Below are 72,089 nucleotides of genomic sequence, written 5' to 3'. Positions count from 1 at the left end.
TATACCTGGAAGCTGCTTTTGCGAGGATCGAAGCGTAAAATCATGTTCCTTAAAATCTGTCGTTCATCTTATGGGTCAAATGGACGCTGTCGCATGGTAACCCCATCTTGGCATGGCCTATCTCGAAACATCCCATCATTATCCGAATGCATGTTAATCAAGTATGACAGTGTGGACCTAGTCAGTCAAGATCTCAAAATGCTCCCTGGATGCCACTCGTCCCTCAATGACAGATTGCAAATAAGAAAGAGGTCATATCCATTTCCAGTTGATCAACATTCCTTAGACCATTCGGTCTTCTCCGGCCTGACCTGCTTCCATGAGGCATTTGTTGTTGGATGATTTTTGAGGACTCCTTCTACGATGATGTGAAATAGGATTCATAATGATCCCAGAGACACTTCCATTTGTCCAGAGTCCAATGTTGTTGTTCACAAGACCACTAGAAGTCTTTCAAAGGGTATTCAACTACCAAATCCAATCGTATACGATCATGGTGCAGAGGTAGCCCACTCGTCTTTAAGCTGTGTCATCTCAGTCTGATTCTCGAGCTGACTATATAATGCAGGGTCTTGGCATCCCAGGTGCGGATTCCCGCTTTAACCTGCGAGGGGCAGCACTGCATCAGCCATGCTCTCAGCAATGATTCAACCAGCAGCCAGATGATGCACAGGAATGGAATGATGGATGGGTTTAATACTATTTTGTGTGGACATGATTGAATTATATTCACAGTTAAACAATCTTGACACCAGTACGTGTGTGTATGCAATGCAACGGAAATCCAGGTCAGTGGTGCTCGGGTTTGCGCCCAAGCGTTGTTCTTGTGTATGATTATTTTTTTATTTTGTCCATTGCAGGTATATCTACAAAACTATACTGATAGACACCCTCGTCGACTTGGCCTTCTCCCTAAGGAATATCAGAGCTGTGTGGGATCCCAACTGCCTCACATACCCCTTTGTGTTTCGAAGTGAGTGACAATGACACCACTGCAGTTTCTCTAGATGTACGCCTAATTATTTACATGGAGAACCACGTGATACATCAACCTTCACAACCATCTTAATAGAAGGACTAGCATGCAGCAAGGGAACAGATTTACAATTGCTTTATTTAATCGGCAACACTTCTCATCCCTCCATCAGGCCCAACCCACCCCAGTCGTGCATGTTATTCCTGAATCCCATACCTGGATACCTTTCCCAATTTTAAGCCGAACACTCCCTTACATTCCGCCATTGCACTATTCTCATGTATGGGGGAACCGACTCCTCATCTGTTGTCTGCAAGCCCACTCCCTCCAGTCTTTCAAGAGTGCTGCCCATTGTCACCTCATGCTCTCTCCCTTTACCACCCCTGCTCTCTTCTTCTCTCATCTCTATGATCATCCATCCCCTCCCCAACCCCAAGTCTCTTCCCTTTCTACTTCTCAACGAATCTCGTGTGATGTCTTTCTCTCACTGAGTCTTTAATCCTCTGACACATTATGAACCTGTCATTCACTTGCCATTTACCTCCTCCCCGAACCTACATTTTCCGCTTCCAAAATAATTAATAAACAAAATTTTTCTTAATTCCAAATCCAAAATCAAGACTCTCTGCTCACCTTCACTCCTTCATTCCTCTTTTCTCCCACCTCTGGAACAAACTCCCTCACTCTCTTCAATCCCACTCCTCCCTCCCTCCAGGTCTTTAAAACGGCTGTTCACCACCATCTCTTATCTTCCCCAATCCAAAACCTTGATCTTTTCTACCCCCGCTAATTTCACCCCAAATCCACTTTTATGAGGTGACTTTTGACTTCTTTCCTGGAAGTCCTTGGTGTCCTTGCGTTTTATACCTATCCTGCCTCCCCCCAGGCCCTCTGCCTCCCACACATCTTCCGATGTCCCTGCTCTCAAATGTTGTGTTTGTGTGCTTCCTCCCCTTCTCTCCCCATCTTGTCGACCGCTCCCCTTTTTATATACTTTGTTTGCTTGTTTGTTTGATTTGTTTGTTTGATAAATGTTAGCTCTTTCACGAGCCTCGACTCTGTATACAAAACAAACAAAAAAAATTATCCTCACTATTATGTGTAAACTTAATAAGAATATTGAGTTACTAGTGGAGATCGGCTCGCTACGCTCACCTCACCACGCGTCGCTACAGAGGAACAGGCTTGTTTTAACTGAGGATAATGACTGTACGTGAGCTGCTGTATTTTTCTTATTCATTTATTTATTTTTTGTATACAAGATCGAGGCTCGTGTAAGAGCTAACATTAATCACAAAAAGACAAACTGACACATAAAACATAAGATAAAGGGAGCGGGAGACAAGATGGGGAGAGAGAGGGAAGCACACAAGTACAACATTTGAGAGCAGGGACATCAGGAGATCTGTGGGAGGGAGAGGGCTTGGGAGGGGGAGTCGTGGGAGGGGGGGGGGGGGGGAGGGAGAGGTATAAAACACATGGACATTGCTAGGACTTCCAGGAAAGAAGTCCGAATTTGAAGTTTTAGAATTGTAAATTGATTAGAATTAGGAGTGTTGTCATGAAATTAGGAGTGTTGTCATGAAATTAGGAGTGTTGTCATGAAATTAGGGGTGTTGTCATGAAATTAGGAGTTTTGTCATGAAATTAGGGGTGTTGTCATGAAATTAGGAGTTTTGTCATGAAATTAGGAGTTTTGTCATGAAATTAGGAGTGTTGTCATGAAATTAGGAGTGTTGTCATGAAATTAGGAGTGTTGTCATGAAATTAGGAGTGTTGTCATGAAATTAGGGGTGTTGTCATGAAATTAGGAGTGTTGTCATGAAATTAGGAGTGTTGTCATGAAATTAGGGGTGTTGTCATGAAATTAGGGGTGTTGTCATGAAATTAGGGGTGTTGTCATGAAATTAGGAGTTTTGTCATGAAATTAGGGGTGTTGTCATGAAATTAGGAGTGTTGTCATGAAATTAGGGGTGTTGTCATGAAATTAGGAGTTTTGTCATGAAATTAGGAGTTTTGTCATGAAATTAGGAGTGTTGTCATGAAATTAGGAGTGTTGTCATGAAATTAGGAGTGTTGTCATGAAATTAGGAGTGTTGTCATGAAATTAGGAGTTTTGTCATGAAATTAGGAGTTTTGTCATGAAATTAGGAGTGTTGTCATGAAATTAGGAGTGTTGTCATGAAATTAGGAGTGTTGTCATGAAATTAGGAGTGTTGTCATGAAATTAGGAGTGTTGTCATGAAATTAGGAGTGTTGTCATGAAATTAGGAGTGTTGTCATGAAATTAGGAGTGTTGTCATGAAATTAGGAGTGTTGTCATGAAATTAGGAGTGTTGTCATGAAATTAGGAGTGTTGTCATGAAATTAGGAGTGTTGTCATGAAATTAGGAGTGTTGTCATGAAATTAGGAGTTTTGTCATGAAATTAGGAGTTTTGTCATGAAATTAGGAGTGTTGTCATGAAATTAGGAGTGTTGTCATGAAATTAGGAGTGTTGTCATGAAATTAGGAGTTTTGTCATGAAATTAGGAGTGTTGTCATGAAATTAGGAGTGTTGTCATGAAATTAGGAGTTTTGTCATGAAATTAGGAGTGTTGTCATGAAATTAGGAGTGTTGTCATGAAATTAGGAGTGTTGTCATGAAATTAGGAGTGTTGTCATGAAATTAGGAGTTTTGTCATGAAATTAGGAGTTTTGTCATGAAATTAGTTTTGTCATGAAATTAGGAGTGTTGTCATGAAATTAGGAGTGTTGTCATGAAATTAGGAGTTTTGTCATGAAATTAGGAGTTTTGTCATGAAATTAGGAGTGTTGTCATGAAATTAGGAGTGTTGTCATGAAATTAGGAGTGTTGTCATGAAATTAGGAGTTTTGTCATGAAATTAGGAGTGTTGTCATGAAATTAGGAGTGTTGTCATGAAATTAGGAGTTTTGTCATGAAATTAGGAGTGTTGTCATGAAATTAGGAGTGTTGTCATGAAATTAGGAGTGTTGTCATGAAATTAGGAGTGTTGTCATGAAATTAGGAGTGTTGTCATGAAATTAGGAGTTTTGTCATGAAATTAGGAGTTTTGTCATGAAATTAGGAGTGTTGTCATGAAATTAGGAGAGTTGTCATGAAATTAGGAGTGTTGTCATGAAATTAGGAGTGTTGTCATGAAATTAGGAGTGTTGTCATGAAATTAGGAGTGTTGTCATGAAATTAGGAGTGTTGTCATGAAATTAGGAGTTTTGTCATGAAATTAGGAGTTTTGTCATGAAATTAGGAGTGTTGTCATGAAATTAGGAGTGTTGTCATGAAATTAGGAGTGTTGTCATGAAATTAGGAGTTTTGTCATGAAATTAGGAGTGTTGTCATGAAATTAGGAGTGTTGTCATGAAATTAGGAGTGTTGTCATGAAATTAGGAGTGTTGTCATGAAATTAGGAGTTTTGTCATGAAATTAGGAGTTTTGTCATGAAATTAGGAGTGTTGTCATGAAATTAGGAGTGTTGTCATGAAATTAGGAGTGTTGTCATGAAATTAGGAGTTTTGTCATGAAATTAGGAGTGTTGTCATGAAATTAGGAGTGTTGTCATGAAATTAGGAGTTTTGTCATGAAATTAGGAGTTTTGTCATGAAATTAGGAGTTTTGTCATGAAATTAGGAGTGTTGTCATGAAATTAGGAGTGTTGTCATGAAATTAGGAGTGTTGTCATGAAATTAGGAGTTTTGTCATGAAATTAGGAGTTTTGTCATGAAATTAGGAGTGTTGTCATGAAATTAGGAGTGTTGTCATGAAATTAGGAGTGTTGTCATGAAATTAGGAGTGTTGTCATGAAATTAGGAGTGTTGTCATGAAATTAGGAGTTTTGTCATGAAATTAGGAGTTTTGTCATGAAATTAGGAGTGTTGTCATGAAATTAGGAGTGTTGTCATGAAATTAGGAGTGTTGTCATGAAATTAGGAGTGTTGTCATGAAATTAGGAGTGTTGTCATGAAATTAGGAGTGTTGTCATGAAATTAGGAGTGTTGTCATGAAATTAGGAGTGTTGTCATGAAATTAGGAGTGTTGTCATGAAATTAGGAGTGTTGTCATGAAATTAGGAGTTTTGTCATGAAATTAGGAGTTTTTTCATGAAATTAGGAGTGTTGTCATGAAATTAGGAGTTTTGTCATGAAATTAGGAGTTTTGTCATGAAATTAGGAGTTTTGTCATGAAATTAGGAGTTTTGTCATGAAATTAGGAGTGTTGTCATGAAATTAGGAGTTTTGTCATGAAATTAGGAGTGTTGTCATGAAATTAGGAGTGTTGTCATGAAATTAGGAGTGTTGTCATGAAATTAGGAGTTTTGTCATGAAATTAGGAGTGTTGTCATGAAATTAGGAGTGTTGTCATGAAATTAGGAGTGTTGTCATGAAATTAGGAGTTTTGTCATGAAATTAGGAGTGTTGTCATGAAATTAGGAGTGTTGTCATGAAATTAGGAGTGTTGTCATGAAATTAGGAGTTTTGTCATGAAATTAGGAGTGTTGTCATGAAATTAGGAGTGTTGTCATGAAATTAGGAGTGTTGTCATGAAATTAGGAGTGTTGTCATGAAATTAGGAGTGTTGTCATGAAATTAGGAGTGTTGTCATGAAATTAGGAGTGTTGTCATGAAATTTTGGAGTTTTGTCATGAAATTAGGAGTTTTGTCATGAAATTAGGAGTTTTGTCATGAAATTAGGAGTGTTGTCATGAAATTAGGAGTGTTGTCATGAAATTAGGAGTGTTGTCATGAAATTAGGAGTTTTGTCATGAAATTAGGAGTTTTGTCATGAAATTAGGAGTGTTGTCATGAAATTAGGAGTGTTGTCATGAAATTAGGAGTGTTGTCATGAAATTAGGAGTGTTGTCATGAAATTAGGAGTTTTGTCATGAAATTAGGAGTGTTGTCATGAAATTAGGAGTGTTTACATGAAATTAGGAGTTTTGTCATGAAATTAGGAGTGTTGTCATGAAATTAGGAGTGTTGTCATGAAATTAGGAGTGTTGTCATGAAATTAGGAGTGTTGTCATGAAATTAGGAGTTTTGTCATGAAATTAGGAGTTTTGTCATGAAATTAGGAGTTTTGTCATGAAATTAGGAGCGTTGTCATGAAATTAGGAGTGTTGTCATGAAATTAGGAGTGTTGTCATGAAATTAGGAGTTTTGTCATGAAATTAGGAGTGTTGTCATGAAATTAGGAGTGTTGTCATGAAATTAGGAGTGTTGTCATGAAATTAGGAGTTTTGTCATGAAATTAGGAGTGTTGTCATGAAATTAGGAGTGTTGTCATGAAATTAGGAGTGTTGTCATGAAATTAGGAGTGTTGTCATGAAATTAGGAGTGTTGTCATGAAATTAGGAGTGTTGTCATGAAATTAGGAGTTTTGTCATGAAATTAGGAGTGTTGTCATGAAATTAGGAGTGTTGTCATGAAATTAGGAGTGTTGTCATGAAATTAGGAGTTTTGTCATGAAATTAGGAGTGTTGTCATGAAATTAGGAGTGTTGTCATGAAATTAGGAGTGTTGTCATGAAATTAGGAGTGTTGTCATGAAATTAGGAGTTTTGTCATGAAATTAGGAGTGTTGTCATGAAATTAGGAGTGTTGTCATGAAATTAGGAGTGTTGTCATGAAATTAGGAGTGTTGTCATGAAATTAGGAGTGTTGTCATGAAATTAGGAGTGTTGTCATGAAATTAGGAGTGTTGTCATGAAATTAGGAGTGTTGTCATGAAATTAGGAGTGTTGTCATGAAATTAGGAGTTTTGTCATGAAATTAGGAGTTTTGTCATGAAATTAGGAGTGTTGTCATGAAATTAGGAGTGTTGTCATGAAATTAGGAGTGTTGTCATGAAATTAGGAGTGTTGTCATGAAATTAGGAGTGTTGTCATGAAATTAGGAGTGTTGTCATGAAATTAGGAGTGTTGTCATGAAATTAGGAGTGTTGTCATGAAATTAGGAGTGTTGTCATGAAATTAGGAGTGTTGTCATGAAATTAGGAGTGTTGTCATGAAATTAGGAGTGTTGTCATGAAATTAGGAGTGTTGTCATGAAATTAGGAGTTTTGTCATGAAATTAGGAGTTTTGTCATGAAATTAGGGGTGTTGTCATGAAATTAGGAGTGTTGTCATGAAATTAGGAGTTTTGTCATGAAATTAGGAGTGTTGTCATGAAATTAGGAGTGTTGTCATGAAATTAGGAGTGTTGTCATGAAATTAGTTTTGTGATGAAATTAGGAGTGTTGTCATGAAATTAGGAGTGTTGTCATGAAATTAGGAGTTTTGTCATGAAATTAGGAGTGTTGTCATGAAATTAGGAGTGTTGTCATGAAATTAGGAGTGTTGTCATGAAATTAGGAGTTTTGTCATGAAATTAGGAGTGTTGTCATGAAATTAGGAGTGTTGTCATGAAATTAGGAGTGTTGTCATGAAATTAGTTTTGTGATGAAATTAGGAGTGTTGTCATGAAATTAGGAGTGTTGTCATGAAATTAGGAGTTTTGTCATGAAATTAGGAGTGTTGTCATGAAATTAGGAGTGTTGTCATGAAATTAGGAGTGTTGTCATGAAATTAGGAGTGTTGTCATGAAATTAGGAGTTTTGTCATGAAATTAGGAGTTTTGTCATGAAATTAGGAGTGTTGTCATGAAATTAGGAGTGTTGTCATGAAATTAGGAGTGTTGTCATGAAATTAGGAGTGTTGTCATGAAATTAGGAGTTTTGTCATGAAATTAGGAGTGTTGTCATGATTTACACCAATCATAACACAAACATTCATTTTGCACCAATGTATTTAGAATATATACGTGATATTACTTTTTTTTTTATAAACAATTGAAGTTGAAGATCTAAGTTGAAATAAAAAAATTAAAATGTTAAACAAAAAAAAAACTTTTCTAATAATTTTTAAAAACCCTTAGGACATACACCCAGGTACATACCATAAGTTTGTTACGATTTCACAAAAGTTTGAGGGAGTAGTTCAGTTACAAGACAACACAGACACTGCACAGATATATAGATATTTCATTAGCCACAGATAAGCAATTAAAAATAGCGAACTGGAGTCGCAAAAGTGATTCCGTTTTTGCCCCTGGATGAAAGGCAATTGAGCGAAAGCGCTGCACCGTCTGCACCGGGCGGCAAAGCGGGTACGTGCAGTGGGAAGAATTTCCCTCCGTGATACTTGAATGAAGAGTCATTTCATCGTGTGCTTTGTTAAGGCTAATGGCATGTGGCCCTCGAGACCAACGATGCCCGAAACACGTATAACACAAAACGCTCTGGGTAAACGGTTCAAGCCCAAACCCTTTTGCATGACAAGTCCCTGAGAGGCGTTTTACAGGTTTCAAACCGCAGGTTCAATCACGGTGCACGCCGATCATTTTGAGCCTGACATGCTGACGGAGTGAGGGCAGAACATCTCCGCAACAGAATCTCTTAAAGCACAGCGGCCGATTTGAGTCAAATGCTCTCTCTCACTGAGCGTGTTCATGAAGCTTGCACTGGTTATGAATAAGGGACTAGTATTACCGCATATAGTGATATACCTACAATATATATATATATATATATACATATATATATATATATATATATATATATATATATATATATATATATATATATATATATATATATATATATATATATATATATATATATATATATATATATATATATACAGTATATACCTGGATATATATATATATATATATATATATATATATATATATATATATATACAGTATATACCTGGATACACTTTAAAACATCAACACTGTATGTGCAGATGTACATAAATACTTACAAACACACACTCAATTCAAAATGTGGTGTGAATATAAATAAAAAATACATTTATGCATTTTCTTACAAATCACACAAAACTAGATCGGCAATCAGTAGAGAGCATACCTCCGCCTGGTTGGCCATTTCACTCAATGGTGAAGAATCACTTAAAAAATTATACAAGCTGGATCCGGATCTTCACCAAAATTGAATCGATTGTTCATTGTCACACACACAACCTGTCCAACCAGTTTCGTCCAAATCCATCCATAACTTTTTGAGATATCCTGCTATGTATCGTTTTTGGCCCTATCTCCCAATGGTGAAGAAACACTTGAAAAATAAATAATTCTCATATCCGAATCCATACTCAGATCTTCACCAAAATCGAATCGAATAGTCCTTGTCAGACACCCAACCGGTCCACCAAGTTTTGTTCAAATCCGTCTACGACGTTTTGAGATATCCTGCTATGTATCGTGTTTGGCCGAATCTCCCAATGGTGAAGAATCACGTTTAAAAATTCTAGTAGCCGGATCCGAATCCGGATCTTCACCAAAATCAAATCATTTCGCCCTTGTCACATATGCTTCTTCTCTGCTAAATTTCGTCAGAATCCGTCCACAACGTTTTGAGATGTTTTGTTCACAAACAGACAGACAGACGGGGGTGAAAACATAACCTCCATCCACCTTTGGTGGCAGAGATCATGATTGAAAAATAACTCGACAGCATGATGCAGAGATTGCACAATTTCCATTCAGCTCTCTCATCTGGGTTTGATTATACGAATATATACTGTCGAGTTGGCCCTTTGCAGACAGAGCGTTGCATCACAAACTGTGCTGTCCATCGGATGGCCGTTAAGCCAGGTGTCCCATATGCCAGCATTAGTTGATGGATTTTCAAGAAACAATGGTGTCTCCTGAAAAGTACAAATCCTTGAGAAAATCAGCTCCAGGTATACGTCATGACTGATCGGCTGCTTTGTGAAAGACTTAGACCAGAAACTTGCCCCTCGACCAACTCCATAAGAGGGTGGGAATAATTTGGGCCTGGAAGTATCTCGTGCTAGTACAGTGCTAGATATATAAAATTAAAATAAAATAAAAAGTACAGATACATTCAAAGTACACAGCCCCCATGCCAAATAATTAAATATCCTACAGCGCGGTATAGCCGGGGCGCCTCCGGCGCCTGGCAATACCGCAGTGCAGCTCATAGTGATTGCATTGGGAGGGAGAGGTGCGCAATAATTGATCGATTAATTGCATAATTAAAATCAATAAAAGGTTATCATAAAATATTTTCTTAATCAATTGGCTAATAGCATAACTAAACCACTAGTGCTTCATCCGAAGATATATCTTTTAGAAATTTAATTAAATAAGTCATTAATAAAAAAATTAAATAATTAATTGATTAATCAATAAATAATTAATCGATTAAATGATTAATCAATAAATCAAAAATATCCTTTATAGTCACATTACTTGCTCACTGTCATGTCCAAATATTAGCTTCCCAGCTCAAAAGGTGCCTGATATATTGCCCAGATGAGAAAGAAAATAAATAAATGATTAATAATGAAAATAAATAAATAATAATCATAAAAAAATTAAATAGTTAATCAATTTGCTAATAGAATACATAAACCACCACCATTTCATCCAAATCTGTAACTTAAAAAAAAAATTAATTAAGTCATTCATCGAATAATTAAATAATTAATCGATTAATTAATTAATCAAAAATACCCTTTACAGCCAAATCACTTGGTCATTGTCATGTCCAAATATCAGCTCCCTAGCTCAAAAGGTGCCTGAGATATTGCCCAGATGAGAAATAAAATAAAGAATAATTAATAATGAAAATAAATAAATAATAATCATAAAAAATGAAATAATTAATCAATTCGCTTATAGAACACGTAAACCACCACCATTTTATCAGAATCTGTAACTTAAAAAAAAAAATTTTTCGTCATTAATCGAATAATTAAATAATTAATCAATTTATCAAAAATATCTTTTACAGCCAAATCACCTTGTCATTGTCATGTCCAAATATCATCTTCTTAACTCAAAAGGTGCCTGAGATCATGGCCAGAAGAGAAAGGAAATAAATAAGTACTTAATTAATCGCTAATAATTAAATAACTCATCAATTAATTGATTAATCAAAAAACAAAAAGTACAGTTTTTGACAAACTACTTGCTCACTATTGTGCCGAAATTTCAGCTTCCTAGCTCAAAGGATGGCTGAGATATTGCCCGGACAACCAAGAAAACAGGAAAGCAAGAAAGAAAACAACCAGAGTGAAAACTGAGTACTCACTTTCAGCGTGCGTCATTGCCGAGCCCCCTTCGGTGCCCGGCAATAACGTTATGCAGCGCCTGGAGATGGCATAGGAAAGGAGCGGTGTACAAAAACTTGGTGTCTTGGACTATTGTATTGTTATGAATTTTGGGGTAGGGAAATATCTAGATTTAGGTAGATCTGCATAGGTAGGTGTCCGGCTGTCGTGATCAGGAACCTCACCTGTAATTTCTGTGTAATAAGCTATTTCTTCAAAGTCGTTGGGGTGTTTTGGGTCTTCTGGGTCTTTTGGGTCTTCAATGTCTTTTGGGTATTCAGGGTTTTTGGGGTCTTTGGGGTATTTTGGGTGTTCGGTGTCTTCAGGGGCTATTGGGTCTTAAGGGTCTTTTGGTTCCTCTGGGTCTTTAAGGGTCTTTGGGGGTCTTCAGGGTGTTTTGGGTCTTCTGGGTCTTTTGGATCCTCTGCACCTTCAAGCGTAATTTGGGTCTTTGGGGTATTGTGGGTCTTCAGTGTCTTCAGTGGCTTTTGGGTCTTTTGGTTCCTCTGGGTCTTTTGGGTCATCGGGGTGTTTTGGGTCTTTAGGGTTTTCGATGTCTTTTGGATATTCAGGGTCTTTGGGGTATTTTGTGTCTTCAGGGGCTTTTGGGTCTTAAGGGTCTTTTGGTTCCTCTGGGTATTTAAGGGTCTTTGTGGTCTTCAGGTTGTTTTTGGGTTTTTGGGGTATTTTGAGTCTTTTGGATTCTCCGTGCCTTTAAGGGTTTTTTTTTTTGGTTTTTTTATTTTTTTTTGTATACAAGATCGAGGCTCGTGAAAGAGCAAACATTAATCACACAAAAAGACAAACCGACACACAAAACACAAAAAACAAGGGGAGCGGCAGACAAGATGGGGAGAGAGGGGGGAGGACACAAAAGAGAGGGGGAAGAAGGGGAAGGACACAAACACAACATTTGAGAGCAGGGACATCGGGAGGACTTGGGGGGAGGTGGGAGAGGATTAAAACATATGAACACTGCAAGGACTCTGGGGTGAATTACCGGGGGTAGAAAAGATCAAGGTTTTCGATGGGGGAAGATAAGAGATGGTGGTGAACAGCTGTTTTAAAGACCTGGAGGGAGGAGTGGGATTGAAGGGAGTGGGGGAGTTTGTTCCAGAGGCGGGAGAAAAGGGGAATGAAAGAGTGAAGGTGAGCAGAGAGCCTAGACTTTGGCAGTTTAACCATAAGAGGGTTGCAGGCAGATCTTGTGCGACCTGAAGGAATATTGGGGGGACAGAGCACAGAGAGAGCTGGGGGAGCAAGGCCGGAGAGGAGTCGGTAGAAGACAGAAAGACCACCAACCTGCCTGCGGTGAGTGAGTGAAAGGCCCTCGGCGTTGACTACATCGCAGGAGATTCCAATGATTCTGAAAGCTTTGGCCTCAACAGCGTGAAGCCGAGCAAGGTGTGAGGCAGGAGCACCAGCCCAGAGGGGGGAACAGTATTCCATTGAGCTGCGGATGAAAGCCTTGTATGTGGTGAGGAGCTCAGGTGTGCCAAGGAAGGACTTCGCACGACGGAGGATGCCCAGTCGGCGACTGGCTTTGGAGGCCAGCTTGGAAATGTGGTTTTCCCAAGAAAGATCATGGCAGATAGTGAGACCCAAAAGCTTGAGCGACAGAACTTCTTGGAGAGGATTGTTGAGAAAGTAGATGGGAGGGTTGTCCAGTCGGTCCTTTCGGAGAGACATTGTAAGAGTGTGAGATTTGTCAGGATTGAAAGACATGTTCCACTTGTTTGACCAGTCTGTGATTTTGTCCAGGTCTGCAGAGAGTGAGGAGGCTGCAGACTGCCGATCTGAGGGATGAGGAATGGAGCGACAGAGAGTAGAGTCGTCAGCAAAGAGATAGAGAGGATTTTCAAGAGAGTCAGAGAGATCATTGATGAAGACCAGAAAAAGCACAAGGCCCAGACAGAACACTACCTTGGGGAACTCCAGCCTGAACAGGAAGAGGAGATGAGAGAAACCCATTCAGGGCCACACGTTGACTACGACCAGAGAGGAAGTCCGCCAGCCATGCGTGGAGATTTCCATGGATACCAAAGGAGGAGAGTTTGGAGAGCAGAGCAGGGTGCCAGACCGTATCGAAGGCACGTGAAATGTCAAGGGAGACAGCTCTAATTTCCTGTTTGGCATTGAGGACCTCCATCCATTGTTGAGAAAGCAGAAGCAGCATGTCCAGAGTAGAGTGACCAGGTCTGAAACCAAATTGATGATCAGAGATCAAGCCATTGGAGAAGAGGAAAGATTTAATATCTGAAGCAATGATGGATTCCATGACTTTGCTGATAATTGGGAGAAGGCTGATTGGTCTGTAGTTGCTGGGATCTGTTTTTGCACCTTTTTTGTGCAAAGCGGTGATGTTGGCTGATTTCCAAGCAGATGGCAGATGACCTTGAGCAAAAGAGAGGGTGAAGAGAACAGAAAGAGGGAGTGAAAGAGCAGAAGAACATGATTTTAGGACCCGTGGGCTGATGCCGTCAGGACCAATTGCAGAATCAGAGTCGAGGGTTGACAGAAACTTTTCCACCTTGTCAGGAGGAAAGGACACAGAGTCCAGGAGCAGCTGGGTACGACTGGGTACGGTGGGTACAGAGAGGGATGGGTTTGGGACACAAGATTTAGAGGCAAACACAGAGTTGAGGCATTCAGCTTTTTCACGTGCGGAGTCAGCCGTTAAGCCGTTTGAGGTGAGGGAGGGGATGGAGGGGGAACAAACACCAGAAACAGATTTGACCAGACGCCACCAGGATTTGGAAGAGGGAGACAGATAAGAGAGTTCGGTCTTGAGAATGGTGAGATATTGTTTCCTGGCTCTCCTGAGGGTGGACACACACTTGTTTCGGGCTTTGTGAAAGGAAATGAGATTTCCTTCCGTTGGATTTGCTTTCCAGGAGACGAAAGCAAGTTGTTTCAGGGCAACAGCCTCACCACAAGATTCCGTGTACCATGGACGGGAGGAAGGGTATGACAACTGAAGACGAGATGGTATAAATCTGTGCATGAGAGAGAGCAATTTACTTTGAAAGAATTCCCAGGATGAGTTGATGTCAGAGGCGGTAGAGATGGGAGACCAGTCCAGATGATTGATGGCTGCTTGAAGACCGTGCCAGTTGGCCTGAGTGAAATGCCAGACTCGTCGATGCTGAGGAGGCTCTCTGAGAATGGTCAGAGAGATGTCCACTTTGACAAGCACATGATCAGATGAGCCGATTGGAGCAGAAGAAGAGCAGCAGACATTTTCAAGGAAGTTTGTCATAACCAAATCCAGAAGAGAAGATGCTCCGTTGACTGAGATCCGGGTCGGGAAATTGACAGATTGTGTCAGTCCCAGTGAGTCGCAGAAGTCCTTTGCTGAAGAGCCATGGCTGGTGAGAGAGGTACCCACACCCAGCCAACTGGCATGGTGACAATTGAAATCACCACATATGAGGAAGAGAGAGTTGGGATGGGTAGATAGAAGTTGGTCCATATTATCAGACAGTGAGATGTAGATGGAGTCATCGCTGATTGGTGGACGGTACAACACACATATGAACAAAAGGTGGGAGCGAAGGGGAAGCCGTAGCCAAAGGTATTCCTGGGGGTGAGGTGGAGAGAGGGCAGTGGAGGGCGAGTGAGACAGAGAGTTTTTTATAAAGATAGCAACCCCACCTCCAGGACGAGGCTCAGGTCTATCATACCGGAGGAGGGAGTAACCTGGGAGAGATACCAAGGCATCAGAGACATCATGAAGGAGGAAAGTTTCTGTTAAGCAGATCACATCTGGTTTGTCAGAAGCAACCTGTATGGAGAGGTCAGTCAAGTTTGAGCGAAGGCCCCGGATGTTTGAGGTCCATACCGTTAATGAAGAGGAAGGGGGAGCATCGGGTCCAGAACAGGGGGGGGGGGAGGGGTAGGGTAAGATGTGGAAGAGGAGGAAGAGGTAGGGAGAGCTGTTGAAGGTGTGTCAGAGATTTCAGAATAGCTTGGAGAAAGGGAAGAATGGGGCAGACAAAAGGTTTGATGGAGATTGGGTGAGGCACAGTGAGGTGTTATTTGAGGAGGGGGAAGAGCAAGGCAGGAGGTTTGGGGAGATGAAGGTGAAAGTTGGAAGGAGGAAAAAGCAGGGAGGATGCTTTGAGGAGGAGGGGTGAGAGGGGAGTCTAGGAGGGGAGGAGCGAGGGAGAGTCTCGGAGGGGAGGGGTGTGGGGGGAGTTTAGGAGGGAGGGGAGGGAAGGGGCAAGGGGGGAGATTTGAAAGGGATGGGTGATGGGGAGGATTTGGAGGGGAGGGGTGAGATTGGATTTTGAAAAGTGTACGATTCATGGGAAACGAACATTTTTTGCAAAATGAGTTTGAGACCTTCGAGTCAAAAATACGTTTGAGGACACTGGAGGAGGGATGGAGTTCTGGATAGTTTATGGAATGTAGAAAGGAGGAACTGTAAGAGATGGTATTATATATATTTTTTGGAATGAATAGATTTGGTGAGCAAGACGAAAGCATCCTTTTGTAGGAAAAGAAGAAAAGGGTGTTATAATATATGAGAGAAAATAGTTGTTCAGGGGAGAGATTATACATTTCTAACCGCGTGATCGCGAACGAAGAACGAACGAACAAAAAGAACAACAAATAAACGAATAAGACCTGGGAAGGAAAAAAAAAAATTTTTTTTTTTTTTTTTGTTGTGAGCACAGATATTAAACAAGGAGGTATGGGGTGAACGACTGGTACGAAACAGAGAACGAAAATAATTTCAGCGCATTCGACGAATCGCTGAGAGAAAAACAAACCACAAGGTCTGAGACGGTACGGTAGTCTAAGCCTACGAGTACTAGGCCGCAGAATACTCGATACCATTAACCGACGATTGTGTATACATGAACGAAAAATTAGCACCGAAAATTTTCCAAAAGATACGCTGTAGGTACATACACCGAAAGATAGATACAGTCTCGACAAAAACACAATTGAGAAATATCACTTAGCTTCGAAAGCGTGAGCGCATGGAGCAGCTTCGAAAAGACGTGACCTCGCCGTGATCTCGCGAGATCAAAACTTCTATTTTGGGGTATTTTGGGTATTTGGGTATTTGGGGTCTTCGGGGTATTTTGGGTCTTCAGGGGCTTTTGGGTCTTCAGGGTCTTTTGGTTCCTCTGGGTCTTTTGGGTCTTCAGGGTGTTTTGGGTCTTTGGGTCTTCTGGGTGTTTTGGGTCTTTGGGGTCTTCAGGATATATTGCATGTATGTACTGTATATGTGTTTATGTATATATTGGATATTGGAAGGTTGCTTTTAAAGAGTAATCTGTTGCAGATTACATTGGCTGTTATCTAATGTGTTTACTTAACTGTCAATCAATAAAATGTATTGTAGTCTTGACAGTGGGTCGTGATGTCGATGCATTTCCTACATATAGATTATGATGAATGGTTTGCCATTGCCTTCCTGGTCGTCAATCAGAGCAAAAGTTTGTAATTCGTCCAGGGTGCTGGCGACAGATCACCTACTCTTCACAGAAGACACTCTGGGACCTTTAACGTCCAGCGATGACAAGTACTGACAGACGGGTCGTCCGGCTTAAGTCTTTCCGATGGATGGCACATACGAGTCAATGGCCTCGCCCAACTTACACCATAATGCCAGTTGATATCTGAGACGGGATTTGAACCCAGGCTAGACAGCTCAGAGGTAAGAGCACATACCTCAAACCATATCCTGCGACCTCTTTTGAAGTGCATTTAAATTAAAGAAAAATTCACATTAAACTTGATTCCACGACATCAAACGCGTGTGAATTGAAGAGTCCCATTCGCATGAAAAACTTCCCCATTAGTTGTTATTTTTTTACCCTCTCTGGTTCAAATCCAAGACACTGATACTGCGTTTATGTGCTTTTCTCATTGGTTCTACCAAATCAACACTTATTTGGCATTGGCATTTTGAAGAAATAAAAAAAATTGTAGATGCCTAAAATACTTTTCTGTACACACTAAAATTGGGGTTAGGGATCATTTAATATCACTTTTCACATCACTATAAAAGTGTAGGCACTATAGAGCGATTTAAAAAAACAATCGAACTTTATTTTTCCAATTTTTTTTTTTTTTTGCCTAAAACACTCCCTGTCACTCACTGATGAACTTCTGAAAGTTTGACGAACATCCGTTCAGCCATCTCTGATAAAAATGGCGACACAGACAGACAGACAGACAGACAAGCGGCTCTCATAGTATAGATATTGAATTTGCCTGTGATTACAATACTAGTACCCGACTGCAAAGCCGCAATGAGTCGGCGAAGCCAAAGCCTCTTGCCACTATTTTACCCATCACTATGGCATCAGTAGGTTAGGTAGTTGGTAGTAGGTAGGTGCAGTAGGTACCGTACCTAGTTCAAAATGACACCATTTACATTCTGGATGAGATTAAAATTGATAAAATTTACTTCTTGATTAATTCGGTGAATTCCGTCTCAACTTCGGATATTTCAGGCCGTGAAAAACTATCCCCTCCGGCCGCGAGATTTCTAAAAAATAATTCTTCGTCAATTTTAGAATATTTGACGCCGTTTTCAGCCTCCGAAACGCGTAATAAGCTTTTAAAAAATATTTTTTCAAATGCTCGAATCTCATTGGTTCCGGTGTTTGGTGACGATTTTCGTTGAAGATAACCAGGCCCGTGCGGGCCGAGGTTGGTCTTAACGTATTTTAATTACAAATTAGAGGTGCATTAGATTGTGAATCAAACCAACACGGGTGAAACAAACTCCTATTGAACTTTTTCGCAATTGTTTTGTGCAAACTTCCGCATCCGCAAGATGGCGGCCTCCATTGCGCTTCGGAATTCTCAAGCCAAGGCATAATCTGGTTTTCGACATAATACGTACGCGTTTATTGACAACACCGGCTTCGCCGGCTATAACGAACCAGCTAATCATTTTATTTCCTCCCAACAATGGCTCTAGATTTTGTGTCGAACTTCTATTTGCTCGTTTTTGGTGTTCTGTTTTTAATGAGAGTCGCCAGATGCAAGTCCTTGATTGCAACGCGTTAACAATAAGCAATTTGGTTGATTCCAAAGTAAAATCCAGGTATTTCCCTGGTGTGCCGGAGCCAATGCTTGATTACCAAACTTACTTGATGAACCTCCCTTTCGTGCGTTACCTTCGAAAAAAGTAATTGAAACTTGAAGCTCAATTTTACCGTTTTATCGAGCACTTTGAAATTACATATCAAGTCTTAATTGTAATTAACTTTCTTATTACCTCCACCACCAAAGGTGGATGGAGGTTATGTTTTCACCCCTGTCTGTTTGTCACTTGCAAAATCGAAGATTTTTCAAGTATATTGGTCGGTTGCGTTAGTGGTTCTGTCTGTCTGTTTTTTTGTTTTGTCACCGGCCTACAGGTCACAATTCTAAACCGATCGTCACAAAACTTCACCAAGTTGTATAGGTCGACCCAATTGAGAAGCCTATTGATGTTTAGGTCAAAGGTCAGAGGTCATCTGGAGGTCAAATTTCTAAAATCGCCATTTTAAATCCGATTGACTTGAAAATTGAATAGCATTTGTATATTGAGTCACGAAATTGGGAAATGAACTATTTTTGAGGTCAAAAGGTCAAAGGTCAATTCAAGGTCAAACTTCCAAAATCATCAATTTTCATTTGAAAAATCGTCACTTTTCATCCTGTTGACCCGAGCTTTGGTCAAGATCGTCAATTCTAATCTTGATGAAATGGACAATTTACTGTATCAATGCAAACCTTTTTGGGGCGGGGGGGGGGGAGCGGGGGGGGGGGGGGGGGGAGGGGGTTGGAAGTATCGTGCTCTGCATGACATCTTTTTTTACTTCCGGCAAGTATGTTGGTTTGTCTGTCTGTGCGCAGTACTACGTCTACACCGTTGCACATAGAATCGCCATACTTTACACACATATGCATGTTTGTCTTGCCCTGGAATAGACTGTGCCCAATTTTTAACTCTCTCGGCCCAAGGCCTCCATTATGACGTGATAATTCGACAAGTACAAAACTTCATCTAATCAAGATACAATTTCTTGAGCGCCATGTCGGCATAAACTGGTGGAGAAAAAAAAAACGATGACGTCATTGGTCACATGGTTCGGCCGCCATCTTGGAAAAACCGAAAAACTTTGCACCTCTATATCTCCGAAAGTGCAGAATATAAAAAATTGAGAGATGACTCATTGAAAAGAATTCTCCATGGTGAATAAAATATGTTAATAATGATGTCATAGGTGCCTCCATTATGACGTCATAATTCCACAAGTACAAAATTTCATCCGATCAAGATGAAATTTCTTGAGCATAATCTAGGAATAAATTAGTTTAGAAAACAAATAATGATGACGTCTTTGGTCACGTGGGTCGGCCGCCATCTTGGAAAACCGAAAAACTTGATCCAAAATGGCCGATTTAAAAAAAGTACATTCCGGAAAGTCCTTAGTCTCTGACTGATTTTTCATCTGTTGTCTGTCTGTTTGTGCGCAGCACTACGTCAACATCGTTGCACATAGCATCGCCATACTTTACACACATATTTGCCTTGCCCTGGAATAGACTGTGCCCAATTTTTAACTCTCTCGGCCCAAGGCCTCCATTATGACGTGATAATTCGACAAGTACAAAACTTCATCCAATCAAGATACAATTTCTTGAGCACCATGTAGGCATAAACTCGTGGAGAAAAAAAATAATGATGACGTCATCGGTCACGTGGTTCGACCACCATCTTGGAAAAACCGAAAAACTTGGCACCTCTATATCTCCGAAAGTGCTGAACAGAAAAAATTGAGACATGGCTCATTGTGAAGAATTCTCCATGGGGAATAAGATATGTTTATGATGATGTCATAGGTGCCTCCATTATGACATCATAATTCGATAAGTACAAAACTTCATCCGATCAAGATGAAATTTCTTGAGCATAATCTAGGAATAAATTAGTTTAGAAAACATATAATGATGACGTCATTGGTCACGTGGTTCGGCCGCCATCTTGGAAAAACCTAAAAATTTTGCACCTCTATATCTCTGAAAGTGCTGAATAGAAAAAATTGAGACATGGCTCATTGTAAAGAACTCTCCATGGGGAATAAAATATGTTAATGAAGACGTCATAATTCGACAAGTACAAAACTTCATCCGATCAAGATGAAATTTCTTGAGCATAATCTAGGAATAAATTAGTTTAGAAAACAAATAATGATGACGTCATCGGTCACGTGGTTCGGCCGCCATATTTGTTTTAACACAAAAGCCTTAAAAACCACTGAAGATACATCCTGGCAAGGGTTTGCAATCTCTGATTGCTCTTTTTCTTGTTATCCTTATTGTCAAGGTCACCCAAAACGTGAAATCAGGGGGGTCGAGTTTTCATTTAAAATATATTTCAAACCACTATAACTCTAAAAGTACAAGAGATATGCATACACTTACTGTTACTGACATAGGAAGTCACATACGACATTTCATTTGGCACCATGACCTTTGACCTTGAGTGACCTTGAAAGGTCAAACTCAAGGTCAAAAATTGTTTTTTTTACTAATAACTCTGTCAAACATTATCCGATTCCATTCTAACCAACACCAAAATGTTCATTATTCAATTTCCGAAAAATAACATGTGGCATAAAATGGTCAAAAATGCTTAGTTAAAATTATTTTTTGGGCTAAAAGGTCAGGGGGCCAAGTTTTCAATGAAAATGTATTTCAAACCACTATAACTCTAAAAGGACAAGAGATATGCATAAACTTACTCAGTTACCTTCCATTGCTTAGCATATATACATGTATAGATTTCCCGCCTTTTTGATCCAAGATGGCCGATAAAAAAAGACATCTGGCAAGTCCTCGGCCTCTCATTTTGTTTGTTTCTTTGTGAACAAAATATCTCGTATAGTTGTGGACGAATTCGGACGAAATTTGGCAGAGATGTAGCGTATGTCACAAGGACAAAATGATTAGAATTTGGTGAAGATCCGGATTCGGATCCGGCTACTAGAATTTTAAAGTGATTCTTCACCATTGGGAGATCGGGCCAAAAACGTTACATAGCAGGATATCTCAAAAAGTTGTGGACGGATTTGGACGAAACTTGGTGGACCGGTTGAGTGTCTGACAAGGAGAACTAGATTAGATTTTGGTGAAGATCTGAATTTGGAATCTGATATGGTAATTATTTAATTTTTAAGTGAATCTTCATAGTTGAAGGGCCATTCTTCATAGGGCCAAAAACGATACATTGCGGGATATCTCAAAAAGTTATGGATGGATTTGGACGAAACTTGGTGGACAGGTTGTGTGTAGGACAAGGAAGAATCGATTCGATTTTGGTGAAGATCTGAATATGGTTTCGGATATGAGAATTATTTCATTTTTAAGTGATTCTTCACCATTGAGTGATATGGCCAACCAGGCTGAGGTACTGCATGCTCTCCACTGAGTGCCATTGTAGTTTCATATGCCGTGCTGGGAGGTGGAGTGTTTGTTTTGTTTCTCCCTGGGCTTGCACAGCATTTCCTCTTCTGTCCATTGTATACACGACACATGAACCAGGGTTTTGAAAATGCAATAATCTTACCGGTCGTCTACTCCACGGTTCGATTCGCTGCCGCCTATAACAGTAAGTGTAATGTGATTATAGAAGGTCGAACATATTCGGCTTCTCCTTCGCACCTCCAGGTGCACATTCGCTCACATCCCAGACGGTAATTATATTTGTGCCAAAGTAAAACGTGCTCAGGATATGATGATACATTGATTGCAATAAGGCGAGCAATGACGCTGATGATGTCGGTTGGGTCGGGGGTAGGAGTGACGGTGAGGTCGTGTCTCGGTCGGACAGAAGGGGATGATGGGTAAGGGAGTGGGATGACCCATAAGGGGCTGTAATGGATCGATGAATGCGTCTCTAAAAGTGAACTCTGCACGACTCCACAGCCGTATCTGCCACATCGAGAGGCATCGCAGAAGCGGCGATAATTTGCACGACAGGTGGCCGGACTGCCTTGGGAATCGAGAAGAATTTGTGCTGATGGCGTCGGTGGGAAAAGGTGGAATAGGAGGAATTAGGGCAGTGGAAGTAATGGCTGAAAGTTTCGTTTGTTGGTCATCCGAAATTTTTGAGGATGATTTTCTATTCCAAACCATCGTGAAATCGCATGTGACTTGGTAAATGAACTCAAGAGTGCGGATATTGTCTCTATTTGTAGAGCTTTTTATCACAGCTTGTGATTCCTGGCTTTCCAACTCACTAAGTTCAGTTATCACAATACACTCTGCAATTAGCTATCCATTGTGCTATTCGTTTACTGTTCTAACGAGTGAGATGCTTTATTCGATAAAAAAAATTAATTCACGGCAAAGGTGACAAACTGGGGATAACAGACCGTATATCATATTACAAATGCCAATATTGCTTAAATTTAACCTCCTCCCCCTCTTCACCTCTATCCCCTCCTGACCACCCCCTCCCTCCTCGCACAATGCAGATACATGTGCCGCGCAGCATCAGTGCTCGCACAGTGGGATCAAGCTCCTGCAAACTATACATTATACTGAAGCGTGATGCTGCGCACGCTAATGCTTACGAAAGGAGCAAGCGGACAACGCGGTTCATACAAAAGAGTCTTTATTCAAAGTACTCAAACTGCAGCACTGAGCTGCTCAGGGCTGCGCGCCCCGTGTATATCGTGAGGCCACGCCTCTCTCCCGGGCGTGGCCCACCCCCACTTGGTGTGCGGGGTGATGTCACCACGTCAGTGCTTTCGTGTCCGCCACACGCGCCCCCCCAGAATCCCCGCGCACCTGAAGGATCAGTTTGCGGGGCAAACGGATGACCCGGCCGAAACGCCCCCTGGCGACTGGCGGCGTCTGGGATGCAGGGATGCCATCTGGGATGCCTCCAGCTGCCCCTGGGATGGGTGCAGGACCGGGGGGCGGTGTGGCGGCGGGGCTGGGCGGTGCCGGGGGTCTGCCCGCAGGGGGGCGGCCCCGACGCGGGGGTCGGGCCACTGGCGGTGGATGGTCCACGTCGAGGTGGGCCGGCTTGAGGCGGTCCACAGAAACGCGGTCAGGAGTACCGCCGATGTCCAGGGTGAAGTGCTTCACCCCGGTCTCCAGCACGCGGAAAGGCCCGTCGTACGGGGGCCACAGTGGTGTCCGGTGGGCATCGTGGCGGACGAAGACGTACTCCGCCGTGCGAAGCTCCGGGGCGACGTGCATCGGTGGGTGCCCGTGGCGTGCCGTTGGCACCGGGGTGAACCTCTGGGCGGTCTCCTGCAGAGCGTAGCGCTGCTGTGCCGCGGACCATGGTGCCGTGGAGTCGGGGAGGAACTCGCCCGGCACCCGCAGCGGTTGCCCGAAGACCAACTCCGCCGCGGATGCGCGCAGGTCCTCCTTGGGCGCCGTTCGGAAGCCCAGCAGGACCCAGGGGAGCCTGTCGACCCAGCCGCCATCGCGGAGGGTGGCCCGGAGCGCGGCCTTCAATGAGCGGTGAAATCGCTCGCACAGGCCGTTAGCCTGGGGGTGGTAGGCCGTGGTTCAGTGCAGCCGGACCCCGAGCCCCCGCGTGACCGCCCCCCAGAGCTCCGAGGTGAACTGGGGGCCGCGGTCGGACGAGATGTCTGAGGGGGCATCGAACCGGGTGACCCAGGTGGCGATGAACGCCTGCGCGACGTCCGCCGCCGTCGTCGACGCCAAGGGCACGGCCTCCGGCCACCGGGTGGTGCGGTCCACCATGGTGAGGACGTGGGTGAAACCCCGCGAGGGGGGCAGAGGTCCCACCAGGTCCACGTGGATGTGGTCAAACCGGCGTTCCGGCACTGTAAACGGGGCCAATGGGGCCTGGGTGTGCCGGTGCACCTTGGCGCGCTGGCATGCGAGGCACATCCTGGCCCAGCCGCGGACGGCCTTCCGGAGGCCATGCCAGACGAACTTGTCGGCGAACAACCTCTGGGAGGCCCTCGTGCCCGGGTGGGACAGGCCGTGGATGGCGTCAAACACCTGGCGCTGCCAGCCCGCGGGCACGATGGGGCGAGGCCGCCCGAGGGAGACGTCGCACAAGAGGGCCGCGCCCGCGCCGTCGAACAGCACCTCGGTGACGCGGAGGCCCGTGACGGCGGTCCGCAAGGCCTGGACGTCGGGGTCAGCGGCCTGGTCCGCTGCCATCCGGGCATAGTCAATGCCGAGGTGGACTGCGTGGGCGACGGCCCGGGAAAGGCAATCCGCCACCGGGTTGTCCTTCCCCGCGACGTGCCGGATGTCCGTCGTGTACTCGGACACGGCCGAGAGGTGACGCTGCTGCCGGGCCGACCACGGCTCGGTGACCTTGCCCATCGCGAAGACCAGCGGCTTGTGGTCGACGAAGGCCGTGAACACACGGCCCTCGAGCAGATGGCGGAAGTGCCTGACCACCAAGTGAAGCCCGAGCAACTCGCGGTCGAAGGTACTGTAACGGCGTTCGGGCGGGCGAAGCTGCCGGCTAAAGAACGCCAGCGGTTGCCAAGCTCCACGCACCCATTACTCGTGCACCGCGCCCACCGCGTAGTCCGAGGCGTCGGTGGTGAGGGCGATCGGTGCATCGGGCGCCGGGTGCGCGAGCATGGTGGCGTTAGCCAAGGCGAGCTTCGTGCCCATGAACGCCGCGTCCATCTGCTCGGTCCAGGTAACGTCACCTTTGCCCGGCTTTCCTCGGAGAGCTTCGTGCAGGGGGCGCAGGAGCTGGGCGATACGGGGCAGGAACCGATGGTAAAAGTTCACCATGCCCAGGAACTCCTGCAGCCCCCTGATCGTGCGGGGGCGCGGAAACCCCTTCACTGCCTCCACCTTGGCCGGCAGGGGGACGGCTCCGTGCCTGGTGACGCGGTGCCCCAGAAAATCGATTTCGGCGACGCCGAACCGGCACTTTGCGGGGTTCACAATCAGGCCATGCTGGCCCAGATGTTCGAAGAGCGTGCGGAGGTGGTGCAGGTGCTCTTCGCGGGACGCGCTGGCGACGAGGATATCGTCCAGGTAGACGTATACAAAATCCAAGTCACGCAGGACGCTGTCCATCAGCCGCTGGAACGCCTGAGCCGCATTCTTCAAACCGAAGGGCATCCGCAGGAATTCGAAGAGTCCGAACGGCGTGATGACCGCCGTCTTCGGGATGTCCTCCGGCCTGACGGGGACCTGATGGTAGCCGCGTATGAGGTCCACCTTCGAGAAGAAGGACATGTCCGCCAAACGGGCGGAAAAGTCCTGAATGTGGGGGACGGGGTAGCGGTCGGGGGTGGTGGCATCATTGAGATGGCGATAGTCCCCGCACGGTCGCCATCCCCCGCCGGGCTTCGGCACGATGTGCAGCGGCAATGCCCAAGCACTCTCCGAGCGACGAACGATGCCGAGTCGCTCCAGGGTAGCGAACTCCGCTTTTGCTACCGCCAGCTTCGTCGGCTTGAGGCGGCGTGCCCGGGCGTAGACCGGTGGCCCGACGGTGGGGATGTGATGTGCCACCCCGTGCTTGACGGCCCCCGCCGAGAAGGTGGGCCGCGTGAGGGCCGGGAAGCTGGCGAGGAGGCGGGTGAATTCGTCCGCTGCCGGAAGTGTACAGATCAACGTGGCCGGAACCGAACCGTTCGGCAAGCCGCTTGGCAAGCCGCTCGGTGAGCCGCTCAGTGAGCTGCTCGACGAGCTGGGCAGCGCACAAGCGAGCGAGCTGAACGTCTCGGCCTGGACAAGACGTCTGTGCTTTATGTCGACCAGGAGCCCATTTGCGCACAGGAAGTCCGCGCCAAGCAATGCCATGGGCACGTCGGCGGTGTCGAACGACTATCGGAAAACCTGCCCTCCGAACCGCAGAGAGAGGCAGCGTTTTCCATACGTACGGATGGGCGTCCCGTTCGCGGCAAGCAGCGCGGGGCCCCCGCCCGCGGTGTGCTTGTCCGACGTATTTGCAGGAACGACACTCACCTACGCTCCCGTGTCGCACAGGTAACGGCGCCTGGATAAGGTGTCCGTTATGAACAGCAGGCTGCTCGAACGGCCGGCGCTCATTGCCACTATTGAGCGCCGGCCCGGGCGTTTCCCAACCTGTCGAAGGAGCACGGCGGATGACACTGTCGAGCCTCGTGGCCGAACCTGGCGTGGAACCGGCACCAGGTGGTGGAGCTGGAGGAGCGCGGCTGGCTCCGCCAGGCTGGTGGAGCCGGCGGTTTTCCCCGCGGTGGCGGTTTTCTCCGCGGTGATGGGCGGGGCGTGGCGGCGGCCACGAGGTGTGCAGCAGCATCAGCCTCGAGATCCGCAACGACCGCACCGACTCTCGCCCGCGTGTCCGAAGCCGCGAAGTACCTGTCTGCCACGGCGGCCAGTGCTCGGGGTTCCGTTATCACGGTCCCGGCCAACGCGAGGCGTACCTGTGCTGGAAGTTGGCGACGGAAAAGCGCCCGGAATAGAGAACCAGGGGCTTCGTCGCCCAACAGCGACAGCATATGGTCCATTCAGACCGACGGGCGCGTGTCGCCGAGCTCGGGGAGATCCAGGAGGTGGTCGGCCCATACGTCCTCCGTGAGGCCGAACGTGGCTAGGAGCAGCCGCTTGAGCGCCTCGTACTTGTGGCCGTCCGGTGGGTGGCGAAGGACGGACACACCTCGAGCGGCCGTGCCGGGCCCGAGGGAGGCGGCGACGTGGCAGTAGCGCGTGTCGTCGCTGGTGATGCGCCGCAGCTGAAACTGGGCTTCAGCTTGAACGAACCAAACTTCGGCCTGGGCCTCCCAAAACTCGGGAAGTTTGACCGACATCGCGTTGTTTGCCATTGCAATGGCGTCGTGTTCGGAAGGATCGCTATGGCAGATCCAACGTCGAGGTCACCAAATGAAGCATGATGCTGCGCACGCTAATGCTTACGAAAGGAGCAAGCGGACAACGCGGTTCATACAAAAGAGTCTTTATTCAAAGTACTCAAACTGCAGCACTGAGCTGCTCAGGGCTGCGCGCCCGTGTATATCGTGAGGCCACGCCTCTCTCCCGGGCGTGGCCTACCCCCACTTGGTGTGCGGGGTGATGTCACCACGTCAGTGCTTTCGTGTCCGCCACAATACCTTGAATACCCTTTATCTAATGTCCATGCACCACTAAACACCACATTGAAAACCATTCTGCCCTTGATATTGCATTTTCATGTAATTTAGCGTTTCCGGTTTCGGCTGTCGAAGCAGGCTCACCTGCATTTTATCCTGACACTTTGCTAAAGGGGCTGCACACAACACATGTGGCGCTTTTTTGGCAGTTTTCTGCCTCCCGCCCCCCCCCGCCCCCCCCGCCCCACACCTCTGTGATGATCGGTGAAACTTTCCCTAACGCCACCCTCAAAATACGTTACTCTGAATGAGGGCAATATTCTTCTCCTTATCATCCCTTTATAAGAGGTGAGGTCCAATTGCACCAAGCTGCTGCCCTGCGTTGACCACGATACTCCTCCACTTCCCTCTGTCCTTCCTCGGCCAACTCTCTCCACTCACCAACTCCCCCCCCCCCCCCCCATCTTAATGATATCCCATATCCATCGCCAGAAAGCTTCCCATCTCAACCGTGGTCTACCTGCTTTCCTCCTACCTTGCTCCCTCAACCTATATATGCCCTCTTTGACGTTCTTTCTTCCCCCCATCCGCACCAAGTGTCGAGCCAACTTCAGCCGGCTTTTTACCAATCTCCCCGTCAAGCATCATCTCCACACCAATCTTCTCCCGCAGTTCACCCATCCTCCTTCTTTATAATGTTGCCTTTTTAAAATTTTGAACAGCTTTCATTCTGCAAGTTTTTTTTTTAATCAGTGGCATCCGACAGCTCTGTCAATGATATAGTGTTGCCCTTCACTCCCTCCAAATTTTACAATTATTTATTTTTTTGTATACAAGATCGAGGCTCGTGTAAGAGCTAACATCAATCACAAAAAAGAAAAAAAAAGGACACACAAAACATACAATAAAGGGAGCGGGAGACAAGATTGGGAGAGAGAGGGAAGCGCATAAGTACAACAGCAGAGAACAGGGACAATGGGAGATCTGTGGGAGGGAGAGGGCTTGGGGGGAGGACGCGCGGGAAAGGGGGCGGGGGGGGGGGTATAAAACACATGCACACAGATAGGACTTCCAGGACAGAAGTCGGTATTTCAAAAAGTGGATCTGGGGTGAATTCGCGGGGGTAGAAGAGATCAAGGTTTTGGATGGGGGAAGACAAGAGATGGTGGTGAACAGCTGTTTTAAAGACCTGGAGGGTCGAGTGGGATTGAAGAGAGTGAGAGAGTTTGTTCCAGAGGCGGGAGTAAAGAGGAATGACGGAGTGAAGGTGAGCAGAGCGTCTTGATTTTGGCAATTTCACCAGAAAATTTGTCCAGTCTCATCTTCGGAAATGCCATCTTAAAGCTTCAAATGAATGATTTCAACAGCACCTGTGCCATGTTTGGATTCATTCAACCGAAAGTAAAGTTGTGAGGAAGTGACATGTCCTGTCATGGTGAAGGGAAATCCAAGATTGCCACGCTCATGAAGATGAAGCTATGGTGTCACATGACTGTGGCTCTAAAACCCTAGCCCCACCACCTCCACCATTACCCTCTGATGCTCGGGGAAACGGTCCCACCAAATCGTCACGTACTTTGAAGAATCACTTTAAAAATTCCAGTATCCGGAACTGCATCCCAATCTTCCCCAAAACGGAAGCAATTCATCCTTGGCACACACCCAACTAGTCCACAGTTTCGACCAAATCCGTCCATAACTTTTAAGATATCCTGCTCGCAGACAAACAAAGAGACAAACAATCAGGGGTGAAAACATAACCTCTGTCCACCTTTGCTGGCAGAGGTGATGATGCCGTTGGTGGACTACGATATAATCCACATTATTATTTGTTTGGGGTGATGTTGTTGGACGCTAAAGCCACCCGCATTGATAGGTTAAGCAGTTTCAGAGAAGGATAATTTAAAGATTTTCCTCCGATTCAATATGGCTGCCAGATGAGTTGACCGATGACGTCATTTTTACAAATCTGTATTTACCATGGGTAGCCAATCACATACAGACTCGACTAGCGAGGTTGGACTGGTTTTTCATCCTGTTTGCTTTTGTTTAAATCTTGCTGAGAGAGAACCACCTGCATCCATCAAAACCGTATAACGAGCGGAAAAGTGAACTTTACACATAGCTCGCATAGACGATCTATGCGGATTGCGGAAAGAACCCGGATCAGGGATGCTCAGTCCGCAACCCGAGTTGTGTGGTACACGGAAACAGGTGATGTGGGTCAAGGTCCATGGTAATGCCCTGTGGATCAGATCTCCTCCTCCCTCGTTTCCAGGAGTGATGCCAGTTAATGCTGGTTATACGAATCATCACCCATGGGTGCTTCATCGTTAACCTAATAAACACCCATTAACATATAGGAAAGGGCTTGATTAATGAGTTCAAAAAAGGAAGCATGGGATCTGGCTCAGACCTCTGGGCAGGTTAACTTATAGTTCTGAAAGCTCACCTTAACCCTATTCTGGCCTGTAGATACCTATACAGGCATGTACTTTGAGATCCAGGACTTTGTCCAACATTAAGGGTTTATATATATGTACAGGGTGAATCAAAAGTAGCGCCCGCGCCAGATTTCTGTTTTTTCGGATGTCAGATTCTTTCTGGGATGTCATGTTGTTAATAATTGTCTTGCAGATTATTAATTTTCTTCATTTTTTTTTGTTTGTTTTTTGTTTTGCAGGTTATTGCTGAGAGTTTGGAAAGTTACTGAAGTTGCACCAAATTGAACCGTGAATTACCTTTTAATGAATCAACGCATTGCGGCCGTGAAACATTACTACAAATGTAATGAACAACCAACGATGGCGGCACGCCGTTTGGCACAGGAATTCGATATTAACCCACCCCAGGGAAGAAACATACGATTGATTGTCGAGAAATTTGAAGGAACAGGGTCGGTAGCCACTGCAAAGAAGTCCGGTCTTCTGAAAACGGCAACGATTGTAGCTAAGGGTTTCCCCCATAATAATTTTCTGTAATAATTTTCCCCCGAATAAATGGTTAGATAAACATGTCATTCATTTATTTCTACCTTCTTGTACACTGTAATACAAATGGCAAACAAACAATCAACTGACAGAAATATATATATATATATATATATATATATATATATATATATATATATATATATATATATATATATATATACACATATATATATATATATATATATATATATATATATATATATATATATATATATATATATATATATATATATATATGTGTGTGTGTGTGTAAACAGAAATCGGGCGCTACTTTTGACTCACCCTGTATATATATATATATATGTCTATAAATGTTTTAAAATAGCGCACCGACAAACAAGGTCATAGCTAGACCTGAGCATTGTTTACGAGGCAGCCAACTATACTGGTTGGTTTTGCCTTCAGGTGTGTGAATCAGCATCTTCCCGACTATTACATCACTTTGGAGACCTTCCTGCACCATCTCCAATCCAATCGACCTCGGGTCAAATCCATATTCGTGGTAAAAGATGTCCAACTGGCGTTTATGGATACTAAAGGTATAATAAAGTGACCAGGTAGTCCATATTCGGATCTCTGGTATATTGACTATCATTTCTGATATATTATTGATATTGACATTATTGTTTTATTATTATGATATTGATAATATTATGATATTATTAAGAATATCATTAATATTATTGATAATAATATAATAATAATAAAAAAGAAATAACAATTATAATATATAAAATTATAATAATCATATAATTAATAACAATATAATTACTTATAATAATAATGTTAATTATTGGAGAGACAGCCATGTGGCCAAAACATAAGGTTTTAAAAATCGGTCAGGATGGCGGATACTCTTTCGGGAGGAATATTTTCGTGGGAACTGGAAATACTTCTGATGTAAATTTGTGGAGTAATAATCATTTTACACTCAGCGGAGTCTTTGGATTGATTCTTAACTCGCAAGATATCTGTCCGGTTCGCAAGGTTTGGAGTCTTGGGCTCGGGTCCTCCATCCCTTCTATGAGCTGATATATTGCATGCGGATTCGATGCATGCTCAGGAAGAAGTCGACCGGTGGAAGAGCGACCCCATAATGGGCGCCCGGACCCCAATCAATGATGAGAAGGAGTGAGGCGCCGGCGGGAGGTCAGAACGATCTGCGCCGCTCGGCACTTAGCGGAGCGCAAGGACGACGGGCACGGAGCCAACAACACTCGGTCTACCATTGGGAGGAACTGCAAGCAAACTCGACACAAACTTCTTGCTTTTCTCAAAACCCTTTGCATGTTACCTTGTCGGTCTGACGGGATTGCACGACCCAGGACGACCGCACCTGCTCTCGCACATCGCGATGGCCCTGTGCTACCCTCATGTGGATTTCCTATTGTCGACTTACGATGAAAAGGGATGAGGGTCATTGAGAGGGACATGGATTAGCTTGGTTTTATAAACTTTAAAATCATTTAGCTTCCCTCCTTTCATAGTAAATAATATTTGATATCAAGGCCTAAGATTACATGAACAATCTCTTTTGATCCAAAAAGATGCATGTGTGCATGTGTATATCTGAATATATGTGTATACGTTTATGTGGGTGTATGTATATGTGTGTATGTATGTGTGTGTATATATGTGTGTGTGAATATATGTATATATGTGTGTGTGTATGTGAATAGCCTATATGTGTATTATTATTATTATTATTATTTTTTTTTTTGTATACTGAATCGAGGCTCGTGAAAGAGCTAACAATTACTTCACAAACAAATCAGCCAGACAAACAAAATATATAAAAAGAGGGAGCGGAAGACAAGATGGGGAGAGAAGGGGAAGCACAAAAACACAAAATTTGAGAGCAGGGAGATGTGTGGGAGGGAGAGGGCTTGGGGGGAGGAGGTGTGGGAAGGGGGGGGGGGTGGGAGAAGTATAAAACACAAGGACACCAAGGACTTCCAGGACAGAAGTTGGTATTTCAAAAAAGTGGAATTGGGGTGAAATTAGCAGGGGTAGAAAAGATCAAGGTTTTGGATGGGGGAAGATAAGAGATGGTGGTGAACAGCTGTTTTAAAGACCTGGAGGGTGGAGTGGGATTAAAGAGAGTGAGGGAGTTTGTTCCAGAGGCGGGAGAAAAGAGGAATGAAGGAGTGAAGGTGAGCAGAGAGTCTTGATTTTGGCAGTTTAATCATGAGGGTTGCAGGCAGATCTTGTGTGACCTGTAGGAATATTTGCGGGACAAAGCCCAGAGAGAGCTGGGGGGGCAAGGCCAGAGAGGAGTCGGTGGAAGACGGAAAGACCACCAACCTGCCTGCGGTGAGTGAGTGAGAGGCCCTTGGAGTTAGCTTCATCGCGGGAGATTCCAATGATTCTGAACGCTTTGGTTTCAACAGCGTGAAGACGAGCTAGGTGTGAGGCAGGAGCATCAGCCCAGAGGGGAGAGCAGTATTCCATTGAGCTGCGGATGAAAGCCATGTATGTGGTGAGAAGCTCAGGTGTGCCAAGGAAGGACTTCACACGACGGAGGATGCCCAGTCGGCGACTGGCATTGGAGGCCAGATTTGAAATGTGGTTTTCCCAGGAAAGATCATGGCAGATAGTGAGACCCAAAAGCTTGAGTGACAGAACTTCTTGGAGAGGATTATTCAGAAAGTGGATGGGAGGGTTGTCCAGTCGGTCTTTTCAGAGAGAATCTTAAGAGTGTGAGATTTGTCAGGATTGAAAGACATGTTCCACTTGTTTGCCCAGTCTGTGATTTTGTCCAGGTCTGCAGAGAGTGAGGAGGCTGCAGACTGCCGATCTGAGGGATGAAGAATGGAGCGACAGAGAATAGAGTCATCAGCAAAGAGATAGAGAGGATTTTCAAGAGAGTCAGAGAGATCATTGATGAAGACCAGAAAAAGCACAGGGCCCAGAACACTCCCTTGGGGAACTCCTGCCTGAACAGGAAGAGGAGATGAGAGAAACCCATTCAGGGCCACACGTTGACTACGACTGGGAGAGGAAGTCCGCCAGCCATGCGTGGAGATTTCCATGGATACCAAAAGAGGAGAGTTTGGTGCGCAGAGCGGGGTGCCAGACCGTATCAAAGGCACGTGGTGTGTCAAGGGAGACAGCTCTAATTTCCTGTTTGGCATTGAGGACCTCCATCCATTGTTGAGAAAGCAGAAGCAGCATGTCCAGAGTAGAGTGACCAGGTCTGAAACCGAATTGATGATCATAGATCAAGCCATTGGAGAAGAGGAAAGATTTCATATCTGAAGCAATGATGGATTCCATGACTTTGCTGATAATTGGGAGAAGGCTGATTGGCCTGGTATATGTGTGTACACATACATACACACATTGATATATGTGTGTATGTATGTGTATGTGTGTATGTGAATGTATGTGTATGTGTGTGTATATATGTGTGTGTGTGTGTATGTGAATATAAGTGTATGTGTGTGTATGTATGTGTACTAGCTGAGGTACCCGGCTTCGCCCGGGTTGAATAAGAATAAGACAAATATATGATGAAAAGAAATGTATATTTTAGAGCAATATCACAGTACATTTCCTACATGACGTTTTTTCAATTTTCAATTTCTCAAAACCTCTGGGTATACAACATTTCTGGTTTTCTTACGTGGTGCCAAGACATAAAGATTGCTTGGTTTTCCAACCCTCGAGCAGCCCACGTACAGCTGGCCATGGGCAAACACTTGTTCTGTGAAGTTCAGGCCTACAACCTTCATTGATTGCCCCTGTGCCCTGTTGATGGACATAGCAAAACATAGCCTGATGGGGAACTGAAGCCTCTTGAAGGAGAATGGAAGGTCAGGTGGAATAAGTGGTATCCTTGGAATGAATACTTTCTCTCCTCTGTATTGTCCTGAGAGGATGGTTGCCTCCAGGACATGCGGCATCATTTGCTGGATTGTCAATCGTGTTCCATTACACAGCTTTGGTGGATCAAGATTCCTTAGAAGCATGATTGGTGCTCCCACCTTGAGAATCAACCTGTGTGTTGGGAGTCCTTGAGGCTGAAGACTGTTGAGAAACTCAGTTGGGAAGTTTACTGCCTGATCTTCATCTGTCACTTTGTCAAGAGAATCATAATTTCTTTCATGACCGGGAAGTTGGTGGAGGAGCAAATTGTTGATCTCTTGAACAGCATTGTTCTTGGGGGCCAAAATGGCTCTTTCGGCAAGCCATGATGAGTCCTGGAACTGGGTCTCCATATTGGGAAAGACCTTTTTGATCAAGTCATCTTTTCTTTCAACAAACTGTCCAAATGGTAGAATTATTTGTTCTGATGCATCTTGAGGGTATAGGCCATTGCCAACTTTCAAAAGCTGGCTTGAGAACGCCCCTGCAGTGTTGTCACCAAGAAGGTGGACTCTCATGTTGGTATTCAGGGTAAGTCTTTGCACATGTGGCCAGAGGAGATAAGAAGACTTGATACAGGCCTTGACTTGATCTGCTCTTTTGCCCCGTTGGATGACTGGGAGAGTCTGACGAAAGTCTCCAGCCAGAACAGTTGTCACACCACCCATGATTTTCTTGTTGTTGCGAATATCTTGGAGTGTTCTGCTCACTGCTTCGAATGCCTGCTTGTGGTTCATAGTAGCCTCATCCCAGATGATGATTTTGCACTGTTGAAGGATCTTGGCGTTTGCTGAATTCTTGCTAATGTTGCAGGTTGGGGTGTCTTGCTTGGTCAAATCCAAAGGCAGTTTGAAAGTTGAGTGTGCTGTCCTTCCTCCTTCAAGAAGTGTAGCTGCAATTCCACTTGAGGCCACAGCCATAGCTGTCCTTCCTCCTTCAAGAAGTGTAGCTGCAATTCCACTTGAGGCCACAGCCCGACTGTTGAGAAACTCAGTTGGGAGGTTTACTGCCTGATCTTCATGTCACTTTGGCAAGAGAATCATAATTTCTTTCATGACCGGGCAGCGAACATCATTATGTGCAACATTACGTCACTCCTACGGACGTGAAAACATTTGTTTTCCTTAAAAATATATCTAAAATAAATAAAATAGTACATAAATTAACAATAAAAGAAGCTAAAAAACAATTTAAAATACAATAAAAAGCACATTAAAAATATATAAAATATGTACGTACAGTATACTGTACGTACGCGCAACCGCTGATTCTCATTCAAAACAGAGGCGACGTACAGTATTCCTTTACTGTGTCTGTGTTAGCCATGGGTCTGAAGAAGAATAATGCTAGTGTTTCCAAGCGTAATGTGGTTACGATGGACGATAAGGTAAATCTGATTAAAAGGTATGGAAAAGGTGGAAAAGTGTCGGTGATAGCGCATAGACCTTATCGCGAATCGGAACCGCAATGCGTCATGGCATCGGAAAGGGACAATAGCGCCGCCACAAACTACACCATGGAATTGCAGCTGCCCGGTTTTTTAAACCATTGATATTAAAATAAAAAGTAGCCTATAACCACCGGAATTTTATGCTGATTCCGAATCTGTGTCTAAAACTTTTCTCCGATGTGTAGTTCTTGAGTTATAAGCGGACATCCAGACAGACACACAGACACTCCTCCTTTATTTATATACAGTGTGTATGTGAATATATGTGTATGTGTGTGTATGTATGTGTGTGTATATATGTGTATGTGTGTATGTGAATATGTGTATATGTGTGTTTGTATGTGTGTGTATATGTGTGTATGTATGTGTGTGTATATGTGTGTATGTATGTGTGTGTATATATGTGTATATGTGTGTATGTGTGTGTGTGTGTGTGTGTGTGTGTGTGTGTGTGTGTGTGTGTGTGTGTGAATATATGTGTATATGTGTGTATGTGAATATATGTGTATATGTGTGTTTGTATGTGTGTGTATATATGTGTATGTGTGTATGTGAATATATGTGTATGTGTGTATGTATGTGTATGTGGATGTGAATATATGCATATGTGTGTATGTATGTGTGTGTATGTATATGTGTATGTGTGTTTGTATGTGTGCGTATGTATATGTGTATATGTCAATATATGAATACATGTATATATGTGTCTGTATATGTGAATATATGTGTATATGTGTATGTGAATATATGTGTATATGTGTGTATGTATGTGTGTATGTTTGTGTGTGTATATATGTGTCTGTGTGTATATATATATATATATATGTGTGTATATGTGTATATATGAATATATGTGTATGTGGGTATGTATGTGTATGTGTATGTGTATATGTGAATAAACGTGTGTATGTATATGTGTGTATGTATGTGTGTGTATATATGTGTATGTGTGTAAATGTGTGTATGTGTACATATGTGTGTGTACATATATATTCTTCTATATAAGAGAGCTGTTGGTCTGTGTGTGTGTCGCCAATTTTCTCAGACATGGCTGAACGGATCTTCGTCAAACTTTCAGTGGTTCATCAGTGAGTGATTGGAAGTGTTTTAGGCAAAAAAAAAAAAACTGAAAAAAAAGTTCGTTGTTTTTTTTGTTTTTTTTTATCGCTCGATAGTGCCTAAGCCTTTTTGATTAATGACAGTTATATACAAGTACACATTCGCATAAATAAATACAAAACAATCACCAGACATTTGAACACAAATAAATCAAACAATTCCTGAAGTGTACAAAGTTGGTTGTAAGGCTTCTCCTGCTTCCTGATCGGCATCACACTTAACTCAGAAACGTGATGAACGGCACATTCATCAGCATATGTTCAACGAAAAGGTAAAATGACGATTGGACAATTGTGATGGATTCTGATTTGGATATAATTGTGAAAGAATATTCTTCTCAACGTTTTATTGACTTTTTCCCTTTCCAGTTTAGTTGGTGATGTTGAACACATCCGTGAGTCGTTCGAGCGCATTCCCCTTACGTCCCTTCAGATTTGGATAACGATCTTGCCAAATCTCTCTGTGTGTGAATGTCTCGCAAGATAAAACTTTGATAAATGTTCTTTCACATGCAGCAAAGTGCATCATTTTATCCCATTGTATTAATTTTAAATTGTCGTTTGAATTTGGAAAGGTAATTTGTGGACACCCTGAATTGTAATTTGGGGCAAGTTGCTGTCCATGTCTGAACAAATAGGATACCCTTTTAAAACGTTCAATGAACGAGATTATGCATTTAAATATTTTCTTACAAATGATATGTACTTTTATACTGATAAATAGAATAACATGACACACCATGGGCGTTGAATGCTCATGGTGTTCCAAAAAGACCTGGACAACTTTGCTTTAATATATTTAGTACCACAAATGATACAACGATACCCTTTGTTTTATACGATACAGAAACTCTAAAGTTTTCTTTCTTTTCAGGTCTGGTGGTGTAATTTAAAATAAAACGGCGATTCAAGAGGAGAAGGCTCAGTGCATCGAATGGTTCATCGAGACGAGATCCGACAAATTTCAAATGGAATATGTCCAGTACACTGAATAAAGGACCGTGTCACCCACCAAATGATGACGGTTTTCCTTTCTTTGCATATTGACAAATAAGCAGCGATTGTTCACACCTGATAAATATCATGGGAAAAATGTGTTTTTGTACCCAATAACTAATGGTCTTCTATCAATAAGACAAAAGGATCTGCTGAGACAAATTATGACTGGTATGCAAGGATGCTTTGTGCAATGACGAGAAGGACAGTAAGAGACCATAACATACTGTTACGTTTGTGGGGAGTAGGCAATACCTTAGTCCAGGTAGAATTGTATAGGTATTGTGCTCCGACTGTCGTGAAGAAGAAGAAACCCCATGTAATAAGTAGGAAATTTGTGCAGACCGTATGTCGTGGAAGAGCGTGTCTTCGTTCCCATCACGAGGGGGGGGGGGGGGGTATGTTAATTAGCGATGTATTATGGGTAATTAATCCCCTGTATGTCATGGTCTCTGTTATTTTTACTCTGTTCCTTATGACACCAGCAGCACACACACATATTAAGAAATCGCCCATTTATGACACTAAATAAAAACCAACCGGAAACAGGACATTGAGCACTACTGTGGATAACATCGACCTGGTGAGCTCACAGGTACAAAATGTCCGTGAGGCCACGCCCCGAAGAGCAGTGATTGGTCCGGGATTGATTGGCGTAAGGAGAGCTAAGATGGCACTAGCTGATAGGAGCAGACACGGAGACGTCGTGAGATAACGTCAGAGCTTTGGATATGAAGGAACGCTCTGGCCGACGTTTTCTCTTCTCTTGAGCGAGGGACATTGGACATTGGACGGGCTCTTGAGCGAAGAACATTCCTCAAGACACCACCATTTTCTCTTCCCCTTGATTTCGTCGCATGTTCTGGGTTTGGTGGCGAGCGGTCGCCTCCCTGACATTTTGCGCTCTTGGCTTCATTCTCTCCTCTTGATTTCCACTCTTCTCTTCTTCGTCCTCTTGAGTCCTGGCTTTGACGACGAACGGTCGTGTCCCAACATCGCTCCTCTTCGTCTTCTCATGGCTGGCTCGCATCGTCTGGCTTTGGTGTTGGTGAACGAGATCGTGAGGACAAGCGTGGCTGGAAGAGCGAGCTGTGCGCCAAGGCCTGTTCGCTTCGCGCACGAAGCCAGGAGTGAGCCGACCGCGCGGCGAGGCCTAGTCTGCGCCCACCAGAGTGCAGCCTGTGGTTTTCGCGCACAAGGACATAGAGGCCTGTGACGATCTTTGACGATTCCTGACAAGGTTCAAGAGCCGATTAGAGCTAAGTGCCACAAATCACACATTTATTTTCCAGTTATTTTTCCCATTGTTTCAATTTTAGTCTGTATGCAGGCGCTCCAATTAAGAATTTAGTTTTATCGTGCATTTTTTGTGACCAGCATTTTCTTTAATAAAGCCGGTATTTTTGTACATGTTAATTCTGTGTCGGGTTTGAGTTGATTATTACAGGGTCGAAGACGTCGGGTGGGCCCGTGCAGGTAAGCGCTCACGGCTTCTCCCTCACTTGCTCCCTGCACCGCACGTACAATGAAGGTCCACCATTGAATTGAACGCCTCGGAGTTAAAGCTCGTTTCGTCATCCATGTCGCCATGCGGTGTTCACCAGAGGGCAGGCACACGACAATACTATACGAGTTGTCCTTGACTTCCTCCATTAAACTTTTGAAGATCAGGTCACTTCAAGTTTCGAGACCCCATGAATGTGGAATTAAACTAAAGTTGTGAAATTGTGCAACTCATGTGGTGAGGCCTTGTGTCATATTGTAGAGTAATTTCATCCATCGGGTCATGGGGAAATGCCCGAACAACATGGTGGTCATCTTGAACAGATTGTTCAGAACAAGAAAATCTCCACAAACACAGGTTATATATAATCAACATAATGTTGTTTAATCGAAATTGAAACTTTTCAATTGCAGTCATAAATGTGTCATCATTTAATCGGCCATGTTGTTCCAATCTGTTGAAGTTACACATGTTGTCTGTTGCAGGGAGGTGAACGTAATTTCCATTGAAGTCATTCAAACGTCTGGATTACCATATGTACATTGTTTTTTGGGTGTAGCCCGTAGGGCAATGTGTTCTGGAACAGCGTTTGTATGTATGTTTGTATGTATGTATGTATGTATGTATGTATGTATGTATGTATGTATGTATGTATGTATGTCCCTTCCACTGGCCTTTTGCGGGTTTATTCCCTTTAAAATTAGTTTTCTCTGCAACCGTTAGTCCGATTGACAAAATTTTCACCATAAGAGCGCGCCCACTGTTGTAGAATTTCGAATGATGATTATGATGTCATAGGTTACGTGGGAGAAGCACCATGTTGGAAAAACAGAAAAACTTTGCAACTCAATAACTCTGAAACTGCTGCATGGAAAAAATTGAGATCCAAGCTCAGCTATGCCATTGTTAGTTTATCGGTCTTGTTTTTATTTTATTTTAATTTTTTTTTGGGAGGGGGGGGGGGGGATAGGAGGGGAGTGGAGTGGGTTTGTTTAAATATATAAAATGTGTAAAAATGTTCCTGAATACAATTTCATTGCTGCACAATGATCAATATTTTCATGCACATATCCTTCCACGCACCTGCAGCTCAATGTGGAAATGCAATGAAAGGATGAAAGCTATACAGTCGCTTATATAGTGTAGTATCGACTACTTTCACGTTTCCATTTAATGGCTTTCAACGTTTGCATTCTGCTTTTATATTATCGACATTTTTCACGACTCCAAAGCTTATACACCTGTCAATGCCTCGATCCTCTCTAGGGTATATCAAGTAAGGTCAACCAAGGTGCCCCCCACACCTCCCTTATTGGTCTCGGGTATATGTTCAGTATCCTGAACGCCCACAACAGAGGGTAATTCTCTGGCTGATGTTATAGTGCAGAAAATTTCAAATGGAATGTGTCCAGCACACTGAACAAAGGACCGAGGAGAATATATGTATGTATGTATGTATGTGCATATATATATATTGTTACGGACCGCGGATGAGATGTTGATTTGCCGAGCGGATGGCGCCACGGCCCTAACAGTTACCCCGACTAACCCGATTCCTGAACGTTGGCCGAATCGCACCACAGATATTCAATGGGGAAAAGACTAAAGCGAAGGATGTGAAGAAGAAGAAAGACAAAGGGTAAGGAATACAAATATAATTTATTTACTATTTACAGGACCAAAAAAACCAAGGAGAAGGAAAGATAATAAAATAATTTACAGAAGAACTCAGAGACACAGTGCAATGCTAGCTTACCTACAGTCTTAATTAATACCCTGGGACAGAACAAACAAAAGACAGACTCACGTGGGGAATGATGACAGGAATGGCAGAAGGTGGATGGCTGGAGGGGGAGGAAGGTCCAGCTGGAACCGCAGCACGGTCGGGTCGGGGATGAGCAGCCGCCGCCCTCTCTCGATCGGCGCGTTTAGCAGCCGCCGTTCCTTCGCGGCCCCGCTCGAAACTGCCGTCAAGGCCCCGAAGCTGCTGGGGCTGAAGCTGCGGTGGCTGAAACTGCTGTGGCTGAAGCTGCGGTGGCTGAAACTGCTGTGGCTGAAGCTGCGGTGGCTGAAACTGCTCATTAAGGGATCCCTTACTCAACTCAACTCTCAACTCAACTCTCGTGGGGGCGTCGGGGCCACGGGTTATATAGGCCACACCCTCGAACCTTCGCGAACCTCCCCGAGCGTTCTCTCTCCGCCCTCTCAAGCCAAACCCCTTGTACGTGGTTGGTTGTTCGGGGCTGGCTCACTCCTCCCCTCTATGACGAGGTGGAGACATGCCTTTCTTCTCCGAGATTACCTCGGGTGATGGCAGCAAATGTAGTTGGCAATGCGAATGGCAATGACGCAGTTGGAAATGGAGGTTTTTGGGAATGGAAATGAAAGGGAATCTATCTTATTTCACTTGGTGCAATGGAGTATTTCAATTAATGGAAGACACAGCCTTACACTAATACACATAATAAGGATATAACTGTCAACAAAGATATATCGTGTCCTGCATGTATGTTTTATGGACTAACTACAGGAACGCCCTTTGACCTTTATACAACTACAAACGGAGGGAGGAGGGGTGATATTTTACAACAACCTTTTACAACAACATTTTACCACAACAATAAAATAAAAAAACATTCTCATATCCACAACACTGCACCCTCCTCCCCTTAGGCACGGCCCGGGCCTATAACTTTTACCTTAGTGTGGCACGTAGGTGTAGTTCCCTCTACTTTTAACCTGACCCTGAGTGTGACAGTTTTAAAACACCAATAAATATGTCCCGCTGCTCCATTGCACCCGACCTAACAGACTCACGCCCACAGCTAACCGAATTGCGGAATTGTCTTCAAACTATACATTGACGGTGGGGAGCATTATTTACAATGACGTTACTTTATTTACAAAACGTAACCCAGGACCTGTGATTGTTCTTTCTGGGGGGGGGGGGGGGGGGGAGACAGTCTGCTCTGCATCGGCGCACCATGAAAGCACCCAAAACGCACCAATACACCCTCAAGCACCAACCGGTGCACAGTCATCACTGTTCATGAAAATAAAAACAACAAACAAACCCCAAACCCTGCTTGTGGTCTCTTGCTCTTCGGCTCCCTCTGCTGGCTATTACTATCTTCCAGGTGTTGTCATCTTCTTTGCTGGTGGCCTATTTGCAATAAAACTTGCACAAAACGTGTCCATTTTAATTTTATTTATGGCCCACAGGGCCGACTAGTGTGGTTCACCTGGGGGGGCATCAGTGCCCTGTGACCAAGGTCCGCCAGCAAGATCTCAGGCCTTCATGGCCGGTTCCAGCAGAGGGGCCATGCCCCCAACCCATGGGGTCCATAGGTGGTGCTCAGCCACTGACATGTGGTCCATAAGGTGGTGCATCGATGCAGACAGCTGTGGTTGTGAGAAGTTCGGGCGCACAATGGCGGACTCACGCACGCTCCCCTCGGCGCCCAGTGGCGCACAGGTCCTCATGTGGGAGACAAAGGGGGGAAAAGACAGATGAGCGAGGGGTAAGGTCTCAAGGGTACACATCAAACAAGGCAATGCAAGGCGAAGTGCGTACGGAGAGCGAAGTGAGAAAAGCTCGTCCCTACCATACGTCACCCCCCCCATGTCACCTACTCTACCCTTACCCTTACCCCATATTTACAAAAATCTACACATTTACAAATTCGTCACTACTGTCACGTCTTCCCCATATCTCTCCCACACCAAATCCGTCACCACAATCCCTCTAACCAAAATTTGCCATCACCCAATTCATCATCAATCCTCATAAGGAGGAAGAGATGGAACATCAGCACAATGTCACACCCACGTCATGATGCATCTCACAATCCAAAACATTTGCATCATAAAAATAATAAAAACAACCTGGCATGGTGCGGAGTACCATCGTTACCTCAGGTGAGTGGATGTAGATGGTGCGAGGAGATCTTAATCCTAACTACCTTCCAAATGACTTTAACACACTTTACACTACCCGGGGTCTTTCCCTGCCAATCCTTTGGCGAACTTACACTATGGGTTCTAAAAATTCCCATTGACCAAACTGTGGTGCTTCTCAATTTGGGGTCTCACTCCCCCGATGCAACTCCCTGTGCCCTTGCACAATTTCCAGGCTGGGTCGTGCAGCTCTCCTAGCAGGTCTACCCACCTGCACACCTCCACCACTGTAGTTGCCACCCGAGCTTACCTAGCTCCTCACCCTAACCTAACTAACTGGGGAAGGCCCCCCCTTGCTGCCCTCTGGCACTGGGCTACCCGGGTCCGTCCTCCGGATCCTCGGGCCCCATCCACAACAACTACCGGCTCCCAGAGCCCACCTGCGGCTTCACCTGGCCGACATCCTAACAGTGGCGGAGTGTCAACCAACTACACACACTAACAGGCTACACACCCAGCCATTTCCACAACACTAATGCACCCATCCAAATACCATTCTTCCACCACGCACCACAGATGCCAATATCCAACCACAATTTACCTGTACCCTCTACCTAACTCTTAGACTACCCTCCCCGGGTATTCGTGATGGGGGTCCATCCTTCCCCCATTCACACCTTCGCACCATCCACTCCTCCACAGTTTCCACCATACTCACTCCACGACCATCCAATTCCCATACTCCATATATCCCATACTCCATATATTCCACACAACCATTCTCCATACACCTATCGTTGCACACCTGTGCAATCACACCTGGTGCCACCTGCACCCTCCTTCCTTCCTGGACCATGTGGTCAGCACAATACACATCACTATCACTCACTCAAACACTGCTCCATACACCTGTTCAGTTGCACACCTGTGCAATCACAATACATCTCACAATCATTTACTCATACCCTGCTCAATACACTTGATTACACCTCCAACACTCACACGGCATCATCTCATCGACCTGTTGCCCTGCTAACTTAGTGCTCCCCGTCTTCCCTTTAAACTAAGCACATACCACGTCATTATCATACACACTAATCTACCTGCGTCCCCACTACAGGTATCATTGTCACTACCTAACCTTAACGTTACCTATTGTCATCTTCTAGGTCCCTACACACAATATCCTAACCCCCCCGGGCTAGTTTTCACTGCCAAACCCCATAACTAGTGCTCCTTTGCCCCCTCTGCGAGAGATGGCAGAGTTGCCATCCCACCACATCGGGCATCTTCTACTATCAATTTTGCTCACCAAATTCCAGCCAATTAAAATTTTTGCCAATCACTACCAATCACTCTACCAATCATCACTCTGCCAATCCTTTGCCAATCATCAAATTTTGTTTTTCTAATTTCGGGGCCAAAACACTATCCTCGTCACACGTCTACTCACTAGAGCCTCTCGGTGCGCCATGACATCATTAAACTCGGCTTCGCAAAGCCGAGCAATGAATGCGGGTTGCTTGGTGCCAGCGGCTGGATACGTCCGGCATTCGGTGCAGGGAAGGACGCTTACCCGGGCCGAGATCCCATGCACCATCTCGGCACAGAGCCGTCCAATGGCCCGATCTCGACCTGCCGGAACGCCTCAACAAAAAGGGGTCGCCATGACGACCCTTCCTATCGGGCTGCCCGCTCCGCCTAGTGGAGCACGGACACGGCCGTTCAAAGCGCGGCCCGGCGTGGATCCCACACTGCGGTTCTTTCGAAACCGCCGCGGATCCCCGCGGCACGCAAAGCTGCCCGGCGCGCACCGAAGGCCCGATTCGGCTATACGTCGCTCTAACCGCTAACCCTGTTACCGTCAATGCTTCACTTGCATGCTCACACCCCGCAGCCCGTTCCTTTCTCATACATCCAGCTGTCTCCATGCTCCTTGTCATTGCACATTCCCTGGCACACCCAGGTGCACTCATTCCGCTTAAAGACGTTGTCACACATCTGACCACCGCACACCTTTGCACACACTCGTCGTTCGCACACCTCACCAACACACCTCTTCGCGCCCCCTCCTCGGTCACCTCCTCTGTGACAACCACAGGTGTGCTCTCACTTGCACAGCCAATCACGTGCCTCACTACCAATTCCAGTGTGCATTCCCACACACGCTCTACCATTCCAGGTGTGCATCCTTCCATTCCAGGTGTACATCCTCTCTCACCTGCCACTACCAACTCACGGTCCGTTTCACTCTCACTACTTTTACCACCACACTCGGTCGCGCATTCACCCTCACTCTCGACCGCGCACTCTTTCCTCATGCACCCACCCGTTACACACCTTTCTCGCGCATCCTCTTGCGCACACTCTCCCGTTACACCCTCCGTAACACTCACCACAGGTGTGCATTCTCCCTTACTCTTGACAGCGCACTCTTTCCTCATGCACCCGTCCGTTACACACCTTTCTCGCGCACACTCTCTCGTTACTCCCTCCGTAACACTCACCACAGGTGTACACTCTCTCATTACATCCTCTGTAACACTCCCCACTCCGCGCTTCCATGTGCCCCCTCGCACACGTGCTACGAACAACTCACTCTTGACAGCACACTCACTCCTCGGCGCACACTTTTTTTCCACACACCCCAGAGTTGGACATTCTCGCACACCTCCTCTCTCGTACTCCGTACCTGTCGCACACTTCACCAACGGCCTCTCACAAACACCCGGATCCAAATCAACCCCCAAGCCGACTGAAGCTCCCCTCACATCATATACATTTCCGACTATATCGCCACTCACCTTGGCACCTCGTCTCAGCACCTCCTTCGCCACCTGCAAACTCTTTATTTGGTTAGCGAGCACACCATCACGATTTGAGCACCGACCTTGTACATATTCCATCACCTCCTCCTTTATCTCCCTCTTAGTTTCCGTCCGTCTCTTCTTAATTTCACTCACCCCCTCTTCCACCTCCTTTAACTTTTGCTTCACCTCTTTTATTTCCCGGTGCGTCTCCTCTATTTCGTCCTCTAACGCCACCTTGACCGTTTCTATGTGCGTCGTCACCTCCCGGTCCTTTGTCTCCATTACCTCCGTCACCTCGTCCAACCTCGTTGTCAGTCCCTCACGTACCATCTGACATTCCCTCTGTGTCGCTATTAATTCGTTCTTGATTTCTTTTTGTGTCGCTTTTAACCCTCCTAGTACCGCAGTGTTCCTTTGTACCTGCTCCACTAACTCCGTCTGTCCCACCATCAGCTGTTCCACCTCCTGCGTCAGGTCCTCTATGCCCCCCTGTAACCTAGCCGTATTATTCCTCACCTCTTTCTCCATACGCTTCTCACCTCGCTTTACCTCCTCGCGTACCCCTGAGACCTCCTCGCTTACACCTCGTCGTATCTCCTCCTTCATCTCCTCCATCTCTTTAGTAGATGCCGCCCTCATCTGTCCCAATTCATCCCTCTGAGCATCCAATTTACCTTCTAATCCGATTTTCACCTCCTCTATCTGGTTCCCCATTTGTTTGATTTCCCGGGCGGTTTGCTTCCCTATCTCCCGCAATTTGCCTTCCATCTTATCTTCTAGCCCCGTTAACCCATTCTTCACCTCTTTTATCCCGTTGTCTAACCCCTCAATTTTATTGTCTCACCCCGCAAATTTATCGTCTAAACCCTCAAATGTATTTCCCATATTGTTTAACCCGGCTCTTAATTGCTCACTAGTACCCCTCGCTTCGTCCCTCATTGCCCCAATTTGGTCTCCCAGCCCCCTGTTCTCTTCCATGAGGGCCCGCATTTGCAGCATGAATAGGCCCCAATCCATCGGCGGCGCTGCTATGGTCACGGGCGCCGCTAAATTTGGTGCCGCTGCATCCACGTGCGTGAGGACGCCATTTTGCGTGCCTGACACCTCCTCAACCACCTCCTCATTGCTCTCCTCCATTTCTTCCCTCTGATCCTGGGTTACCCCGAACCCCTCTTCTAGTTCCCCCACCGGCATCCGATCGCCTTGACCAGCCATGGCATGATTTCAAAGTTCGGGTTTTTTTTTTGAAAACAAAACAAATTTCGGCAGCTCGTAATTTTGAGCGCGTTAAGCGCGCTTCGGGTCCAATCCCGCTCCCGACACCAATTGTTACGGACCGCGGATAAGATGTTGTTTTGCCAAGCGGATGGCACCGCGGCCCTAACAGTTACCCCGACTAACCCGATTCCTGAACGTTGGCCGAATCGCGCCACAGATATTCAATGGGGAAAAGACTAAAGCGAAGGATGTGAAGAAGAAGAAAGACAAAGGGTAAGGAATACAAATATAATTTATTTACTATTTACAGGACCAAAAAAACCAAGGAGAAGGAAAGATAATAAAATAATTTACAGAAGAACTCAGAGACACAGTGCAATGCTAGCTTACCTCCAGTCTTAATTAATACCCTGGGACAGAACAAACAAAAGACAGACTCACGCGGGGAATGATGACAGGAATGGCAGGAGGTGGATGGCTGGAGGGGGAGGAAGGTCCAGCTGGAACCGCAGCACGGTCAGGTCGGGGATGAGCAGCCGCCGCCCTCTCTCGATTGGCGCGTTTAGCAGCTGCCGTTCCTTCGCGGCCCCGCTCGAAACTGCCGTCAAGGCCCCGAAGCTGCTGGGGCTGAAGCTGCGGTGGCTGAAACTGCTGTGGCTGAAGCTGCGGTGGCTGAAACTGCTGTGGCTGAAGCTGCGGTGGCTGAAACTGCTGTGGCTGAAGCTGCGGTGGCTGAAACTGCTCTTTCAGGGATCCCTTACTCAACTCAACTCTCAACTCAACCCTCGCGGGGGCGTGGGGCCGCGGGTTATATAGGCCACACCCTCGAACCTTCGCGAACCTCCCCGAGCGTTCTCTCTCCGCCCTCTCAAGCCAAACCCCTTGTACTTGGTTGGTTGTTCGGGGCTGGCTCACTCCTCCCCTCTATGACGAGGTGGAGACACGCCTTTCTTCTCCGAGATTACCTCGGGTGATGGCGGCAAATGTAGTTGGCAATGCGAATGGCAATGACGCAGTTGGAAATGGAGGTTTTTGGGAAGGGAAATGAAAGGGATTCTATCTTATTTCACTTGGTGCAATGGAGTATTTCAATTAATGGAAGACACAGCCTTACACTAATACACATAATAAGGATATAACTGTCAACAAAGATATATCGTGTCCTGCATGTATGTTTTATGGACTAACTACGGGAACGCCCTTTGACCTTTATACAACCACAAACGGAGGGAGGAGGGGTGATATTTTACAACAACCTTTTACAACATTTTACCGCAACAAAAAAAAAAAAAAACATTCTCATATCCACAACAATATATATATATATATATATATATATATATATATATATATATATATATATATATATATATATATATATATATATATATATAACTGTAAGAAATAGTAGAAACTCCAAAGTACGAGCAGGGCGTCTCATTTGTATTGAATATATAATCGTTAGATTAAATAAGACGCGGACGTAGCTTCAGGACGTCGATCTTTAATTGTCGACAAGCTTTCGACCAACAAAGGTCTTCTTCTGAGTCAGCCCCAAGTTCAACGGAAGTGCACTTCCGTTGAACTTGGGGCTGACTCAGAAGAAGACCTTTGTTGGTCGAAAGCTTGTCGACAATTAAAGATCGACGTCCTGAAGCTACGTCCGCGTCTTATTTAATCTAACGATTATATATATATATATATATATATATATATATATATATATATATATATATATATATATATATATATATATATATGTATGTATATATATATATATATATATATATATATATATATATATATACATATATATATATATATATACATATATATATACATATATATATATATATATTGTTACGCAACTGTGATTAACACCACAGTTACGGATGGCCGATTTGCGAGACTTTAACTCCCGAGGCGAAAACTCAATGGCGGACTCAAGTTCAACACAAACGCGCGGAATGGCGGACGCAGCGAAGGCTCCGCAACCTTACCTATTAAAATCAAACACCCAGGAAAACTGCGTTCAGATATATATACAGAAAATAATATAAGGATTTATTATCGAATAGTAATACAGTGAAAAAGCCGCGCCGGTAAATCTAATAACTCTAAATCGGGACGTCCCCACACGACTGACAGCAAACACGATACGAGGGAGATTATGAATACAAAAATAACACGTCACGTCGTTCAAATGTACGCGGATGCGGCTTATCTGTCTTTCGTCGTCTGGCGTGGCGGCCGTCCAACACCGCTCCTTTTGGCCCGATCGCACACCACCAGGTCCTTCGCTCCAAGCTCCACGAGGCCCCGCTCCAAGCACCACGCGTCCGACGCGTGGCCAGCAGCTTCACACGAGGACGATCTCCACAAGGCCCGTGCACCAATGGTTCAACGGAGGGCTCGACTTGCAACGAACTGCTGCGAACTGCCGCGTGCTCTGTGGGCTTGGTGTGCTCGGTGTGTGAACGAACTCTCCACCAACTGCCTTCGGGGAGCTTTTCCACCAACTGCCTTCGGGGAGCTTTTCCACCAACTGTGTCTCTGCGTCGACTGTGTGCTCCAACCAACTCCTACGAACTCTCTGGTGTCTGCCTGCGTCTGCCACGAACTCAACTCTCTGAAATGGCGTCCGACCGTCGCATATATTGGTGGCCGATGACGTCACATTGGCGCACTCCTCAGCCAATCACAGCCTCCCAACTCGCCCAGGTCACGCCCTCTGCGGCATGCGACTCCTGACATCTCCCGTCCGCGACCCCCCCGCGGTCGTTTTGTAACACGTGCCAGCGAGGTTGGTAGGCCTTTGAGGTGCGAACGGCGGCGGCCAACCGTGGCGGTGTTTTTGGCCTGGTTTCCTGTCTATTTATTACGAAGTCAATGTCAGGGAAAGGGAATTATTTAATGTTGCGCTAAGGACCTAACTAATGTTTATGTGGTTTGCAGTGCCATAATGGACAAAGGTTTGACTACCAGGTGAGACTCACAGGGGCGTTACCTTTAATCCCTCACTATTTAACACTCGGACCTCCAGGTAGATCCACAATCATACATCTTACCCCGACAAACGCCTAAACATCAAGAACTTATTACATGTAGAGTCCCTGTCACGACAGCCGAATACCTACCTATTCAGATCTACCTAGCTCTAGATATTGCTCTACCAAATTCATAACACAGCCCCCCCCCCCTGGAACCGTAGCTCCTGCAAGGTTCACCGCAGGCGCTACCATTCCAGCCTTAACACTTACTGTCACACACTTAATTAACCTATGAAATAAATCAGGAAGGGCTGTGGGAAGTGAGTCGGACTACCTACCTACACTTCCTTAACATGCTGAACCCCTTAACCATCATGCAAGTATGTACATTTTCTTCGTTGTTCCTGTGGAGGGAGGAAACAACAACACACAACACTAACTTAACCACAAAACTTAACCATCTTTCCAAACTCAAAACTCTAACCTTTGTACATACCCCGGTCTACAGACCGCGTCCCCCGGTGGATGCCACAAGACACAACCTTACCTGCGGGGCCATCCCCAATGCATCCCCCTAAATTTTCCACGGCCCTGTCCAGATGTTACAGGTGAGTGACACGGCTCGGTGCATTTCGCCCACATTCATGCAACACAGACCCCTTAACCACTCATTCTCATTCCATAGGTCATCAAGGCATTTCAAAAATCAACAAAGCACTTATTTCAATACACCCCCTGCAGGACCATGGCATTGATGTCATTCACGTGTGTGTGCATTCCTCAACTAGGCAGCGGGGAGGTACCGCACAAAAAGATGGTGGGGGCGCATCAGGCTGTGGTGCCCGCAGTCCCAAAAACAAGTCAACCGACTTACAAGTTCATTGCCCCCCCCCCCCCCTTTACCTCTTGGCCCGTGACAGCCCAACAGCCCCTTGCCGCCGTTACCTCGCCGGTGAGGGTCTCCACACACACCAGGCTCCTTTGCCTCCTGCTTTCGCGCAGCAACACGGGTCACCGGGGGACTTCCTCCCCCCCGCGGCGCCCAACCAGACCCTCCACCGACGAGCTCCAATTTCCAGTTACCACCGGCTGCCAGGGGTAATTGCCGCAGAGGGGGGCCCGCAGGCATCGCTCCTCATTATCTCCAATAATCATCACTCACTCTCCAGGTTCCACTCTCACGACCACATCAAAACACCTAATCACTACACAAAAACATACGCCACCCACAAGACACTGTGGCTCCCATTCCATCCCCTCACCGGCCATGTCATCACTCTCACCCGCCTCCCAACTCCAATTTACATGTCCCCAATTTCCAAAGCAAGTCCTGAAGCCTGGGACAGTACTCCTCTAAACACTCACCTCAAGTGCAGGTAGTTGCAGGTTGGTCAGGTCCAAGAGTGTCATCCACCACTACAATTCCCAAAATTTCACATTGGGCCTACCAAATCCTTCCAAATTTCTCTTTTGTCCCCACTACACTGGCAGGTATGTGGATCCGCATCCAACGGTGATCATCGCTACACAACTACCTATGGCCACGACAGCTCTGCACCTCTACCGTGCAAGGGTCACCGGGACAAGGTGAGCAGTCAAAACGCCAACATGGCCCATGAGTGTCCATAAGGGTGCGACCCACCATCCATCCTTCGGCCCCCCTGCGAGGAACACAGCTGCAGCAGCCCCAGCTGGCCAATGTGGTGAGCACTTGCTGCCACAACACACACTACCGCACACACAACCTCGGCCCTGGGGGGCACGGTCGCAGTGCGTGGCATCCCTACAGCCACGTCCCCTGCACCTCCCCATCATCCCCCAGTCCGACTACAGAACTGCAGCCCCCCAGTGCTCACCCACACTTGACCACACCAAGGTCCAGTCAACAGCCATGCTCCACCAGGAGACTCACCCAGAAGACATGGTCCACACACCTCGGACATGCACAGCACCACGTTGACCCTCAGGCTACACAACTGCATCCCCAGGATCCCGCGTCCCAAATATCAGCACAGTTGCCCCCGCAACCAGTTGAAAGCTGTGTCTTACTACCCTATTAATTTCATCACAGCCTCCAACACTTTGGTCTACACACCTGGATCAATAATGGCGTCACTGTACAGTGTCCACCATGGCATCTCAAAATCCACCCTTAAATTTCCATCTAACCCACAGATTACCCATGCCAACCATTTGTCACATTTTACTAACCTCACCAAAGAAAGATGCTTTGCCATACACATGCCAGCCGAGCATGGCCCCTATGCTCGGCTCGTTCTAGTTTCCTGCACACTCTATTGCTATTGGCCCAGGCCGAGGTGGTGGTCCTCTGTCTGGCGCCTGTGGACCTACTGGGGGCCCCCTCCTTTCTGGACTGCGAAGCCTCTCAGGAGGTGGGGGCCCATATGGTTGCCGACAATTCCTCTGACTGTGCCCTCTTCTCCCACATCTACAACAAGTCCCCAAGAACGGACCCCTCTGGTAGCCAGGCGGAGCCCCCCTTTCTTCCGGCCCAGCCCGATAAAAATCAGGCCGTCCCGATGGCCAACCTGGACCACCCTGTCGTGACTCGCTCCCTGCAATTTGTCCCCCCATCAAATTTGTCAGCTGGCGGCTGATTCCCCTTAACATTCGCCCGATGTCATCCTCTGGCTTTTCCCGATCCCGCACCTCGGTCTGCCGTACCGTCACAGGTGCCCTCTCCGATGCGCGGTTCGACCTTCTCAAAAAGGTCAGTCTCGCCGCGCATTCCGCTGCCCGGTGCACCGTGGGTGGGTCCTGTAACTCCACCAACGTCCGGACCTCAGGATCAGGGAGAGCCGCCATAAATTTTTCTATCGCCAGCTTGTCCCACGCCTGTGCTGGTAGGTCCCTGTATGCTATCCTCACAGATTGGTATATATCCTGGGCCAGCTCCTGCAACGTCTCATTAGGCTTTTGCCTGCGATGCAGCAGCTGTGCCCTGACCAGGTCGCACCTTGCGCCTGTCCCGTACCTGTTATTCAAGGCCTCACAAATGGCCTTGCTGGTCAATATTCCCTCTGGGACTACGTTCAACACGTCGGCGGCTGACCCACGCAGTGTCGCCACCAAATTCCCCATGCGCTCCCGCTCTCCCCAACCATTGAGCTGAGACACGCACTCAAATTGTGTCAGGAAAGCCTCGAGGCTCCCTGATCCGTCAAAATGTACGAGGGGGATTGTTTTTCCAGAGACTCTATTCCCCGATTCCTCTCTGTCCAAATCCAGTCTGGGGCCAAAACACCCCCCCAACTGGGTATTCCGTTTCGGAGCCTCTGGTGTCCAAATGTGGCTCGTGGTGAGGGTCTCCTGGGTCACCTTAATCTGGTCCTGAAGATGTTTAACCGACCTACTCACCTCTTCCTTCAGGCTCTCTTGAACCCGACCAACCTCCTTCTTGATGGTATTGTCCCAGATCTCCAGTCGCTCCTGCATAAAATCACTCACCCTTTCATTATCCATTAGTGGCCCCCACAGGCCTTTCTCAATTAACCCTTGCTCCTGCTCTTTTATGCGGGTTTCCAACCCCCTCACCTCCTCGGCCAATTTGCCCCCCTGTCGGTTGAGCAGTCCCCATTCCTCACTCTGCTGTAGCATTCTGGCATCCACCCGGCCCCGATAGCCTTCCAGGTCCCCATTTGCTTTATCAATTCGAGCATTTGTGGCACCAATCTGACCCTCCAACTTTTCCCCCATTTGGACAGCCTGCGTCACGCCCTCCTCTATTTTTGACATTAATTCTTCCCGTTTCAATTCAATTTCCACCCCTATGGCTTTTTCCATCTCCCCCATTTGAGTTTCTACTTTACCCTCAAATTTCCCCAGTCTGTCCGTAATTTGGTTTTGCACTCTCCCTTCTATGCCATCAATTCGTTCCCCCAGCTGCTGTGCCATTTCCCCAATTTTTCCTTCCAATTGTTCATTCCTTTCCTTTATTTCATTCCCTTGTTCATTCATTTGTTCATTCATCACCTCCATTTTTCCCTCCAATCCATCGATTTTGCTGTCCATCCCTTCGATTTGTTCTTTCAATCCCTCCTTTAATCCTTCAATTTTATCACTCTGGGCATTCAGTTCCCCTTTTAACCCATCAATTTTATTTCCCATTCCTTCAATGTGTCCCTCCAATCGATCACTCATTCCCTTCATTCCTTCCCTCCATTCCTTCCCCTGCGACTCCATTTTATTTTCCAACCCACTTTTCATTTCTCCCATATCCTTACTCATTCCCTTCATTCCTTCCCTCCATTCCTTCCCCTGCGACTTCATTTGTTCATTCAATTCCCAACTGGCTCGCTCACCGTTCTTTTCCATCCCTTCAATTTTTCGAAGCAATTGACCCAACATCTGGTCGGTTGTCGGGGCCGTTCCTACTGCTCCCGACTCCCCGGTGGGGGAGGGGGATAAGTTGGTGCTCGGGACGGGGGAGGTTCCAAGGCTCACCTCGACATCTAATTCCCCTATTTCCGGCTCACTCCCAACGCTGACGGAGGCCTCGCTGCGTACTTCCATCTCGTCGACCTCCGACATCCGCTTTTCGGAAGGTCGTTCCCCGCGCGCGTATTTATTTTAATAATTCCTGAAACAATTTAAATTTGACGAAGACGCGATATCGCGCTCCGTTTGCCCAATTGATTATCAAATTTCTCCGCCTCAACTATAAAAATTTTGCGTTCGAACGTCGGGCGCAATGTACGCCCGACCGTGTCGATTTCTCCCCGCGGACAAAAAAATTTGTCCGACCGTGTCGATGTCTCGCCGCGGACAAAAAAAATTTGTCCGACGGGTTCAAATCCCACTCCTGACACCACTTGTTACGCAACTGTGATTAACACCACAGTTACGGATGGCCGATTTGCGAGACTTTAACTCCCGAGGCGAAAACTCAATGGCGGACTCAAGTTCAACACAAACGCGCGGAATGGCGGGACGCAGCGAAGGCTCCGCAACCTTACCTATTAAAATCAAACACCCAGGAAAACTGCGTTCAGATATATATACAGAAAATAATATAAGGATTTATTATCGAATAGTAATACAGTGAAAAAGCCGCGCCGGTAAATCTAATAACTCTAAATCGGGACGTCCCCACACGACTGACAGCAAACACGATACGAGGGAGATTATGAATACAAAAATAACACGTCACGTCGTTCAAATGTACGCGGATGCGGCTTATCTGTCTTTCGTCGTCTGGCGTGGCGGCCGTCCAACACCGCTCCTTTTGGCCCGATCGCACACCACCAGGTCCTTCGCTCCAAGCTCCACGAGGCCCCGCTCCAAGCACCACGCGTCCGACGCGTGGCCAGCAGCTTCACACGAGGACGATCTCCACAAGGCCCGTGCACCAATGGTTCAACGGAGGGCTCGACTTGCAACGAACTGCTGCGAACTGCCGCGTGCTCTGTGGGCTTGGTGTGCTCGGTGTGTGAACGAACTCTCCACCAACTGCCTTTGGGGAGCTTTTCCACCAACTGCCTTCGGGGAGCTTTTCCACCAACTGTGTCTCTGCGTCGACTGTGTGCTCCAACCAACTCCTACGAACTCTCTGGTGTCTGCCTGCGTCTGCCACGAACTCAACTCTCTGAAATGGCGTCCGACCGTCGCATATATTGGTGGCCGATGACGTCACATTGGCGCACTCCTCAGCCAATCACAGCCTCCCAACTCGCCCAGGTCACGCCCTCTGCGGCATGCGACTCCTGACATCTCCCGTCCGCGACCCCCCCGCGGTCGTTTTGTAACACGTGCCAGCGAGGTTGGTAGGCCTTTGAGGTGCGAACGGGCGGCGGCCAACCGTGGCGGTGTTTTTGGCCTGGTTTCCTGTCTATTTATTACGAAGTCAATGTCAGGGAAAGGGAATTATTTAATGTTGCGCTAAGGACCTAACTAATGTTTATGTGGTTTGCAGTGCCATAATGGACAAAGGTTTGACTACCAGGTGAGACTCACAGGGGCGTTACCTTTAATCCCTCACTATTTAACACTCGGACCTCCAGGTAGATCCACAATCATACATCTTACCCCGACAAACGCCTAAACATCAAGAACTTATTACATGTAGAGTCCCTGTCACGACAGCCGAATACCTACCTATTCAGATCTACCTAGCTCTAGATATTGCTCTACCAAATTCATAACAATATATAGATATATATATACAGTATATATATATATATATTCGGGAGATTAAATCAGACGCGGACGTACCTTCAGGACGTCGATCTTTAATTTTCGACAAGCTTTCGACCAACAAAGGTCTTCTTCTTAGTCGCCCCCAAGTTCAGTGGAAGTACGACCTTTGTTGAAGACCTTTGTAAGAAGAAGACCTTTGTTGGTCGAAAGCTTGTCGAAAATTAAAGATCGACGTCCTGAAGCTACGTCCGCGTCTGATTTTATCTCGCGATTATTTATTTAATGCAAATGAGACGCCCTGCTCGTACTGTGTAGTTTCTACTAGACTCCCTGTATAAAGAGAGTTGCGCCATGCGCTGACCCGAGATTTCTGGTCACGTGATTTCGTGGCGCCATTTTGTGTCTAACTTCACCGTGCGTGAACGTCAGCTTGGTACGGGAATGTTGTTTATTGCCAAACAAAATGACTGGTTGTTCTGCTTTTGGTTGTTCAAACCAATCTGGGAAATACAAGATGTATAGATTTCCAAGTGATAAAGTCAGAACGGAGTAGTGATGAGTCTCACTTGTGAGGAGTGAACGGAGTAGTGATGAGTTTCACTTGTGAGGAGTGAACGGAGTAGTGATGAGTCTCACTTGTGAGGAATGAACGGAGCAGTGATGAGTCACTTGTGAGGAGTGAACGGAGTAGTGATGGTGTCTCACTTGTGAGGAGTGAACAGAGTAGTGATGAGTCTCACTTGTGAGGAGTGAACGGAGTAGTGATGGTGTCTCACTTGTGAGGAGTGAACATAGTAGTGATGAGTCTCACTTGTGAGGAGTGAACGGAGTAGTGATGAGTCTCACTTGTGAGGAATGAACGGAGCAGTGATGAGTTTCACTTGTGAGGAGTGAACGGAGTAGTGATGAGTCTCACTTGTGAGGAATGAATGGAGCAGTGATGAGTCACTTGTGAGGAATGAACGGAGCAGTGATGAGTCACTTGTGAGGAGTGAACGGAGTAGTGATGGTGCCTCACTTGTGAGGAGTGAACAGAGTAGTGATGAGTCTCACTTGTGAGGAGTGAACGGAGTAGTGATGAGTCTCACTTGTGAGGAGTGAACGGAGTAGTGATGAGTTTCACTTGTGAGGAGTGAACGGAGTAGTGATGAGTTTCACTTGTGAGGAGTGAACGTAGTGGGATGAAGTGTTGGTCTGGTCAGAGTGTTGTATTACGGGGAGAGTTTTCTTACGGTCTGAATGTATGAATCATGTTCTGTACTGAATGTATGAACCAAGTTTTGTACTGAATGTTTACTGTGTTGGCCTCATCGTGTTCCTGGTGAAATTAAACAAGTTATGGTGAATACGACGTCTTATCTGTGCTTTTCCATATCTGTTCGACTCGACGAACCGTGCACACTGCAGGTATTTTTAAAAGTTTTTTCTCTGTTTAATTACGGCTTGGCGCAGTCGAAAATTAAGTGTTAATTAAGTCGCCAGCTATGAAACATATTAATCGATCAGGCAATATCCATCAGAGTTCTGGGCAAGGGTGTAGTAATAAATGAACGTTTCAATCTTACTAGATGCCGATGACGTTTTCCTTATGTCAGAGACAGAAGCTGACTTGCAGCTTGTTAAATCATTACAATGGAAATTGAATATAAATGTCGATAAAACTAAAGTTGTACACTATAGAAATATGGCAATACCACGTACAGAATTTGTTTTAAGTGTGTTAGACTATATGTCGGCTGGAAGTCCTACACCGGAATTGCTCTCGGCACCCTTTTAAAAATATTGGATATGCCCACACTCCTTTCTAAAAGTTATTAAAATTCAGAGAACGACAGCATTGGTTTGTCTTATATATAATGTTAGCTCTTATATGCAGTGTTGGCTTGTAATATGCATTGCCATACCACTTTTAATATCACCACACAGCTCTTTTTCACGGCAATAGCTGAGTTTTTGACAAAACAAATATCACCTGTATGTAATAATAAGACTAAATATGTGTAGTAAATTTTTTTTTAGCAGGTTTAGAATATATCACCCCATATCGCGAATGTACATGTATATCTAATCCGACACACTTAGACACAAAATGGCGTCCAAATTTGAGTTGACACAACTCTCTATATACAGGGACTCTAGTTTCTACTATTTCTCACAGTTATATATATATATATACATATATATATATTTTATTTTTTATTTTTTGTTATTGCGGTTTTGTAAATAAAGGCAACCCCCCATAGTTAGTTACACCACAACATGTAGCCTCGCATAGTTAGTTATTTCTTATTAAATGTGAAGTATAGTCTCCTTCCCAGTGTTAGCATTGCAGCCTGAAGTGCCTTGCCATGGGCCTAGGCCAGGCCTTGCAGGCCCGAGGGAGGGGCTGGAGGGCGTGGCCGGTGAGCAGCGAACAGCCAATGGGAGCTAGAGGGAGTGGCCAATAAGTTGCAGCCAATGGGAGCTGAAGGGAGTGGCCGAGGGTGACCAATAAGGGGCTGTCACGACACGTGACCCCAGGCGGCCAATGGAGGCCCGTGGAATGTTCGAGTGGGGGGGTCGGGGGGCTATAAAACCCGGCCCGAACCCCTGCTCTCTCTCTCTCTCTTGCAGGCACTCTGAACTTTCTCTTCCCCGACTCTCTTTCTGACTGGACTCCCTGCATATAGACGCTCTCTCTGCCACGCGCGCTCTGCCTCGCTGACCCTGAGATACGCTCCTCGGATTCCTGCTACGTGCACATCCATGATCAATGCCCCTACCGTGAACATCCCTGGCCGTGGTGTCCCGGGTTGGAGCGATCCTTGGGGGGTATCCGCCCAACGAGCCCGTCCAGGCAAACTGCACCGAGCGGCCGCACTTTGTGCGCATTCCCCTCTTCCTTCCCTTCCCCGAACGAATCTGAGGGCCCTTGTCTGGGAACGTAGGTAAGGCCGTTAAGATTCTTCGCTGTGTCCGTTTCCTGTGAATACTGTACATTGTAATAAATCCTGTGGTTTGTTTCCAACCTGGCCATCATCGTCCTTTCAACATTAGCCTCGCATTGCCCGAATTAAAACTGCTCGACCGGGTTCAATAGTGTTAACGGCACGAGTTACGCGACACACAACCACTCGGGCATTCAATACCAGCGTGACTCGTGCGAGGTTCAGTCCCCGTTCTCACAGCTGCATGTGTTGAAGGTACTCGGGTTGTGACCGTTAACCCTTCCACGCATAGCTGCGGGCTCGGCGGCTGGAATTGCTTAGCAATCCGTCCACCACGAGTGTAGTGTGGGTGGCGGCCTCGTGGACTCGGAGTTTGAGGGGGAGTAGGGCTTAACCCCCCCTTCGTACATCAACGAACCCGAGATCCGCAACAATATATACATATATATATATATATATATATATATATATATATATATATATATATATATATATATATATATATATATATATATATATATATACTATATATATATATATATATATATATATATATATATATATATATATATATATATATATATATATATATATAATGTTGCGGATATGGGATTTGGCCTCCATATCCGCTTGTAAATATTCCCCTATTTCCCCAATACTCCCCAACTATCCCCAATCCCCCATTCCCTAGTCCCATTGTCTGTAAACAACACTCTGTAGAACCGACCTTCCCCTTCTTCCCCCATTAAATGTCGTGCCCAGGTCCACCGCATCTCACGTAGACAACTTTCGGACATCTTGCTAGTTATTCTTAGTCTATGTCAGTTAAGGACTCGTTTCCATTAATTCTGACTCTTCGTTGCACCAGAATGTGATTGTATGGCACCAGTAGTGAGTTTAGGACCTCCCCATACCTCCTCCCATCTTCCCCATGAAACAATAACAACAACAACAACTACAACCACAGCGGGGGCGGCGCGGCTGCGGTGCGGGGAGTGTGCGTCCTCACACCGGCTTGGTTAGCCGCCATTGCCATGTGCGCCCACGGGGTTACCACGAAGGGGCTGGCTGTCAGCTCCTCGTCAAGGGCGGAGCCCGGTAACCCCCGCACCCAATAAGAAGCAACGGGCCGATTCCATCTGGGGCGGAGCTAACGAGCCGAGGGCGTGTCACTCCCCGCCGGATATACGCAGCCACTTACCGGACGTGACGTCAGATGCGCCCCGAGCTTGAAGAAGAACCAGTCGCGACCTCCGAGCGCTGAGAGACCTCCCTGCATCTTTCGGACCGTGTGGATCCTGTCCCTGAGCCAAGAGTGCACCTTGTGCTGTCCACCGACTACCTGCCCTTCCTTGCCATCAATCCCGGTGTGAGTCAGTCTTGTCCCGTTTATCTGTCGTCTGTCGGGGTTACTATAAGACCGTATTTAAGTGCCTACCTTTCTATGCTGTCTCTCTTGTCCTTGTAATCTAACGTTCCGAAGTATTATAACCTCCTCCGGAGGTCTTGAGAACTGTACCCCTGGTGTCGTGTCATTTTAACCCAGCCGCTGTGTCCTTTCCTCAATTGATTTAGCGTAGCGCGACTCAGCCAACGTTCGAGTATAATCGGGTAAACTGTGCAGACGCGGTCATACCAAACCGCTCGGTAAACCAACATCCACAACCACGTCTGTAACATTTGGTGTCGAGGAGTTGGATTCGGACCTGGGACTAAATTCAGTTAGGCCCAAATTTTGGAACACCAATTGTACCATTAGGGTAACATTTTGGTGTCGGGAGGTGGAATTCGATCCGGAGCGCGTTGCACGCGCTCGAAATTATAACAGCGAAATTTAATTGTGTTTTACAAAAAAAAAAAAAAACCCGAATTTTGAAAGTCGCGCTATGGCAGACCAAGACGGCTGGGGTCCGGTAGTAGGGAGTGAAGCAGGGTCGATCCAGGACCAAAATGAGGGACAAGAGGAGAGCGAAGCAGTGAGGGTAGCAGAATCGCAAAATGGCGTGCTGGCGCACGAGGTTGCGGGCGCGCAAAACGGCGCCTCGCACATAGCCACGGCGACCACGCCTGCGACCGTGGTAGCGCCACCGGTGGATTTGAACCTGTTTTTAATACAAATGAAGGCCCTTATGGCCCAGAATAGTGAGCAAATGAGGGCTGATAGTGAACGATTGCAGGGCCAAATGGGGGTAATGGGAAGCCAAATGGGGGTAATGGGGAACCGGATGGATGCTCAGGGTGAGCGATTGGAGGGCCAAATGGAGGCCCAGATCGGAGGGTTAGGGAGTAGAATAGAGGGATTAGACAATAGATTAGGGGAAATACAGGAGGGGTTAATGGGGGTAGAAAACAGAATGGCCGCTCAAGAGAATCAAATGGAAGGGATGAAAAATGGGTTAATGGGGTTAGAAAACAGGATGGAAGGCAAATTGAGGGACATGAGGGACCAAGCGGAAAGGGAAGTTAAACAAATGGGGCAGCAGATAGAGGGGGTCAGAATGGGGGTAGAGACCAAACTGGATGCTCACAGGGAGGAAATGGAGCAGATGAGGGTGGCATCTGGGCAGGAGATGCAAGTGATGGGAGAGGAGATCAGAAGAGGTGTGAGTGAGGAGGTCGGAGGAGTGCGCGAGGAGGTGAGGCACTGTGAGGAGCGCATGGAGAAGGAGGTGAGAAAGGGGACTGTAAAATTGCAAGGGGGCATAGAGGACCTGACGCAGGAAGTAGAACAACTGACAGAGGGACAAAAAGAACTAACGGACCAGGTAAAGAAGAACACAGCGGTAATAGGAGGGTTAAAAGCGACACAAAATGACCTAAAAAATGACTTGGTAGCGACGAAGAGGGAATGTCAGATGGTACGTGAGGGACTGACAACGAGGTTGGACGAGGTGATAGAGGTAATGGAGACGAAGGACCAGCAGGTGAGGATGCACATAGAGACGGTCACGGTAGCCTTAGAGGACGAACTTGAGGAGACGCACCGGGACATAAAAGAGGTGAAGCAGAAATTAGAAGAAGTGGAAGAAGGGGTGAGCGAAATTAAGAAGCGACGGAGAGAGGATAACAAAGAGATAAAAGAGGAGGTAAAAGAATTGGTCCAAAGTCTGTATTTGGATCGTGATGATGTGCTCATTAACCGGATGAGGGATTCGCAGGTGATGGAGGAGAAGCGAAGAGGAAGAGGACCCGGTGTAAGTGGTGACCAATATGGTCGTGCGTATGATGCGCCAGGTGATTTAAGAAGCTTGGGGGTCGAGATGGACCCGGGTGTTCGTGAGAGGCCGTTGGTGAAGTGTGCGACAGGTCTGGTGTGCGAAAAAGGAGGTGTGCGAGAAAGTCCGACTCTGGGGTGTGTGAGGAAAAAGTGCGTGCCAAGGAGTGAGGGTGCTGGCGAGAGTGAGTCGGTCGTAGCGCGTGTGCGAGGGAGCACATGGAAGCGCGGTGTGGTAAGTGTTACAGAGGGTGTGACGGGAGAGTGTGCGCAGGAGTGTGCGTGAGAAAGGAGTGTGACGGACAGGTGCATGAGGAAAGAGTGCGCTGTCAAAAGTAAGGAAGAGTGTACACCTGTGGTGAGTGTTACAGAGGGTGTAACGGGAGAGTGTGCGCGAGAAAGGTGTGTGACGGACAGGTGCAGGAGGAAAGAGAGCGCTGTCAAGAGTAAGGGTGAGTGCGCTGTCAAGAATGGAGGTGAGAGTAGTGAGAGTGACACGGAGTGTGAGTTGGTTGTGACAGGTGAGAAAGGAAGCACACCTGGAATGGTAGAGCGTGAGTGGGAATGCACGCTGGAATTGGTAGTGAGGCACGTGGTTGGGTGTGCGAATGAGAGCACACCTGTGATTGTCACAGAGGAGGTGACCGAGGAGGGGGCGCGAAGAGGTGTGTTGGTGAGGTGTGCGACCAACGAATGTGTGCCAAAGTGTTCGGTGGTCAGGTGTGTGACCAAGGCTGTGAGTGGAATGAGGGTACCTGGGTGTGTAAGGAAAGGTACGAGGAGCATGGGAACGGCTGGATGTGTGAGCAAGGAACGGGCTGCGGGGTGTAAGCATGCAGGTGAAGCATCGACGTTAAACGGAGCAGCGGTTAGGTCGACTTTTAGCCGAATCGGGCCCTCGGTGTGTGCCGGGCCTCGCTTTGAACGGCCGCGTCCGTGCTCCACTAGGCGGAGCGGGCAGCTGGATAGGAAGGGTCGTCATGGCGACCACGTTTTGTTGAGACGTGCCGGCAGGTCGAGATCGGGACATTGGATGGCTCCGTGCCGAGGTGGTGCGTGGGATCTCGGCCCGGGTAAGCCCCCGTCCCTGCACCGAATGCCGGACGCATCCAGCCGCTGGCACAGAACAACCCGCATTCATGGCTTGGCTTTACGAAGCCGGGCTTTGGACAGGAATTGGCGCGCCGAGAGGCATTAGTGAGTAGACTGTGTGATGAGGTTAGTGTTTTGGCCCCGAAATTAGAGAAAAACAAAATTTGATGATTGGCAAAGGATTGGCAGTAATGATTGGCAGATGATGGGTAGTGATTGGCAAATTTTTGATTTGTTGAAATTTGATGTGCAAAATTGGTAGTGAGCGATGGGCCCGGTGGGTAAGGTTGGCATCCCTGCCACCCTTCCCATGTGGGGCAAATGCGCTATAGTTTATGGGGTGTATGGCAGTGAAAACTAGCCCGGGTGGGTTAGGTTATATTGTAGGGATCTAGCGAAGATGACATTAGGTGACGTTAAGTTTAGTTAGTGACTGATACCTGTAGTGGGGACGCAGGTAGATTAGTGTGGATGATAATGACGTGGGAGCGCAATAGTTTAAAGGGACGACTGGGAAGCGCAAGTTTCAGAAGGGAGTAGTTAGCTGAGATGATGCCGTGTGTGTGAGAATTGAACAGGTGTGATTGCACAGGTGTGCAACTGGACAGGTGTGTGGAGCAGTGTGTGAGTAATGAGTGTTGTGGATCAGCGCGAATGCGCTTGGGGAGAGAAGGGTGCAGGTGGCACCAGGTGTGAGAGCACAGGTGTGCAGGTACAGGTGTGTGGAGAGAGTTGGAGTAAGTGGTACGGAGTGGTGTGCATGGTGCGAAGGTGTGGATGGGGGAAGAGTGGACCCCTTTCACGAGTACCCGGGGCGGGTAGTGTAAGTGTTAGGTAGAGGGTATAGGTAAATTGTGGGTGGATATTGGCATTTGTGGTGCGGTTGCAGAATGGTGTTGTGGATGGGTGCATTAGTGTTGTGGAAATGGCTGGGCGTGTAGCCTGTTAGTGTGTGTAGTTGGTTGGGCACTCTACCACTGTGAGGATGTCGGCCAGGTGAGGCCGCAGGTGGGCTCTGGGAGCCGGTAGAGTTGTGGATGGGGCCCGAGGATCCGGAGGACGGACCCGGGTAGCCCAGTGCCAGAGAGGGCACCGAGTGGGGAGAGTGCCAGAGGGCCTTCCCCAGGTAGTTAGGTTAGGGTAAGGAGCAGGTAAGCTCGGAGGCAACTGCAGTGGTGGAGGTGTGCAGGTGGGTAGACCCACTGGGAGAGGTACACGCCACAGCCCAGAAATTGTGCGAGGGCACCGGGAGATGAATCAGGGGAGTGAGACCCCAAATTGAAAAGCACCACAGTTTGGTCAATGGGAATTGGTTTTTAGAACCCATAGTGTAAGAGGGCCAATGGTTTGGCAGGAGAAAGACCCCGGGTAATGTAAAGTTGTTAAAGTCATTTAGGAAATAGTTAGGATTGATGAACCTGTCGCACCATACGCAGCCACTTACCTGTGGTGATGATGATGACTCCACACCTGTGTTTTCTTTGTTCTGTGTGCAGGAAATGAGAATTGCTGTGTGGATTGGTGAGACGCATCACGACGTGGATGAGACATTGGGGTGATTCCATCTCTCCCTCCCTAGGAGGGACTGATGATGAATTGGTGATGGCAAATTATGATGTTGAGTTGGAGATGGCAAATTTTGATGAGAGTTGAAAATGGCAAATTTGATTGGTTAGGAGGGAGAGAAGACGAATTTGGTTTATGGGAGGAACGGGGAAGACAGTAGGGACGTTTGTTGATTTGTAAAATAGATGTTTATGGGTAGTGTTGTGTTTTGTGGATACAGTAAGGGGTAAGGGAGGGGCCATGTAGGTTACCTGGTGGGGGGGGGGGGCGTACGGTAGGAACGTACCTGTCTCACCTGGTTCCCATGTGCCCCCAGTGTGCATTACCTTACATTGCGTGCACTTTTGCGCCCTTACCACCTTACTCACTTGTCTCTTCTTTTGTCTCCCACCTCCGAGGATCTGGCTTTGGGGCAGAGAGAGAGGAGAGAGAGGTGCTGGCTCCGCAGTTGTGGGCCTGCACTTTCGCTGCTTGCTGCCTGGATCGATACACCATATGGACCGCAATTTTGGTGGCCACCCACAATGGACCGCAGTTCTTTTGCGGGCAAGCACCACCCGTTGATGGACCTATGGGTCAACGTGGCACCTATGCCATACAAGGTGAACCACTAATAGTTGGCCCCCTGACGGCCACAAATAGGAAATGGACGCGGTTGGCGCCTTTCTTTATTTTTGAAAGAAGCAAGAAGGCCAAGTGCACCACACGAAGAGCAAGAGACACCTGCAGGGTTAGGGGTTGTTGTTTTTATTTTAATGAACAATGGTGACTGCACCGATTGGTGCTTGGGGTGGTGCTTTTGGTGCTTGGAAGGGGTGCTCTGCACATTATTAAAGGCCGTAAGGCCACAGAGCACTCGTGGGTTGGTGTATCGATGCTGGCATGCGTGCTCTCTCTATGCATAACATCTGCATGTGTTCCGCCAAAAACAGGTCCTGGATCGTAGTGTAAATATCAGCGTAGTCTTATGTAAATAATGCTCCCTACCGGCTGTATGTTTAGTTTGCGAATTCTTTCCGCGATTCGGTTATCCTGTGGGTGTGTTTCTGTGAGGAGAAGGGTGCAACGTCGCAGGGGGACATATTTACTCATTTGTGAATATCTGTAAAACTGTCGCACTCAGGGTAGAGTTAATAGTAGAGGGAACTACATCTGAGTGCCACACTAAAATAGGTAAAAATTTATCGGGTCGGGACGCCCCGAGGGTAGAGAAGGGTGCAATGTTGCGGATATGGGATTTGGCCTCCATATCCGCTTGTAAATATTCCCCTATTTCCCCAATACTCCCCAACTATCCCCAATCCCCCATTCCCTAGTCCCATTGTCTGTAAACAACACTCTGTAGAACCGACCTTCCCCTTCTTCCCCCATTAAATGTCGTGCCCAGGTCCACCGCATCTCACGTAGACAACTTTCGGACATCTTGCTAGTTATTCTTAGTCTATGTCAGTTAAGGACTCGTTTCCATTAATTCTGACTCTTCGTTGCACCAGAATGTGATTGTATGGCACCAGTAGTGAGTTTAGGACCTCCCCATACCTCCTCCCATCTTCCCCATGAAACAATAACAACAACAACAACTACAACCACAGCGGGGGCGGCGCGGCCGCGGTGCGGGGAGTGTGCGTCCTCACACCGGCTTGGTTAGCCGCCATTGCCATGTGCGCCCACGGGGTTACCACGAAGGGGCTGGCTGTCAGCTCCTCATCAAGGGCGGAGCCCGGTAACCCCCGCACCCAATAAGAAGCAACGGGCCGATTCCATCTGGGGCGGAGCTAACGAGCCGAGGGCGTGTCACTCCCCGCCGGATATACGCAGCCACTTACCGGACGTGACGTCAGATGCGCCCCGAGCTTGAAGAAGAACCAGTCGCGACCTCCGAGCGCTGAGAGACCTCCCTGCATCTTTCGGACCGTGTGGATCCTGTCCCTGAGCCAAGAGTGCACCTTGTGCTGTCCACCGACTACCTGCCCTTCCTTGCCATCAATCCCGGTGTGAGTCAGTCTTGTCCCGTTTATCTGTCGTCTGTCGGGGTTACTATAAGACCGTATTTAAGTGCCTACCTTTCTATGCTGTCTCTCTTGTCCTTGTAATCTAACGTTCCGAAGTATTATAACCTCCTCCGGAGGTCTTGAGAACTGTACCCCTGGTGTCGTGTCATTTTAACCCAGCCGCTGTGTCCTTTCCTCAATTGATTTAGCGTAGCGCGACTCGGCCAACGTTCGAGTATAATCGGGTAAACTGTGCAGACGCGGTCATACCAAACCGCTCGGTAAACCAACATCCACAACCACGTCTGTAACAATATATATATTGTTGCGGAAATGGAGTACGGCTCTCCCCATTAGCAAGAGGTGGTTAGCCCCTTGTCTTGTTAAGCTGACCGTCTCCGCTCCTGAAGCTACCCCGCTCCCTCATGGGGTGGGATTGCCCGAAGCGATTGGTCAAGGGATTCCCGTATGCCTCCGGCAATCCCTCCACAAGGCAGGTGGGCAACTTCGTTCGAGACCACGGGCAAGATGTTATTTGCCGAGTGGTTTTTAGCAGCCCGCGGTTCGAACCATTAGCAAAGACTCAACCCGATTCTGAGCGTTGGCCAAATCGTGCCACAGGTGTTCAATGTGGAAACCTCTAAAACGAACGGATGTGAAGGAAAGAAGGCAAAGGTAGGAAGAACAGGAATTTATTACTAATTATGTACAAGTCAAAGAAACCAAGGGAGAAGGAAAGATATGAAAATAATTACAGAAGAGGAAGAAGACACAGTGCAATTCTAGCTTATCTATACAGTCTTACTTATTCCCCAGACAGAACAAACAAGACAAACTCACGTACACAAATGGATGAATGAGGGCAGGAACGAATGGCTGGAAGGGTAGGAAGGTTCAGCTGGATGCTGGCTGGAGCTTGATCCCGCACGGGACGTCGGGCTGGAAGTCGACGGCCACCGATGCTCCCGCAATCTGGTTCCCGCGTAGCAGCGGGTCGAAACTGCGCATCAAAGCGCCGGGGCTGGTTGCAAACAGCGTCTCCTCTCTTCAAACCTTCAATCTTCTGATAACTCAACTCAACTGAGGTCAACCCAACTCAACTCAGCTCCTCCTCAACCGAACTGCTCGGTGCGTCCTCCTCACTCATCTCCCCAGCAGTCCCTCCCAACCTCCTTTTATCAGGCACGTGGCGATCAAGCCGCCGGCCTTTTGGACACGCCCATTGGTGAGCTCGCCTCGGCCTTGATTGGTCGCGAGGGCTCACCGATCCCACCCCTTGATGAGGCGTTGGCAAAGCCACGCATTGTTCCTGGCGCTTGGCTGACTCCTCCCACCTTCTGCTCCGAGATGACCTCGTGTTCAATGGAGTTAAATGCAGTTGGCAATTGAAAGGGGAGTTGGGGCAATTGAAAGGGGATTCTACCTCAGTTCATTTGGTGCAATGCAATGTCAATTAATGGGAAACAGAGCCTTAAACTAACATAGAATAAGAAATAACTATAGAGAGGTTCTATGGTTCTCTACGTGCTTGTACATGGACTAGCTAAGGGGACGACCTTTGACCTTTACACAAATGGAGGTATTTACAAGAATCATTACAATTTACAGAGGGTGATATTTACAACAATTACAACGTGCAGGATTCTCAAATCCGCAATATATATATATATATATATATATATATTGTTGCAGTTTTTAGAACCTTCCCATGTAAATTTAGTTGTAAATTTCCTTATAAATAACCCCTGTGTACATTTCCCCTTAATTGGCTGTTAAATGAAATAATTGCACCTTAGTTAGTCCACATTGTAACACGTAGCAAATCATAGGCCCTTTCGTAGTTATATCATTATTATGTGTTTCAGGTAAGGCCATGTTTCCAATAGTTGAATCTGCGTTGCATCAAACAAATAAGATAGTTCCCCTTTTCAATTTCCCCAAAGCACCTCTGCCAGCCGCAGCTGCCTTAGCGCTCGCTCCAAACCTCCATTGCTCACGAGGCCAGGATCGGAGAAGAAGGGCATGGCCCCACCTCATCATTCAAGGTGGAGCCAGGGAGCCCTCGTCATTAAAGGTGGAGTCAGCGAGCCCTTGCCGACCAACCAGGGCTCAGTGGGCATGGCTTGAGAGGGCGGGGGCAGAAAGATTGAGGTGGTTCGAGAGGGTTCCACGGGGGTGGCGATATAACCCGTCGCGCGAAGCCCCCACCGCAGTTCTGTGGAGGGAGGCACTTGAACAAGTTCGGAGTTCTGTGGAGTGGTGAGCGTGCAAGTGTTTATGAAAACGGCGCTTGAGTGTTGAGCAAGTTACGAGGCCTGAGAGAGACGCGCAACCTGCAGAGGTACGAGAGAGAGACGCTGCTTCAAACAGCCCCTGCCGCGTGAAGCTTTGACGCACTGCCGCGAGCAACCCCGCCGTGTGAACGAGTGCGGGGAGTCGGCGGCCGCTCACCTCCAGCCCTGCCGTTCTGCACGGACCTGAACCTCATCCTTCGGCCAGCCATTCCTGCCTGCAATTCCCCATTCGTGTACGTGAGTTCGTGCTGTCTGTGTTGTCTGGGATTCAATAAGTAAGCTTGTATAAGGATTGCACTGTGTCTTCTCTTCTGTAAATTACCTTCGTTCTTCTTCTTCTTTAGTCTTGTATAGTAATTAATAAATATCTGTTCCTCCGTACTCTTCTGGTTTTCATTCTCGTCCAATCGTCCTTGTCTTTTCCCTGATTGAATACCTGTGGAACGATTTGGCCAACGCTCATGAATTGGGTTAGTCATTGTTAACGGCCCGCGCCGCTGTCCGCTTCGCTCGGCGTAATCCATTAATCACGCTGCGGTCTGGGTGGGAGTATTTCCTTGCGTACCGGAAGGCGCTGGTACTTAGGTCATAGGAAGGATTGGCCTAATAACCTATTCAGCGCTGACCGGGCGTGACGTCATACCCCCAGGAACGGAGACGGCCAGCTTAACAAGACAAGGGGTTAACCCCCCCCCCCTTGCTAAGGGGAGTGCTGTCGCCCGATTCCTTAACAATATATATATATATATAATATATATGTATATATATATATATATATATATATATATATATATATATATATATATATATGATGGATCCATGACTTAGGACTCAAGACTCATGATTGAGAGAAGGAACAACTGAGATATTTATTTGATTCATCAAACACACAAGCTTGTGGAAAGCAAAATGCTTAAACTGAGGCCCACAAGGACCAGGATTCCAACATGATGCTCTGAAATAATTCGGTCGAGTTTCACTTTATAAAGGGAATATTGGGGTGTGGTTTTTGCTCTCGAGACAAAGGAAAGACAGAGTAGTCTCCAAGGTCATTTAAGGGTCAAACATGTTGACGATCCTCTAGAAACCAGTTAATTGAGGGAAAGTTCAGCAAGTCGTTAAAATGTCAAACATGAAAAGTGATCTAGCACAGTTAAGGGGGACTGGGAAGATACGGTTTGGTCTTCACAGAGTGAAGGATAATACCATCAGGGCCTGGCTTTTACAAGACATATAATTCTTTATAAGGATATAGTAAGTTCCAAAAGGATATTTCGACAGTAAGAGACATGCTATAAAAAGTCACACAAAGTATATCATCCTTGAGATACATGACAGGCAAAGTAAGTCTTTTAAAGGGAAAAGCGGGGTTTCAAAGGATCTAAAGGATATGATATTTTTAAGCAAAGCAAACATGGTTGGTTTATATTTGGTAATTGGTCAAACAATATAAGGACACAAGGGGGGCAGGGGTCTCAAGCCCCGCATACCGTCCTCTTGGATCTAAGATACAACGCTATCTACGAGCCAAAAAAAGGGCCTTTATTAAATCAAGGTAGGGAGACAGTCAATGAAAATACCACGCGAATGCGGTCCCAGTGGACATGCCCCGTACCCAAAGCACCTCGCATAGCACCCAGCAGGACGATTCGCGCGTGTGTGTGTGTGTGTGTGTGTGTGTGTGTGTGTGTGTGTGTGTGTGTTGGCCATAGAAACATGTTTATCCAATGGCGCGTCGGATCCACAACGAAGACGACTGGTCCCACAGGGGTCCACACTTGAGAAGGTCTCCCGGCCCACCCTTTGGCCACGGAGGTGCAGCCGGGACCCTCCTCTAGCGAGAGCTCGCCCAAGTGTTCGCAGGCGCAGTCCCTATGAATCTTCGGCGCTCAATCGATCTCCATGTTCATAAGACCTTGGATGTGCCGTCGTTCTGCCGGGGAAAGCATAACATCGTCAGTATCACGTGGCCTAGATCTGTGGCCTGGAAGGCCAGCAGTCAGAGCCTTACATTCCATGAAAAAGAGAGAAACTTCCTTTAAGTAGTCGTTTGCGTCTGCATGCGACATGTTGGGATCCAGGATAATCGGCTTCCTGGCAGGCGGGCCCAGCGATGCATCTGGGTCCGGAGCCGAGTCAAAATCCAGGGCTGGGACAGCAAGGGTTGAACTGCTGTGAGCTCGTGAGACATAAGTGACAAGAGAATTACTAGACTGGGTCCATGAAAAGCAAGTCCACATCCGGATCCAAATTCAATTTTTCAGTATAATCAAAATCATTTTAAAAATCGTTATTGGCAACATTAAAATGGAAGAACATTCTTCAGACGCGGAGATCTCATCATTGCTGCTCAGTGACTCGTTCGGGTCATCGTTCCAGGGTCCGCAGTCCGCAGTCACGTCGACAGCCGGAGGTTCATTTGGGTCCATCCTGTGGAACATTTACTCACACAAGCAAGGACTAAATCCTTGATTAGTATTCCTAGCCCCCCTGCCCACCAATTGGCATTTAGTTACCTCATCTCTATTTATAGCTGCATTTCCTGCGTCATGTCTGGAAATTCAAATGTTATTTTTACTTTCACCAATTTCCGAAAATACCTTCCTTTCCGAGCAATAATTCAACTGATGTGATTCCAGCGTACCTGGTGGAGTTCTGCTCACCTGGTCTGCAGAGCCGTGATCCCATCTGCACCAGCCCCAACCTGTGTTGTGGCAACCTAGCACCATTTTGTCAAATAAAAGCCACAACTTTCCATTCATTGTCACACTCTTCCCAGTGCAGGCCAACCACCAACACTTCCTTATCACTAAG

This window comes from Myxine glutinosa, chromosome 2 (genome assembly GCF_964187855.1).
Source record: "Myxine glutinosa chromosome 2, kmMyxGlut1.1, whole genome shotgun sequence".
NCBI classification, from domain to species: domain Eukaryota; kingdom Metazoa; phylum Chordata; class Myxini; order Myxiniformes; family Myxinidae; genus Myxine; species Myxine glutinosa.
This window is presented reverse-complemented; position numbering follows the sequence as displayed.